The 72,089-nt window shown below is 43.5% G+C and overlaps 2 protein-coding genes and 2 non-coding genes across 4 annotated transcripts; 1 reads left to right on the forward strand and 3 right to left on the reverse strand.

The window, feature by feature from the left end:
- Positions 1-16,045: 16,045 nt before the first annotated feature.
- Positions 16,046-18,782, reverse strand: im:7152348 (uncharacterized protein LOC559250 homolog). The gene is made up of 2 exons (XM_039000706.1): positions 18,504-18,782; positions 16,046-16,147 (listed from the first exon to the last, which is right to left on the reverse strand). The coding sequence occupies exons 1-2, from the start codon at positions 18,780-18,782 to the stop codon at positions 16,046-16,048; spliced, it is 381 nt and encodes a 126-aa protein (XP_038856634.1).
- A 1,749-nt stretch (positions 18,783-20,531) lies between these two features.
- On the reverse strand, positions 20,532-20,603 carry trnap-ugg. Its single transcript has one exon. It is a non-coding gene; the product is annotated as a tRNA-Pro (tRNA).
- A 185-nt stretch (positions 20,604-20,788) lies between these two features.
- Positions 20,789-20,860, reverse strand: trnap-cgg. The gene has a single exon. It is a non-coding gene; the product is annotated as a tRNA-Pro (tRNA).
- A 397-nt stretch (positions 20,861-21,257) lies between these two features.
- Positions 21,258-39,567, forward strand: cep63 (centrosomal protein 63). The gene is made up of 14 exons (XM_039000717.1): positions 21,258-21,356; positions 21,838-21,924; positions 22,055-22,232; positions 24,190-24,285; positions 25,140-25,262; positions 26,160-26,273; positions 26,577-26,756; positions 27,660-27,904; positions 28,717-28,819; positions 31,469-31,666; positions 33,479-33,565; positions 33,842-34,044; positions 34,191-34,563; positions 36,077-39,567. Exons 2-14 carry the CDS (start codon positions 21,857-21,859, stop codon positions 36,242-36,244), a joined length of 2,136 nt encoding a protein of 711 aa, XP_038856645.1. The 5' UTR covers positions 21,258-21,356; positions 21,838-21,856; the 3' UTR covers positions 36,245-39,567.
- The last annotated feature ends 32,522 nt before the right edge of the window (positions 39,568-72,089 follow it).

The raw sequence follows: 72,089 nt of genomic DNA on the forward strand, positions 1-72,089 counted from the left end.
TACTACTACTACTCTACGACTCTGTTATTATATACATATGATACTACTACTATACTATACTGACTCTGTTATTTATATAGATATGATACTACTACTACTTACGACTCTGTTATTATATAGATATGATACTTACTACTACTACACGACTCTGTATTATTTAGATATGATACTACTACTACTACTGACTCTTTTATTATATAATATGATACTATCTACTACTGACTCGTATATAGATATGATACTACTACTACTACTACTATGTTATTATGATATGATACTACTACACTACTGACTCTGTATTATATAGATGATTCATACTACTACTACTAGACTCTGTTATATATGATAATGTAACAACTAAGCTACTACTATATCATATTAGACTTGTATTATATAGATATGATATACTACTCTATGACTCTGTTTATTTATTAGATTATGATACTATACTACTACTACTACTGACTCTGTTATATATACATATGATACTACTACTACTACTAATACTGACTCTGTATATATAGATATGATACTACTTACTACTACTGACTCTGTTATTATATAGATATGATTACTACTACTACTACTACTAGTCTCTGTTATTATATAGATATATAACTACTACTACTACTGACTCTGTTATTATATATACATATGATACTAGTACTACTACTGACTCTGTTATTATATAGATATGATACTACTACTACTACTACTGACTCTGTTATTATATAGATATGATACTACTACTACTACTGACTCTGTTATTATATAGATATGATACTAGTACTACTACTACTACTACTGACTCTGTTATTATATAGATATGATACTACTACTACTACTACTGACTCTGTTATTATATACATATGATACTACTACTACTACTACTACTACTGACTCTGTTATTACATAGACATGATACTACTACTACTACTACTACTGACTCTGTTATTATATACATATGATACTAGTACTACTACTGACTCTGTTATTATATAGATATGATACTACTACTACTACTACTACTGACTCTGTTATTATATAGATATGATACTACTACTACTACTAATTGACTCTGTTATTATATAGATGTGATACTACTACTACTGACTCTGTTATTATATAGATATGATACTACTACTACTACTGACTCTGTTATTATATAGATATGATACTACTACTACTACTGACTCTTTTATTATATAGATATGATACTACTACTACTACTGACTCTGTTATTATATAGATATGATACTACTACTACTACTGACTCTGTTATATAGAGTATGATACTACTACTACTCTGACTCTGTTATTATATAGATATGATACTACTACTACTACTGACTCTGTTATTATATATACATATGATACTAGTACTACTACTGACTCTGTTATTATATAGATATGATACTACTACTACTACTACTATTGACTCTGTTATTATATAGATATGATACTACTACTACTACTACTACTGACTCTGTTATTACATAGATATGATACTACTACTACTACTGATCTGTTATTATATGATATGATACATAGTACTACTGATGTTATTATATAGATATGATACTACTATACTACTACTACTGACTCTGTTATTATATAGATAGATACTATACTACTGACTCTGTTATTATATAATATGTACTAGTACTAATGACTCGTTATTTATAGATATGAACTACTACTACTGACTCTGTTATTATACATAGATATGATACTACTACTACTACTACTATAATACTGACTCTGTTATACATAGATATGATACTACTACTACGACTCTGTTATACATAGATATGATACTACTAATACTACTACTACTAACTGACTCTGTTATTATATAGATATGATACTAATATACTACTACTACTGACTCTGTTATTATATAGATATGATACTTACTACTACTATACTAATGCTCTGTTATTATATAGATAGATCACTACTACTACTACTATCTACTGACTCTGTTATTATAAGATATGATACTACTACTACACTAGACTTGCTTTTATTATATAGATATGATACTACTACTAGTACTACTACTGACTCTGTTATTATATAGATATGATACTACTACTACTACTACTACTGACTCTGTTATTACATAGATATGATACTACTACTACTGACTCTGTTATTATATAGATATGATACTACTACTACTACTGACTCTGTTATTATATACATATGATACTACTACTACTACTACTACTGACTCTGTTATTATATAGACATGATACTACTACTACTACTGACTCTGTTATTATATAGATATGATACTAGTACTACTACTACTACTACTACTACTGACTCTGTTATTATATAGATATGATACTACTACTACTGACTCTGTTATTATATAGACATGATACTACTACTACTACTGACTCTGTTATTACATAGGCCTACCACTTTAATCCATTGTTGCAATTACAGGTTTTGAGGTATTAGGATTGCTTGGGGAAGGAAATGTGATTCTGAAATAAGACTATATCCCGGAACATGTTGTGGCAAGCCCTTGGTCATTTGATTATTGCAGGGTGATCTAGTTAGACAGGTATAACGAAACAGGTGTAGTTCCACCCTTTTTTCAGTTGCACACATTTACGTAAGTTATTGTTGTTATGATGGGAAACACCATGCCTCTAATCTACCATGGTGTCTCTATTATTCTAATAATATGGCTGGCTGTTGTGAATACTAGGAGGAGGACAGCAAAGTTGATATGGGATGCTGCTTGCCATGTGTTCTACTGGGGAAGAGACCATGTGTTCTATAGGGGAAGAGACCATGTGTTCTATAGGGGAAGAGACCATGTGTTCTATAGGGGAAGAGACCATGTGTTCTATAGGGGAAGAGACCATGTGTTCTATAGGGGAAGAGACCATGTGTTCTATAGGGGAAGAGACCAGTGTTTCTATAGGGGAAGAGAACATGTGTTCTATAGGGAAGACCATGGTTCATGGGGGAAGAGACATGTGTTCTATAGGGGAAGAGACCATGTGTTCTATGGGGAGAGACCATGTGTTCTATAGGGGAAGAGACAAGTGTTCTTGGGGAAGAGACCATGTGTTCTATAGGGAAGAGACCATGTGTTCTATAGGGAAGAGACCATGTGTTCTATAGGGGACAAGAGACCATGTGTTCTATAGGGGAAGAGACCATGTGTTCTATAGGGGAAGAGACCATGTGTTCTATAGGGGAAGAGACATGTGTTCTATAGGGGAAGAGGACCATGTGTTCTATAGGGGAAAGAGACCATGTTTCTATGGGGGAAGAGACCATGTGTTCTATAGGGGAAGAGACCATGTGTTCTATAGGGGAAGAGACCATGTGTTCTATGGGGGAAGAGACCATGTGTTCATAGGGGAAGAGACCATGGGTTCTATGGGGGAAGGACCATGTGTTTATAGGGGAAGAGACCATGTGTTCTATGGGGAAGAGACATGTGTTCTATAGGGGAAGAGACCATGTGTTCTATAGGGGGAAGAGACCATGTGTTCTATAGGGGAAGAGGACCATGTGTTCTATGGGGAAGAGGACCATGTGTTCTATAGGGGAAGAGACCATGGTTCTATGGGGGAAGAGACCATGTGTTCTATAGGGGAAGAGACCATGTGTTCTATAGGGGAAAGAGACTATGTTTCTATGGGGGAAGAGACCATGTTGTTCATAGGGGAGAGACCATGTGTTTATAGGGGAAGAGACCATGTGTCTATAGGGGAAGAACCATGTGTTCTATAGGGGAAGAGACCATGTGTTCTATTGGGGAAGAGACCATGTGTTCTATAGGGGGAGAGGGAAGAGACCATGTGTTCTATAGGGAAGAGACCATGTTTTCTATAGGGGAAGAGACCATGTGTTTCTATAGGGGAAGAGACCATGTGTTCTATGGGGGAAGAGACCATGTGTCTATAGGGGAAGAGACCATGTTTTATGGGGGAAGGAGAACCATGTGTTCTATAGGGGAAGAGAGACCATGTGTTCTAGGGGGAATGAGGGGAAGAGACCATGTGTTCTATAGGGGAAGAGACCATGTTGTTCTATAGAAAGAGACCATGTGTTCTAATGGGGGAAGAGACATGTGTTCTATAGGGGAAGAACCATTTGTTCTATAGGGGAAGAGACCATGTGTTCTATGGGGAAGAGACCATGTGTTCTATAGGGAAGAGACCATGTGTTCTATAGGGAAGAGACCATGTGTTCTATGGGGAAGAGACTAGTTGTTCTATAGGGAAGGGAAGGAACCATGTGTTCTATAGGGGAAGAGACATGTGTTCTACGGGGGAAAGAACCATGTGTGCTATAGGGGAAGAGACCATGTTTCTATAGGGGAAGAGACCATGTGTTCTATAGGAAGAGACCATGTGTTCTATAGGGAAGAGACCATGTGTTCTATAGGGAAAGAGACCATGTGTTCTAGGAAGAGACCATGTGTTCTATAGGGGAAGAGACCATGTGTTCTATAGGGAAAGAGACCATGTGTTCTATAGGGGAAGAGACCATGTGTTCTATAGGGAAAGAGACCATGTGTTCTATAGGGGAAGAGACCATGTGTTCTATAGGGGAAGAGACCATGTGTTCTATAGGGGGAAGAGACCATGTGTTCTATAGGGAAGAGACCATGTGTTTCTATAGGGGAAGAGCCATGTGTTCTATAGGGGGAAGAGACCATGTTTCTATGGGGAAGAGACCATGTGTTCTATAGGGGAAGAGACCATGTGTTCTATAGGGGAAGAGACCATGTGTTCTATAGGGGAAGAGACCATGTGTTCTATAGGGGAAGAGACCATGTGTTCTATGGGGGAAGAGACCATGTGTTCTATGGGGGAAGAGACCATGTGTTCTATAGGGGAAGAGACCATGTGTTCTATAGGGGAAGAGACCATGTGTTCTATAGGGGGAAGAGACCATGTGTTCTACGGGGGAAGAGACCATGTGTTCTACGGGGAAGAGACCATGTGTTCTACGGGGGAAGAGACCATGTGTTCTATAGGGGGAAGAGACCATGTGTTCTATGGGGGGAGAGACCATGTGTTCTATAGGGGAAGAGACCATGTGTTCTATGGGGAAGAGCCATGTGTTCTATAGGGGAAGAGACCATGTGTTCTATAGGGGGAAGAGACCATGTGTTCTACGGGGGAAGAGACCATGTGTTCTACGGGGAAGAGACCATGTGTTCTACGGGGAAGAGACCATGTGTTCTATTGCTGTGCTTCTGCTAAAGGGTTTCTGTCTACAGAGCTGCATATCTCAGACCGAAAGAAAAATTAAATAGCATAAGTGTGTGTGTGCGTGCGTTTGTGTGTGTGTAGATGTATTTAACTATACTTTTGGGGACTAGACTAGAAGTCCCCACAATAATAGTAAACAAACAACTAGGGACATTTCGTTGGTCCCCACAAGGTCAAATTCTATTTCTAGGGGGTTTTGGGTTAAGGTTAGAATTAGTGTTAGGGGCTAGGGTTAGGGTTAGGAGCTAGAATTAGGTTTAGGGTTAGGAGCTAGGGTTAGGTTTTGGACTAGGAGCTAGTGTTGGTTTTAGGCTTAGGGTTAGGAGTTTGGGCTAAGGTTAAGGTTAGGGTTAAGGAAACTAGTATTTTGAATGGGACTGAATTTTGTCCCCGCAAGGTTCGTTGTACAAGATAGATTCAACCTCTTATCAAATGAGCCTGCACAGAAACATGCTCTTATAGATCTGATCTCACGGACGACCTTTGACCTGACCCCCCCCCTGTCCTCACTGATTGGCCTTTTAACCCTGAATGACCCTTCCTCGTATACTCACAACCTACTTTCTGAAAGAAACCTTTTGTACACGGTCCAGTGCATGCCCACGCTTTGGGTCCATTTTTCCCACCCCCCCACCTCAATTGCTACATTGTCTTTGAAGAGGTCACTGTCAGCAAACAGAGATTACTGATGTCTCATAGACAGATGGTGGCGTTTTGGTGTAACAGATCAGATCAGTTTACTTCCAACGCAATTATGATAAACTCAGCTAACAATACTCTCTTTATTAAAAAATAATCCATTAATTATAAACATAACAGATTACAGCGTCCCATCCCCCCCCCCCCCCCCCCCCCACTGACCTTTGTTATTGAAAATTAGACAGTGAGTTAAAGCTCCCTTACCTGAGTGACATTACAGTTGTTGTCTCAATAGGTTCCAAGAGGATAACAATTCCTGGTGATCCTCGTGAAGATATGTGCCTATTGGTTCGTCGCTGCCTAGTCCTGGCTTTGACAATTCTTTGTATTTTGCCTTCTTACGTATATATATATATATATATATATATGTATATATATATTTTTTAAACATTTTTGATGCTTTGCATTTTCTCCAGAATCAGGTGAGACAACATCCCAGGTGAGACAACATCCCACATGATTGAGGTATTGAAGGTCCTGAAGGCTAATTCTTGACTTGTCATGTGGACTATGCATGCTATTCTGATGGATGTTCCAGGTGAGCTATAACCTACCAGTCTAGTCATGGTATCTGTCTGGTGAATTATAACCTACCAGTCTAGTCATGGTATCTGTCTGGTGAATTATAACCTAACAGTCTAGTCATGGTATCTACCTGGTGAATTATAACCTACCAGTCTAGTCATGGTATCTGTCTGGTGAATTATAACCTACCAGTCTAGTCATGGTATCTATCTGGTGAATTATAACCTACCAGTCTAGTCATGGTATCTATCTGGTGAATTATAACCTACCAGTCTAGTCATGGTATCTATCTGGTGAATTATAACCTACCAGTCTAGTCATGGTATCTGTCTGGTGAATTATAACCTACCAGTCTAGTCATGGTATCTGTCTGGTGAATTATAACCTACCAGTCTAGTCATGGTATCTGTCTGGTGAATTATAACCTACCAGTCTAGTCATGGTATCTGTCTGGTGAATTATAACCTACCAGCTATAAGCATTACCGATGGCCTCTGTTGAATCTGTAATGTTATTCCTGCCCAGCCATAGCTATGCTGATAGAACCAGGTGAGACATGAACCAGGTGAGATGTGAACCAGGTGAGACGTGAACCAGGTGAGACGTGAACCAGGTGAGACATGAACCAGGTGAGACGTGAACCAGGTGAGACGTGAAACAGGTGAGACGTGAACCAGGTGAGACATGAACCAGGTGACACATGACCTCGTCCCCAGGCTCAGAGCGAGATGGCTGGTGGATTTGATTTATTTTTATTTATTTAACCAGAAGGGCTGATTGAGATTTGAAATCTCTTTTTCAAGAGTGTCCTGGTGAAGATAGGCAGCACCAAGTCATTACACAATTACAGACAGACAACATCAACAACTACAGATAACCTGGTAAAAAAAACTGAATTCACAAGAGTATAACAAAATCATAACACAGCTAATTAAAAACATTGACAGGTCAGGGAATCAGCCTCAAAAACACCAATCAGGACAAATTCTTCCAGTTTAAAAGTATTTTGTAAGGCGTTCCAAGCTGATGGCGCAGAGTACATAAAAGCCCTTTTACCAAATTCAGTCCGGACATTTTTTCATCAGGATAAAGTCCTGCGAACGAAGAGAGTACCAACCACATTTCTGAACAATAAAAATGCCCAAATAAAATGGTAGTAAACCCAAAATGGCTTTATAAATAAAAGTATACCAGTGACTGAGCCTACGAGTGACTAGAGAAGGCCAGCCAACCCTGGTATACAAAGTGCAGTGGTGCGTAAGGGTTTTGCAGTTTAAAATCAATCTCAAAGCACCATGGTAAAGGGTGTCAATTGATCTGAAACACTGAGCAGAAGCATTCATATATAAAATATCCCCATAGTCTAGTAAAGGCATAAATGTAGCTGATACTAGCCTCCTTCTGGCTTCAAAAGAAAAACAGGCCTTATTCCTGAAATAAAATCCCAACTTCAGCTTCAATTGTTTTGTAAGTTGTTGAATATGCAATTTAAAAGAGAGGCTGTCATCAATTAAAATTCCAAGATATTTATATGAGGTTACAGCCTCCATCGCATTGCCCTGACAGGTAGTAATAGGTGAAAGGTTCAGAGGTCTATTTCTTGCTTTAGAAAACACCATTAGTTTAGTTTTGTCGGTATTGAAGAAAAGCTTAAATTGTTGAACAATATAAAAAGCAGTTTGCAAGTTCTGGAAAGCTTTTGTAAGAGACGAGGCACAACAATAAATAACAGTATCATCAGCATAAAAGTGAAATTCCGCATTTTGCACATTTTTGCCTAAATTACTTATATAAATAGTGAATAAGAGGGGACGAAGTACAGAGCCCATTACACACCATTACATGCAGATAATTTAACAGACATGAGCCCATCAAATTGAGTGCACTGAGTTCTATCAGACAGATATTTAGCAAACCATGCAACCGCATGCTCTGAAAGATCTACACGACAATCTCTGCCTTAGTATAGCATGATCAACTGTATCAAAAGCCTTAGAGAGATCACTACAAAGTGAGACACAGTGGTGTTTTTTGTCAAGGGCTTCAGTGATATCATTTAAAACCTTCATGGCTGCTGTAATTGTGCTATGCTTCTTCCTGAAGCCCGATTGGTACATTGATAAAATAGAGTTAGTATATAAAAACTCTTTTAGCTGTTCACTCACAAGGGTTTCAAGTATTTTCACCAGGGGTGACAGCTTTGAAATTGGCCTATAATTATTTAAAAGAGTTGGATTTCCCCCTTTTAAAAGTGGTAGGACAAATGCTGATTTCCAGATCTTTGGAATTCCATTACATTCCAGGGTTAGATTGAACAGATATGTAAGTGGTTCAGCTATGAAATCAGCTACCAGATTTAAAAAGCAGGGATCCAAAAGATCAGGACCTGCAGGCTTTCTCTGATCTAAGGATTTCAGGGCTTTATGTACCACCTGCACTGAGAATGGCACAAAGCTGAAAGTTTGACCAGCTCTCACTGGTTCATCAACACAGGGTTGTACAGAGACAGAGGACACTGAATCAAACAGCCTACCAGATGATACAAAGTGCTCATTGAAACAAATCAGCATTTCAGTTTTGTCATATACATCAACAGAGTCCTTCAAAACACATGACGGTAATTCAGTAACATTACTGTTACCAGACATAGACTTAATAGCCTTCCTAAACTGTCTAGGGTCATTCAGGTTATCAGTGGTAACAGACATAAAATATTCAGACTTGGTCTTCCTGAGAAGACAAGAACACTTGTTTCATAACGGCCTAAAAATAAGCCAATCAGCATCAGAACATGATGTCCTTGCTTCAGCCCAGGCTAGATTACGGCCGTGAATAATACAAAACAGCTCAGAAGAAAACCATGAATTATCCCTCCCTTTAACTCTGAACATGTGGAATGGGGCATGTTTGTTTACTATTTGGAGAAAACCATGGATTATCCCTCCCTTTAACTCTGAACCTGTGGAATGGGGCATGTTTGTTTACTATTTGGAGAAAACCATGGATGATCCCTCCCTTTAACTCTGAACCTGTGGAATGGGGCATGTTTGTTTACTATTTAGAGAAAAACATGGATTATCCCTCCCTTTAACTCTGGACCTGTGGAATGGGGCATGTTTGTTTACTATTTGGGGAAAAAAACATCATGAAAGAATTTCCAGGCAGTTTCCACATCAGGAATAAGATCAATCTTAAACAAATCATGAAAGAAAGAGTGCTCATTAAAACTCTTAACATTTCTCTCATGAATAAAGTGTGGGTTTGTCTTAGGAACCTTAGTATTTCTAACAACAACAGCACAATGGGTCACTTAAATCATTACAGAAAACACCAACTGCATAATATTTATGTGGAACATTTGTCAATATCAAATCAATCAGGGTAGTTTTCTCTGGACGTTTGAGATTTGAGATCAGATTAGCTGAGGCATAACCTGTCACAGCCTGCTCACCTCAAAACCAGAATGACAAGAAAGTAATCCTGCTACCACAGTAAACCAACATTGAGTAATGCCTTTTTTAGTGCATTAGGCCTATTTGTTGGTTCTCTAGTTCACCAATATCAGCATATGTCTAAAAGTAAACTGACCTCTGTCTTTCAGCTCGTTTGTCCTCAATATACCTGCAACTGCCTGTCACAATGCCAGTATAACGGCCGTGTTAATTGTGTGACGGCTTCAGCGTGTTTGTCTGTGTATTTATTAAGTGTGTAGGTCCATACAGTGTATGTCGGTGGTACTCATCGCGCGGCCCGCAGTCTGTATGTGGCCCGCGAGCCCTTAAATTCCGGCTCGCAGTAATACAATAACAATGATACAATTTCAATTCAATGCTTTAAAATAGTTTCAAAATAGAATCCGCACTCTGTTCATACCTGACAGACAGTTTGTTAATTTCACAAAACTCCGAGCACTCACCACATACAACCCAGACATACTGCAACATTTTAGCTATGATGCATTTGTGCGTGTGTTGGAAGAGTTGAAGATGGAGTTTGAGTCAAGATTCAAGGATATCTTGGAGTACAAAGAGTTTTTCAACTTCATTGAGAACCCCTTTCATGTGCCAGTGTCATCCCTGACCCCTAGTCATCACAGCCCTTTGTCCTGACCGTGCTGGAATAGAGAGTGAGATAGTGGAACTGCGGGCAAATGACACATTGCAAGGTGAACTAAGATCAGGTGTTACCCATTTCTGGAGCAGTGTGCGCAAAAGGTGACATCATTTTTTGTCAGCACTTATTCACGTGAAGAAACGTTTTCAAAACATGTTTTATTTAACCAGGTAAGTCAATTAAAAACAGATTATTATTTAAAATGACGGCCTACCCCGACGACACTAGGCCAATTGTTCAAGCGCCCTATGGGACTCCCGATCAAGGCTGGTTGTGATACAGCCCAGGATTGAACCAGGGTCTGTAGTGACACCTCTAGCACTGCGATGCAGTGCCTTAGACCGCTGTGCCACTCGGGAGCACAACAATGAACATTGTGAAACAAAAGCAGAGAAACAGACTGACCTGGATTGCCTCACAAGGATGGCAACAACAGACTATGCATTTAGAATGAGTTATATTTCGCTCATCCAACTGCTGAGGTGACCCTTAATATGGGTTTTATACATGCGACGTAGCCTATTTGATGTGTGTATGTATATACGTGTGATGTGCTGTACATCAAATCAATTACATGTGCTCTGTGGCTCTGACGTTGCTCTCAAATTGATAATGGATCATATTGGAAGGAAAAGTACTACAAATTAAAGATCTGTGAGGTCCACTGAATGATTGTCTCAACCCAAAGTGGCTCCTACTTACAAAAAAAAAAAAGGTGCGTAACACTGGTAAATATGCACGAGGCATATATAGCCAATGAGAGAAAGCCCATCTAGCTAGTAACATAAGCATTTCGCTGCACCTGCTGTAACACCTGCAAATCTGTGTTACGCGACCAAACAACTTTGATTTGATCTAACAAAACAGGGATGATGATCCTAAGTTCTGGATTCATAAAACGTTGAAATCGTCACAGATGCTCAATGGAAGAAAAAAAAGAAGCCATAAAATTCACTTCCATAGCTGAGCGAGTGTTTTCTGTTATTGTTCTGTCATACGGCCCTCAGAGTAAGACAGTATTGTAGCATTGACAAATCTCCCACGTGTTTTCCCAGTCCTTTATTAAGTGGTATACCGGTATGTGTCATGGGTCGGTGATGTGTCATGGGTCGGTGATGTGGAAAAGGGAAACTAGGTGAGGGAAGTAGTCGCTATTCTAGTACCTCTTTCACAACTATAGGAGCATAGAAATAGAATGAATAGAACAGGCTTGGAAGCTCTAACCCTGGTAATATGACCGGTAACCTCATGGGTACACTCTCAGACACTTCTATGATTGCCCCCATTGAGAAGTAACCACTAGTACCTATTTCAGAACAATAGGGCTGTGTCTCATTACATCCAACTTTTTCCCTACTTAGGGCCCGATTCCGATTTAGATATTGATACCTTTCCTACACACACCTTTCCTACACACGCCTTCCTACAAAAGCCTTTCATTCAAACGCCTTTCCTACACACACCTTTCCTACACAAGCCTTTCCTACACACACCTTTCCTACACAAGCCTTTCCTACACACACCTTTCTTACACACGCCTTTCCTACACAAGCCTTTCCTACACACGCCTTTCTTACACACGCCTTTCCTTCACAAGCCTTTCCTACACACGCCTTTCCTACACAAGCCTTTCCTACACAAGCCTTTCCTACACAAGCCTTTCCTACACAAGCCTTTCCTACACACGCCTTTTCTTCACACGCCTTTCCTACACACGCCTTTCCTACACACGCCTTTCCTACACACGCCTTTCCTACATACGCCTTTCCTACACACGCCTTTCCTACACACGCCTTTCCTACACAAGCCTTTCCTACACACGCCTTTTCTTCACACGCCTTTCCTACACACGCCTTTCCTACACACGCCTTTCCTACACAAGCCTTTCCTACACAAGCCTTTCCTACACACGCCTTTTCTTCACAAGCCTTTCCTACACAAGCCTTTCCTACACAAGCCTTTCCTACACAAGCCTTTCCTATACACGCCTTTCCTACACAAGCCTTTCCTACACAAGCCTTTCCTACACACGCCTTTCCTATAAAAGCCTTTCTTACACAAGCCTTTCCTACACAAGCCTTTCCTACACAAGCCTTTCCTACACAAGCCTTTCCTACACAAGCCTTTCCTACACACGCCTTTCCTACACAAGCCTTTCCTACACACGCCTTTCCTACACAAGCCTTTTCCTACACACGCCTTTCCTACACACGCCTTTCCTACACACGCCTTTCCTACACAAGCCTTTCCTACACAAGCCTTTCCTACACAAGCCTTTCCTACACACGCCTTTCCTACACACGCCTTTTCTTCACACGCCTTTCCTACACACGCCTTTCCTACACAAGCCTTTCCTACACACGCCTTTCCTACACACGCCTTTCCTACACAAGCCTTTCCTACACACGCCTTTCCTACACACGCCTTTCCTACACACGCCTTTCCTACACACGCCTTTCCTACACACGCCTTTCCTACACACGCCTTTCCTACACAAGCCTTTCCTACACACGCCTTTTCTTCACACGCCTTTCCTACACACGCCTTTCCTACACACGCCTTTCCTACACAAGCCTTTCCTACACAAGCCTTTCCTACACACGCCTTTTCTTCACAAGCCTTTCCTACACACGCCTTTCCTATAAAAGCCTTTCTTACACAAGCCTTTCCTACACAAGCCTTTCCTACACAAGCCTTTCCTACACAAGCCTTTCCTACACAAGCCTTTCCTACACACGCCTTTCCTACACAAGCCTTTCCTACACACGCCTTTCCTACACACGCCTTTCCTACACACGCCTTTCCTACATACGCCTTTCCTACACACGCCTTTCCTACACACGCCTTTCCTACACACGCCTTTCCTACACACGCCTTTCCTACACACGCCTTGTGTGTCTACAGATACACCATATTAATGAAGGTGTATCTGTAGACACACCTCCTCCACACCTTCATTTCTTTGATCTCCCCTCCAACCGAATAGCGGGTAAATAGTATTCTTTTCTCATGCTTAAATTCAAGGTCAGAATACGCATAGAGAGAAAAGAGCATTAAAAGGGAATTACGTTCCATATACTCGCCCTTAACCCGGGTCGGAATCTGCCCCTTAGTGCCCTACTGAAGACCATGGCCCATTGGGCTACAGTCAAAAGTAGTGCACTATATTGGGTTATAGGGAGCCATTTGGAACACTGACTAGGAGTTGCCTAATTAAGCAACCAGGCACCTCGGGGGGGTTGTGGTATATGGCCAATATACCACGGCTAACGGATGTTTTAAGTACGACGCAACGTGGAGTGCCTGGACACTGCCCTTAGCCGCGGTATATTGGCCATATACCACAAACCCCCGAGGTGCCTTATTGCTATTATAAACTGGTTACCAATGTAATTAGAGCAGTAAAAATAAAATGTTTTGTCATACCAGTGGTATACGGTGGTCTGAAATACCATGGCTGTCAGCCAATCAGCATTCAGAGCTTGAACCCCCCCCAGTTTATAATTGTGAATACTCTCCCTCTATTGTACTCACAGCTGGGTTGACACTGTTTAACTGCACCATATTTACATTGTGAACGTAACTACCGACCATCTGTTCAGAGAGTTTCTGATAGATGGGGAGGATATAAATCGGTTCATTGCGGTAAGGTTATATGTCCTTTACTGAGTGACTGTAACATTACAAAACAAAACACACAATTTGTGCAAGTACTGTAGCACGAATTTTGTGTCTTATTATGAGGGGATTCAAACGAAAGGCTCTGGGATGGCCTGGGGATGCCATGTTGTGTAGGAAACTATACAGATGACTGTGCTCAGACCATCTGAGTAAAACCACATGGTGAAACTAAACCCATTATCAACTGAAGGACCACTGACTGACCACTGTGTAAAGGTCAAATTACTTCTGAACCCCATGAACACAGAACAACACACAAACTACATATTTTCAAATATATATTTTTTATTATTAAAGATAATATATTAAAAAAAATTGACGTGAATGCAAAAGCTGATAATAAATTAAACGCTCTGTTTGCAGACACTGGGGAAGGAGGAGAGGAAGGGGGGGGGGGGGGTCATCCTCAGCAGGCCATCTGTTAAGAGGAGGGGGGGGGGGGGGGGCAGCAGGAGGGAGTGGGGTTGGAGGGGGTACCCTAGCTTCCACTGGGACGTCTGTCCTAAAGACAGCTGAACCAAATCCCACTGCACCAGCTGTGGGGAATTAAGGCTAGAATAACCAATGGGGAAGAAGACAGGACCCCTGGAGCAGTTTCACTGCTTATCAACAATAAAGGCTGTCTTGTCAGAGTCAGACACACATGGACGCATAGTGGGTTCTCCAAACGCACGTCCTAAATGCCACCCTATTCTCTATATAGTGCACTACTTTTAACCAGAGCCCTATGCCCCCCTATTCCCTATATAGTGCACTACTTTTAACCAGAGCCCTATGCCACCCTATTCCCTATATAGTGCACTACTTTAGACCAGAACCCACAGGGACTAGGGTGCCATATTGGATACACACCTGACTGTCTCTGAGCTGTTCTTAACCGTGTTGCATCGTTGACTGTGGGTGTCAACTGGTGATCTACACGTCATTGTTCAAAAGATGCAGATTATTCATATCAGAGAGGAACTGTAAACACTCCGCTGTTGATACAGTACACGTACATCCCTGCGTCTAGCGCGTGACACACCTAATAAGTGTCAGCAGTTGGAAGCCTGCGCCAAGATTTCATCTCCCTGTTGGGGGAAACACAAAATACATACCGTTAGTGCACATAGCCATGCTCACAAATAAATTAACAATCCAAGTGAAGATCAAATTAATATATTCAAAATGTCATAGTTTCACTTTTGCGTTCGATCATCATAAATGTAATAACACAAGGTTAATATGGCCGGAACAGAAAAAAGGAAAAAAAAGGTGGAAAGGTGAATTATTTTGTGAAATATAATTAATGGATATTTTTTGTAGGAGTTGATATATTTTTTGTTATGGTAAATCAAGTCTGACATTTTAAAGTGGAAATTACAAACTTTAGAAGCTTTTTTAAAGCTTGAATAGACAAAAAAGTTTGCATTTTCCTGCAGTGCAGGAAAATGATCAGCAAAAAGAGGGTGATCAAATTAAGATCCTACATCTGTAGACCAGAGCTTCTGGTCTAAAGTAGTGCACTATATATAGGGAATAGGGTTCCATAGGGTTCTGGTCTAAAGTAGTGCACTATATAGGGAATAGGGTTCCATAGGGTTCTGGTCTAAAGTAGTGCACTATATAGGGAATAGGGTTCCATAGGGTTCTGGTCTAAAGTAGTGCACTATATAGGGAATAGGGTTCCATAGGGTTCTGGTCTAAAGTAGTGCACTACATAAGGAGTAGGGTGCCATTTGGGATGCGTTCCCAACAATAAAGCAGATGATCCAACACAAGGTGAGGATTACTTACACGTTGGCACAACCAGGCACAATACTCTCTTGATGCTGTGGTTTTGTCAGACTGAATTTCCTGAGGAAGGCCGGAAATTTCAGCATTTTTCTGGAGCGCTTCGACGTAGGGCTAAGAGGATGAAGGGGAGAGACAGAGAGAGACAGAGAGAGAGACAGAGAGAGAGAGAGAGAGAGAGAGAGAGAGAGAGAGAGAGAGAGAGAGAGAGAGAGAGAGAGAGAGAGAGAGAGAGAGAGAGAGAGAGACAGAGAGACAGAGAGACAGAGAGAGAGAGAGATTTGGTGAGTAACAGGAACAGACCAAAGACAGTGGAGGAAGTGCAGTCATGTTAGGTATTTGCTGTTAGGACATTGTTTGTGGTTGAAGCAGTATTATTGTTATGCAGTGTCTATTATTGTGTCATCACGGTACTGTTTGCAGCCTGGATACTGGTCACCATCTATGGGCAAACAAACAAATGTGTTTCTAAATATCCAGACTCCTCTATTATGACACTGAGGATAGGGGCATGCTGGTACGGAGGATAAGCATGAGGAATTTCAAGATTTAAGTGAACAGAGGTGTGTGTGTGTGTGTGTGTGTGTGTGTGTGTGTGTGTGTGTGTGTGTGTGTGTGTGTGTGTGTGTGTGTGTGTGTGTGTGTGTGTGTGTGTGTGTGTGTGTGTGTGTGTGTGTGTGTGTGTGTGTTTATGTTTTTGCAGATAATACTATTCTACAGTTCACTAGTTTACTACAGAATTATATAGTAAATTCTGTGGTATTCTACAGTATTGTGGTATTCTGTGGTATTCTATTGTAAGTACGGTGGTATTCTATGGTAGGTGTTGTAGTATTCTATAGTAAACTGCAGTATTCTATAGCAAACTGTAGTATTCTATAGTAAACTGCAGTATTCTATGGTAAGTGTTGTAGTATTCTATAATAAACTGTAGTATTCTATAGTAAGTACTGTTGTATTCTATAGTAAACTGTAGTATTCTATAATAAGTACTGTAGTATTCTATAGTAAGTACTGTAGTACTCTATAGTAAACTGTAGTATTCAATAGTAAACTATAGTATTCTATAGTAAGTACTGTAGTATTCTATAGTAAACTGTGGTATTCCATGGTAAGTACTGTAGTATTCTATAGTAAACTGTAGTATTCTATAGTAAACTATAGTATTGTATAGTAGGTACTGTAGTATTCTATAGTAAGTACTGTAGTATTCTATAGTAAACTATAGTATTCTACAGTAAGTACTGTAGTATTCTATAGTAAACTGTAGTATTCTATAATAAGTACTGTAGTATTCTATAGTAAGTACTGTAGTACTCTATAGTAAACTGTAGTATTCAATAGTAAACTATAGTATTCTATAGTAAGTACTGTAGTATTCTATAGTAAACTGTGGTATTCCATGGTAAGTACTGTAGTATTCTATAGTAAACTATAGTATTGTATAGTAGGTACTGTAGTATTCTATAGTAAGTACTGTAGTATTCTATAGTAAACTATAGTATTCTACAGTAAGTACTGTAGTATTCTATAGTAAACTGTAGTATTCTATAGTAAGTACTGTAGTATTCTATAGTAAGTACTGAAGTATCCTATAGTAAGTACTGTAGTATTCTATAGTAAACTGTAGTATTCTATAATAAACTATAGTATTCTATAGTAAGTACTGTAGTATTCTATAGTAAACTGTAGTATTCAATAGTAAACTATTGTGGGCTATAGTAAGTACTGTAGTATTCTATAGTAAGTACTGCAGTATTCTATAGTAAAGTGTGGTATTCTATGGTAAGTACTGTAGTATTTTATAGTAAATCTGTAGTATTCTGTAGTATTCTATAGTATTTTATAGTAGGTACTGTAGTATTCTATAGTAAGTACTGTAGTATTCTATAGTAAACTGTAGTATTCTATAATAAACTATAGTATTCTATAGTAAGTACTGTAGTATTCTATAGTAAACTGTAGTATTCAATAGTAAACTATTGTGGGCTATAGTAAGTACTGTAGTATTCTATAGTAAGTACTGCAGTATTCTATAGTAAAGTGTGGTATTCTATGGTAAGTACTGTAGTATTTTATAGTAAATCTGTAGTATTCTGTAGTATTCTATAGTATTTTATAGTAGGTACTGTAGTATTCTATAGTAAGTACTGTAGTATTCTATAGTAAACTGTAGTATTCTATAGTAAGTACTGTAGTATTCTATAGTAAACTGTAGTATTCTATAGTAAACTATCGTATTTTATAGTAGGTACTGTAGTATTCTATAGTAAACTGTAGTATTCTATAGTAAGTACTGTAGTATTCTATAGTAAACTGTAGTAAACTGTAGTAGTAAACTGTTGTATTTTTTAATGTGGGTCAAGTGAAGAAGGCTCACCATTCTGCCTGTGAGGAGGCCTGTGTCTGTCTGTTAGCCTCCACTCTCTCCTCCTCTTCTTCCTTCACCTCCTCTTCTTCCTTCTCCTCCTCCTCCTCTTCTTTGCTCTCAGGTATGTAGTCCCAGAGGCGTGAGTTGACCCACAGCGCCTCCTGAAGGCTGAGGCCGCGCCCTACACAGGTGGTCTGGCGGCACAGCGGGCAGCACACGGTGAGCATGTCACTCTTGGGCAGGGACATGGTCTCTAAGCAGGTGGCACAGAAGGTGTGTCTACAGTGGAGCACCCGGGGGATCCGGTCCTGACGGGAGTAGGGCTGATAACACACCCCACACTCCCTGTCCTCACACAGAACCATGGCCGGGCCGGACAGCGATAGCTGGACCTGGACTGGAAGAGCCTGGGTGAAGCAGCAAGACTATAGCACTGGGTTGGCAGGCCTACCTGGCTGGAGGAATGGAGGCCACGAAGGCTTATCTGGAGGTGACTAGGCAATAGGCCTGACAAGGATACCTGGACCTGAGAAAGCCTGGTCTGGAGGGGCCTGGGTATAGGCTGCAGAGACTAGAGCACTGGGTAGCAGGGCTGGACCACGAGATACTGGAAATCTAACTAGATACTGGACACCTAACTAGATACTGGACACCTAACTAGGCAGGTATTAAACTAGGTGGGGAGAAGACACCGATTACCTGGCTGGATGGGGCTGTCTGTCTGTCTGTCTGTCTGTGTGTCTGTCTGTCTGTCTGTGTGTCTGTCTGTCTGTGTGTCTGTCTGTCTGTCTGTCTGTCTGTGTGAGAGGAAGAGGAGTCGATGGGGATATGGAGGTACTGCTGGGCCAGCAGAAATTGGGCCAATGATTATTGTGTCCCAGTTTATTTATTTTGTTTTGCAGTTCTTCTCTGTTCTTCTCTCTGTGGTTAAAAATATTCCAATACAGCTGTATCAGTCATTATATCCTTTACATTCAGAGATATACAAAATGAGTGACATACATTAAAAGTGTGTATGTCCATAAACAGTTACAATACGTTTTAGGTTAACTGGTTTAAGAAGTGGTCACTCTCACATAAAACGTTAGTTATTTACAAGTTCTCGCTAATACATTTTCAAGGTTTGATCTTCAAAATTCAATTAGCTAATTAATTGTTACAAAACAAATATATCATGACCATTTCTGTTCAAAATGAACATCACACAATAAGATTAAACTTCTAAATCAATAAAAAGGTTACTTTTAAAATCAAACGTACTTACAGTAAATTATGGAGGAATATTCCAGGAGGTTAAAGTGATGATCTTGTAGTTGTTATATGATAGAGAGATAGAAACAGAAAGACAGACTCTACTGCCTGACTCCTTTTCAGAGTGTCTGTGTGTTGAGGGGGCAGTTTTGGGTTGTCTCTTTTCTAAGGGCAGGCCCAACCGGCACAGCAGCTGTGGTAGCCAGGGGATGGCCTGCCTGCCTGCCTGCCTGTGTGAAGGTTTACTAGCAGCCCGGAGGGGAGGAGGGGTGACTGGGCTCAAAGCTGTCTGACTGGCTGGGAGCTCACTTCCTTTGTTTAGGGTGCCTGACAGTGGGTGGTGGAGGGGGAGGGAAACCTTTTTGAGTGCAATACTTACTGTTAAATTCTAATCGTTTTTGTGGTTGTTGTTTTGTGTTTTTAATTGTTTATTAGTCTTGCTTTGGTAATGTAAACATATGTTTCCCATTCCAATAAAGCCCATTTCAATTGAAAGAGAGAGATTATTTCACCACTATGGCCTATTAATTGCTTTACCTCCCTAATCTTACTACATTCGCACACACTGTATATAGATTTTTCTATTGTGTTATTGACTGTACGTTTGTTAATCCCATGTGTTGTTTGTGTCGCACTGCTTTGCTTGATCTTGGCCAGGTTGCAGTTGTAAATGAGAACTTGTTCTCAACTGGCCTAGCTGGTTAAATAAAGGTAAAATAAAAAAATAAAAAATGCAGTTCTTCTCTGTTCTTCTCTCTGTGGTTAAAAATATTCCGATACAGCTGTATCAGTCTTTATATCCTTTACATCGTTTGAGATGAACGCATGAGTCGGATTTATGTCGTATCGGGACTGAAAAAGCAGGGCTCGTCCGGGATTTGAACCCGGGACCTCTCGCACCCAAAGCGAGAATCATACCCCTAGACCAACGAGCCACGATACAACAATGAGAACATTTTACAACATATAGATAGCTATACTTATAATATATATTAAGCCTGCTTGGATACCACATAAGGCACGGATTGGATACCACAAATGGCACTATTAAACAACATCCGTCACGGGGAACGCATAGTTAACGTCATTTGGATTCAGCAAACGTTAAAGTAAAAAAGGAGGGCTCGTCCGGGATTTGAACCCGGGACCTCTCGCACCCGAAGCGAGAATCATACCCCTAGACCAACGAGCCACGTGCACTGGCAGGTGACATTTTACGTTATAAATTACTACAATACAACAAACCAATATTCTAAATCTACAATTCCGAGTATATAAAGTATTTATAATGCGCCAGGTAACTAGCAAATTACATGTTGCATTGCTTGTTTGAGGATGGACTAATGTGTTACCGAACCGTTTGCGCCTTTGCTGGCTAGCTAACTAACTTAGCTAACGTTATCACATACGTTACGGTTAGCTTACATGCCAGCATAGCTAACGTTACAACTCACAACTTGGGTAGCAAACTAGCTACTGTAGCTAGCTAACTTTCCTACCAGAGATAGCTAGCTAACGTAATTATTGGTAAAAGGGGACTTTTTGGTGGACAAACGTTAGCTATTTCGGCTAGGAAAAAAAAGTTGTTATATCCCAGAATGCCCTGCGGGGAAACGGACTGTAAACACAGCAGTTGTTAGCTAGAGCTCACTAGCTGCTATCTAACGTTACGAGGCCTTGCTATTCCTGTGAGTATAATGTTGATTATCTCATGGTTCACGTGTACGTTTCAGCAAATTAATCTAATATCCTATTTACATGGATGTTTGACTACGCATACACGTTCAATTCATAGCTAGTTTAGTGTCTATAGCTTTGTCATCAACCGTTAGCTAGCTAACCAAGTTGCTAGCTCGTTAGTAGCTAACAAGCGAATGTAATGTTATCCTGTCCTTGATTTACTTAGCTAGCTAACGTTAACTAGTGCAAAAAAAGCTGCATTGTCTGGCAAGCTAGCTAGCTGACAGTCAATAAATGTAGATACAATCTGGTTGGCTAACAAGTTTGTTGACAAGCTGGCGTAGTGGTCTGCATGATCAAAACACTCTGCAGACAGTACTGATGATGGACTGCTAACTGTTAGCTATCTAACTTTCGCTCATGTAAGTGAATTTCAAAGTAGCTTCCCAGTCCTAATCATGAGTCATACATTCATTGTTTTATTTACAGAGACCATGTAGCTAAGTGGATGCCGGTTAGAAGCCAATTACTCGAGATGGATGCCTTTTTGGGATCTCTGCAAGACCATGACGTGAGGTGAGAGCAGATACGAGCAGCTATCTTTAGTTCTAATAGGAGTAACTATGCATTGGAAGATATCTATATATATATTTTTAAAGACCTCAGCATTTCAGAAAATAAATGTTGTCCTGCTGCGTTCTTCCAGCTCTGTCCTGACGTCCTGTGAGCCCGAGCTGCAGGAGCTGATGAGACAGATAGACATCATGGTGAACCATAAGAGGACAGAGTGGGAGGCAGAGATCCATGCCATGGAGCTGCGTCTGCACAGCGGAGAAGAGGAGCTCCTCTCAGCCAGAAATCTCATAGACCAAAAGAACTCAGAGGTACAGTTGTGCATAGATATATTGTTGTTGTTACTGTACGATTTGTATTTATTTTCAAACAATACAAAAACACATACAAACAACATTATACAAATGCAGACAACGACATCACCCATCCCCAGACTCACCCTGCTCACACCCCCATCTCCAGCGCCGCATCACTTTTTGCCACGTTGCCTCAAACTGCACCATCTTGTTTCTCTATGTCGCCCACGCACTTTCAATTTTAAGATAATAAAGCATTTGACCTTTCCATTTTGTTAACAATGGAGGATTGGTTCATTTCCAGTTTTAAGTATACCTTTTTTCAAGAGGATTAACAAGAAAAGTATTGCACAACCCATCAGGTATCTCACTGCACCCTCACATGCCATGTCTTGATAAATATGCAAACAGACGGATTCAAAGTGAATTTACATTGTAATACTTCTGACAGCCAATTTTCTAAATCCGCCAATAACTTTTGGACATTATAGCATTCCCAGAATGCATGGATTATTGAGTCATTGTTTTACACTTAAGACATGACTCTGCCGTGGTGCTGTTGAATTTGTGAATTTTGTCTCTTGTATAATACACTGAGTTTACTAAACATTAGGAACACCTTCCTAATATTGAGTTGCACCCCTCCTTGCCCTCAAAACAGCCTCAATTCGTTCGGTCGTGGACTTTACAAGATGTCGAAAGCATTCCACAGGGATGCTGGTCCATGTTGACTCCAATGCTTTCCACAGTTGTGTCAAGTTGGCTGAATGTCCTTTGGGTGGTGGACCATTCTTGATACACACGGGAAACTGTTGTGCCTGGCACCTACTACCATACCCCGTTCAAAGGCACTTAAATCTTTTGTCTTTCCCATTTACTCTCTGAATGGCACACATACACAATCCGTTGTCTCAATCCGTGTCTCAATCATGTTAAACACTATTATTGTCCATACAACTTATTATGTGACTTGTTAACCACATTTTTACTCCTGAACTTATTTAGGCTTGCCATAATAAAGGGGTTGATACTTAATGACTCAAGACATTTCAGCTTTGCATTTTTTAAATTATTTTGTAAAAAAAAAAAAAACATAATTCCACTTTGACATTATTGGGTATTGTGTGTAGATCATTTACAACATCTCAATTTAATGTATTTTAAATTCAGGATGTAACACAACAAAATGTGGGAAAAAGTAAAGGGGTATGGATACTTTCTGAAGGCAGCATATATAATCTCTGTTTTAACTCCTGATGTCTCACTCCTTGCCTTTTATACCCTGTTGAAGATGTACAAAGTGACAGTGGCTATAGTTTCACTGTTAGACCTGCAGAACACTGGCTGTCGGATGTTGAAAGTGGTAGTGGAGAAAGAGCTGATGCAGGTGAACTAGTCCGAGAAGCTATGCGGAAGTAGGATTGCAAAACTCTCTTGACTTTCCCCAAATTCTCCAGTTTTCTAGAAATCCTGTTTAGAAGATTATTGTAATTAGGAAGGAATAAGCAAAAACAAATAAAAAATACATAGGAAACCTTCAAACAGGATTTCTGGAAAAGCTGCAAATTTGAGGAATGTTATCAGATTTTTGCAACCGTATGTGTGAGGCAAGCTTTTCTGCTGCATGTAATGTGAGCGTTCAGCTTTCCGTCAGTCTCCATCAACTACAAGTGCGGGGCCTAAAACTGAGCTTGAATGATAATCGTCCAAATGAAGCACGCTAATGGAATGAACTGCAAAGGCTGTCATGTTGTTGCTGAGAACTTACACTAGAGATGGATCCGATACATCAGACACAACATTGGAACAATTCTGTGTCTACCAAAAAAAAAAAAATTTTTTTTTTTTTTAATTTAACATGCATTTCTGCATGACAGTGTTTGTTCCTAAAGTGTGTTTTGTAGCTACGAATGCAGCCCGCCTACCGGTTTCTCTTGACACTAGACCTTATTGCCCGTTTACCTGCCCACAGGTGGGGTTGCTCCGCAAGCAGCTAAATGAGGTCCAGACAGGGAAGCAAGAGCTGGTCATTAAATATGAGGAACAACTGCAGCGTGTCAAAGATGAGGTACGTTAGCGACCGCTTTAGTGCAACACAAAGACGGTGTCAGTCTGTCCGTCAGTCTGTCTACGTACCTGTCAGTCTGTCCGTCTGTCAGTCAGTCAGTCTGTCTACCTATCTGTACAGTCCATCTGACTATCTATCTGTCAGTCTGTCTATCTATCTGTCAGTCTGTCTACGTATCTGTACAGTCCGTCTGACTATCTATCTGTCAGTCTGTTCGTCTGTCAGTCAGTCTGTCTACCTATCTGTCAGTCTGTCTACGTATCTGTACAGTCCGTCTGACTATCTGTCAGTCTGTCTGTCCGTCTGTCTACCTATCTGTACAGTCCGCCTGACTATCTATCTGTCAGTCTGTCCGTCTGTCCGTCAGTCTGTCTACCTATCTGTCAGTCAGCCGACCTCTCTGTCAGTCTGTCCGTCTGTCTGTCAGTCTCAGTCTGTCTGTCAGTCTCAGTCAGTCTGTCTACCTGTCAGTCTGTCTGACTATCTATCTGTCAGTCTGTACGTCTGTCCGTCAGTCTGTCTACCTATCTGTCAGTCAGCCGACCTCTCTGTCAGTCTGTCCGTCTGTCTGTCAGTCTGTCTGTCCGTCTGTCTGTCAGTCTGTCTGTCTGTCAGTCTCAGTCAGTCTGTCTACCTATCTGTCAGTCTGTCTACCTATCTGTCTGTCTGTCTGTCTGTCTGTCTGTCTGTCTGTCCGTCCGTCTGTCTTTACTCGAGATTAGAGCACCAATAATAGCCATTTTCCATATGCTCAAGGTGCTTACATAGTAAAGGGGAAACCCAGTCTAGTATGTACAGAGAGCTGCATGATTCAAGCCGCACCATTCCCATGTCTCTTCTCTCCCTCCCTCCAGTTGTCTAAGCTGAAGCACAGCTACCAGAAGCTTCAGAGTAAACAGCTGAAGGAGTCTCGTGAAGGAGCCAAGAGCCGCGAGGAGGACCGGACAGAGGTGACCCGCCTCAATGGAAAGATAGAGGTACGGTAGGGTTCTTCTCTCAGAAACTATGGACCAGTGTTACCGGTGCTCCTGGGGACGTACAGTATCTAGACATTTTTGTCAGAGTAGGAGTGCTCATCAGTTGGACCTTTTTTTTTTTACATCCTAATGAATAACATTATATTGGACAAGAAGGACCTGATCTCAGATCAGCACTACTTTGAGGTGCTTGATACATATTGCCCTGGATGTTGCCTTTTGGCGCCCTCTGCTGGTCCCTAGCTGTGTGTTCATCCCTGACCTCTGTGTTGTGTTCATCCCTGACCTCTGTGTTGTGTTCATCCCCTGACCTCTGTGTTGTGTTGACCCCCTGACCTCTGTGTTGTGTTCATCCCTGACCTCTGTGTTGTGTTCATCCCTGACCTCTGTGTTGTGTTCATCCCTGACCTCTGTGTTGTGTTGACCCCCTGACCTCTGTGTTGTGTTGACCCCCTGACCTCTGTGTTGTGTTGACCCCCTGACCTCTGTGTTGTGTTGACCCCCTGACCTCTGTGTTGTGTTGACCCCTGACCTCTGTGTTGTGTTGACCCCTGACCTCTGTGTTGTGTTCATCCCCTGACCTCCGTGTTGTGTTGACCCCCTGACCTCTGTGTTGTGTTGACCCCTGACCTCTGTGTTGTGTTGACCCCCTGACCTCTGTGTTGTGTTGACCCCCTGACCTCTGTGTTGTGTTCATCCCTGACCTCCGTGTTGTGTTGACCCCCTGACCTCTGTGTTGTGTTGACCCCTGACCTCTGTGTTGTGTTCATCCCCTGACCTCCGTGTTGTGTTGACCCCCTGACCTCTGTGTTGTGTTGACCCCCTGACCTCTGTGTTGTGTTGACCCCCTGACCTCTGTGTTGTGTTGACCCCTGACCTCCGTGTTGTGTTGATCAGGAGTTCCGTCAGCGGTCAGCAGAGTGGGAGAACCAGAGGATGCAGTACCAGAAGCAGGTGTCTTCCCTGGAGACGCAGAGGAAGGGTCTGGCCGAGCAGTTCACTAATATGAAGGTTACTAGCAACCAGGGACTTTACTATATGTTGTGTTGTACAAATATGGACAGATAGTTTTACATCACAATTTACAGGATTGTGACCTTGAAGCTGATTCCCCTCTAATCTTCTGTCATCACCTGTCTCATCGAGACATTTACCTTTATTCTACATATATGAACACTGAAGACTACTGTTGACATTAGAATTAAGGAGCCTTAAGACTTTATAGGAAAATTACCCCCCTCCCCCCCCACTTTCAAAATATCCTGTAATGAGCTACACAGTCATGTGATAACTCTGCTGTACCTCCTCCTCCAGTCCCAGGGAGCAGCGTGGCTACAGGACCCAGGAGGAGGGCGTGCCGGGCAGGCAGATCTGCAGAGGCTGAGGGGTCAGTTGGAGAGGGCCCAGGATACACTGCACTCCCAGGAACTGGAGCTGGAACGACTCAGACACCTCCAGGAGCAGCTGAGGGGAGAGCCCAGGAGGGGACCGCATGTAGGAACCTGGAGGAGAGAGGAGGGAGGGAGGGAGGGATGGGGAACCCGGTGCCTGGTGGCAGACCTGAGACGGACCGTTTTCTTGAAATAGACAGTCAGTGCCAGCCAGGTGCAGGTCTCTGTGATTGGCACAGTTGATGTTACAGTCAGGAATAGACGACGAGGTGAGACAGTGGTGTGAAATGGACGGTTGTTGTAAACCAAAGACACTGCTGATTGGTGTGAATGAAAAACACATGGTATTAGACCATGGCTTATAGACTGGCTTATAGACTATGGGTTTGGTGTTATAGACTGTGGGTTTGGTGTTATAGACTGATTCATAGACTGGCTTATAGACTGTGGGTTTGGTGTTATAGACTGATTCATAGACTGGCTTATAGACTGTGGGTTTGGTGTTATAGACTGGCTTATAGACTATGGGTTTGGTGTTATAGACTGATTCATAGACTGGCTCATAGACTGTGGGTTTGGTGTTGTAGACTGATTCATAGACTGTGGGTTTGGTGTTATAGACTGATTCATAGACTGGCTTATAGACAGTGGGTTTGGTGTTATAGACTGATTCATAGACTGGCTTATAGACTGTGGGTTTGGTGTTGTAGACTGAACCATAGACTGGCTTATAGACTGTGGGTTTGGTGTTGTAGACTGGCTTATAGACTGTGGGTTTGGTGTTGTAGACTAATTCATAGACTGGCTTATAGACTGTGGGTTTGGTGTTATAGACTGGCTTATAGACTGTGGGTTTGGTGTTGTAGACTGATTCATAGACTGTGGGTTTTGTGTTATAGACTGGCTTATAGACTGTGGGTTTGGTGTTATAGACTGGCTCATAGACAGTGGGTTTGGTGTTATAGACTGATTCATAGACTGTGGGTTCACTCTGCTCCCCCTGCAGGTGCTGACAGAGGAGAATGAGGGCCAGAAGCAGCAGTTCTGTAATGACCTGTCCAAGCTGACCAGGGCCCTGCAGGCTAAAGAACAAGTCATCCGGTCTCTAGAGGAGTGTCTAGGAGCCCAGGAGAGAGGTGGCTCAGGACTACAGCTCCTCAGACAGGACCTAGAGAAGACTACTACCAAGCTACACTCTGCCCAGGCCTGTGAGGTCCACCTGAAGACTGATCTAGCCAGACTCAGAGACAGGTGATCTGACTGACTGGTTGGTTGACTGACTGGCTGTCTGGTTGACTGTGACTAAATTACTGACTTGTTGGCTGACTGGCTGGTTGACTGACTGGCTGTCTGGTTGACTGTGACTAAATGACTGACTTGTTGGCTGACTGGCTGGTTGACTGACTGGCTGTCTGGTTGACTGTGACTAAATGATTGACTGGTTGATTGACTGGTTGACTGACTGGCTGTCTAGTTGACTGTGACTAAATGGTTGACTGGTTGGCTGACTGTCTGACTGGTTGGTTGACTGACTGGTTGACTGACTGGCTGTCTGGTTTACTGTGACTAAATGACTGACTTGTTGGCTGACTGGCTGGCTGACTGTGCCTAAATGACTGACTTGTTGGCTGACTGGCTGGTTGACTGACTGGCTGTCTGGTTGACTGTGACTAAATGGTTGACTGGTTGGCTGACTGTCTGACTGGTTGGTTGACTGACTGGTTGACTGGTTTACTGTGACTAAATGACTGACTGGTTGGCTGACTGTCTGACTGGTTGGTTGACTGACTGGCTGTCTGGTTTACTGTATGACTAAATGGCTGAATGGTTGGCTGACTGTCTGACTGGTTGGTTGACTGACTGGTTGACTGACTGGCTGTCTGGCTGACTGTGACTAAATGATTGTCTGGTTGACTGTAACTAAATGGTTGACTGTTTGGTTGATGAAGGAACAGCATCGGCTTGTCATCATACTGCAGCCTGGTATCAGTTTATATGCATCACAATTTGATGTTTTTACAAAAACGATAGTGCCCATAGTGAAAAATGTCTTCTCTCCTCAGACTGGAGACTATGAGTAGACAGAGAGGAGAGTTGGTCACGAGAGAAACGGAGCTAAAGCATATCAAGGAAGAGAGGAGTCGCTCTGTAACTGAGGTGAAACGGGTAAGTGACATGGACCAGGGTCCCACAGTGGGGTCAGAGGAGGCTCTGTATCTGAGGTGAAACAGGTAAGTGACATGGACCAGGGTCCCACAGTGGGGTCAGAGGAGGCTCTGTATCTGAGGTGAAACAGGTAAGTGACATGGACCAGGGTCCCACAGTGGGGTCAGAGGAGGCTCTGTATCTGAGGTGAAACAGGTAAGTGACATGGACCAGGGTCCCACAGTGGGGTCAGAGGAGGCTCTGTATCTGAGGTGAAACAGGTAAGTGACATGGACCAGGGTCCCACAGTGGGGTCAGAGGAGGCTCTGTATCTGAGGTGAAACAGGTAAGTGACATGGACCAGGGTCCCACAGTGGGGTCAGAGGAGGCTCTGTATCTGAGGTGAAACAGGTAAGTGACATGGATGAGAGGAGGCTCTGTATCTGAGGTGAAACAGGTAAGTGACATGGACCAGGGTCCCACAGTGGGGTCAGAGGAGGCTCTGTAACTGAAGTGAAACAGGTAAGTGACATGGACCAGGGTCCCACAGTGGGGTCAGAGGAGGCTCTGTAAACTGAGGTGAAACAGGTAAGTGACATGGACCAGGGTCCCACAGTGGGGTCAGAGGAGGCTCTGTAAACTGAGGTGAAACAGGTAAGTGACATGGACCAGGGTCCCACAGTGGGGTCAGAGGAGGCTCTGTATCTGAGGTGAAACAGGTAAGTGACATGGACCAGGGTCCCACAGTGGGGTCAGAGGAGGCTCTGTAAACTGAGGTGAAACAGGTAAGTGACATGGACCAGGGTCCCACAGTGGGGTCAGAGGAGGCTCTGTATCTGAAGTGAAACAGGTAAGTGACATGGACCAGGGTCCCACAGTGGGGTCAGAGGAGGCTCTGTAAACTGAGGTGAAACAGGTAAGTGACATGGACCAGGGTCCCACAGTGGGGTCAGAGGAGGCTCTGTATCTGAGGTGAAACGGGTAAGTCCTAACGTCGCTGAGCCTCTCACATGAAACAACGTCTTTCCTGTCGTCTTGTTGTCTTGCCAACGTAGTGGTGCGTATACCAAATGATGTGGCAGAGACGGAGGGTCACACTCTTCAGTTGGTCGTGAGGATTCTCCATGCCACCACGCTGTCTCTCTAAAACAATGATGTGATTACATTGTTAACGTAGCTACAACGAGCTGTGGCAAAAAGCAGCCTCAAATGTTTTCAGGCAGACATTCACTCTTGCCATACAGAGTGTAAATATCTAGTCCAATACATTTTGTACAAACACATACCTGTAGTAGTCCTGGCTCCTGCTCCAGAGTCTACACCTTCTGGGTGATGCGATACAACGTCATCATCTTAATGGCTGATCACTGTTCGTTGTCGTTGTACATCGCACATCGCACACTACAAGAGAATTGTTCCGTGCTGAAGCTCCACCGGACAAACTCAGCCCTGTTCCGTGCTGAAGCTCCACCGGACAAACTCAACCCTGTTCCGTGCTGAAGCTCCACCGGACAAACTCAGTCCTGTTCCGTGCTGAAGCTCCACCGGACAAACTCAACCCTGTTTCGTGCTGAAGCTCCACCGGACAAACTCAGTCCTGTTCCGTGCTGAAGCTCCACCGGACAAACTCAACCCTGTTTCGTGCTGAAGCTCCACCGGACAAACTCAGTCCTGTTCCGTGCTGAAGCTCCACCGGACAAACTCAATCCTGTTCCGTGCTGAAGCTCCACCGGACAAACTCAGCCCTGTTCCGTGCTGAAGCTCCACCGGACAAACTCAACTCTGTTCCGTGCTGAAGCTCCACCGGACAAACTCAACCCTGTTCCGTGCTGAAGCTCCACCGGACAAACTCAGCCCTGTTCCGTGCTGAAGCTCCACCGGACAAACTCAGCCCTGTTCCGTGCTGAAGCTCCACCGGACAAACTCAGCCCTGTTCCGTGCTGAAGCTCCACCGGACAAACTCAACCCTGTTCCGTGCTGAAGCTCCACCGGACAAACTCAACCCTGTTCCGTGCTGAAACTCCACCGGACAAACTCAGCCCTGTTCCGTGCTGAAGCTCCACCGGACAAACTCAACCCTGTTCCGTGCTGAAGCTCCACCGGACAAACTCAGTCCTGTTCCGTGCTGAAGCTCCACGGGACAAACTCAGTCCTGTTCCGTGCTGAAGCTCCACGGGACAAACTCAACCCTGTTCCGTGCTGAAGCTCCACCGGACAAACTCAACCCTGTTCCGTGCTGAAGCTCCACGGGACAAACTCAACCCTGTTCCGTGCTGAAGCTCCACCGGACAAACTCAGTCCTGTTCCGTGCTGAAGCTCCACCGGACAAACTCAACCCTGTTCCGTGCTGAAGCTCCACCGGGCAAACTCAGCCCTGTTCCGTGCTGAAGCTCCACCGGACAAACTCAGTCCTGTTCCGTGCTGAAGCTCCACGGGACAAACTCAGTCCTGTTCCGTGCTGAAGCTCCGCCAGAAAGGAGTATTAAACAAATATTTACCTGTACTTAGCCTCTATCAAAGCTTTCAATAACATTGTCTTAAGTCATGAGTCAACCAGTTGTAGCATGCGGTGGTCGTTTTCAGTGGTTGGCCAATAGGTGGGCAATACCAGGATGTTTAATGAGTACATAACGACAGGACAGCTCTATTTTACATTCCATTCTATTATAGCTGCGCGAGGAGCTGGCGAGGGCGGAGCAGACGCGCTGCTGGGAGGTGGAGAGCATGAGGAAGGAGGTGTCCCAGATGACCAATGAGCTGCACCAGCGTGACATCACCATCGCCACCCTCAGTGGCTCCGCCTCCAGCGTGGAGCGCCAGCTAAGTGGCGAGGTGGAGAGGGCAGAGCGCCGGGCGGCTGAGCTCAAGGTGAGGTCCACCAGGGCAGGAGTCTTAAAGGAAAGATTGCATACAATTATAACTCATAGTAACATTCCTCTTAAACGTTCTACCAAGGGGGGCTGTCTATAGAAATCATTAGCCTGTAAATTGCAAGCTATTGTGGACTAGTGATCTCTGGTTACACTCTTAAACTAACTTCACTTCAGTCCATAAGGTGGCAGTAGTGTTAGCATCTGAGCAAATGATGGAGCTACTGTCTGCACATAGCCTGTCTTCTCTTGAGAGCCAGGTCTGCCTCCGACGGCCTTTCTCAATAGCAAGACCATGCTCACTGAGTCTATATAGTCAAAAGCTTTCCTTAATTTTGAGTCAGTCACAGTGGTCAGCTATTCTGCCACTGTGTACTCTCTGTTGAGGGCCAAATTGTACACAGATGTTTTTGCAGAGTTCTGCATGCAGAGTGTTCATTTGGTGTTTGTCCCATTTTGTGAATTCTTGGTTGGTGAGCGGACCCCAGACCTCACAACCATAAAGGGCAATGGGTTCTATAACTGATTCAAGTATTTATGGCCAGATCCTAATTGGTATGTCGAATTTTATGTTCCTTTTGATGGCATAGAATGCCCTTCTTGCCTTGTCTCTCACATCGTTCACAGCTTTGTGGAAGTTACCTGTGGCGCTGATGTTTAGGCCGAGGTGGGTATAGTGCCTTGTGTCCTCTAAGGCAATGGTGTCTAGATGTAATTTGTATTTGTGGTCCTGGCAACTGGACCTTTTGTGGAACACCATTATTTTGGTCTTACTGAGATTTACTGTCAGGGCCCAGGTCTGACAGAATGTGTGCAGAAGATCTAGGTGCTGCTGTAGGCCCTCCTTGGTTGGTGACAGAAGCACCAGATCATCAGCAAACAGTAGACATTTGACTTCAGATTCTAGTAGGGTGAGGCCGGGTGCTGCAGACTGTTCTAGTGCCCTCGCCAATTCATTGATATATATGTTGAAGAGGGTGGGGCTTAAGCTGTCTCACCCCACGTCCCTGTGGATAGAAATCTGTGTTTGTTTTTTTTGCCAATTTGAACCGCTCACTTGTTTTTTAATGGATTTTATAATGTCATATGTTTTCCCCCCAACACCACTTTCCATCAATTTGTATAGCAGACCCTCGAGCAAAATTGAGTCAAAAGCTTTTTTGAAATCTCCCTTTCTCTCCATTCCGCTTTCCGCACAGACCTAGCTCTGCCGCCTGTCAGGTGCGCATTTGCTGTTGCTCGACCAAGAGACCACTTGTGTTCAGTCTGCATGGTCAATGCAGCACATGCATCACTCCACAAGCATTATATAATATTAGTTTTATCTTTATTACATCTGCGAACAGCTAGTTTGTCTTTTGTTTAGCAAGTTTTTAGCTAAATCGTGTTAGCCGCTAATGCTAATCTCTCGTTAGCTGTTTAGAGCTAGCTAATAAATGTACAGAGTCGGCGCAAACGTAGCTAGCTAATACAGCTTTGCCCATATTGTGCAGGCACGTGGCAGTGTGGAAATGATCTCTGCAGGAAATGGATGGAAATCATTTGAGGTTGAAGTTGAATCGAACAGTAGAAAACAATCTGAATGGAGAAAGAAAGAAAAGACCCATTTGAAATCACTTAGAATATATGTGTTGCCACCCTGAGGTAATGCACTACTCATAAATCACATTTAGAAATGTTATTAAATTTAAAAAAAAAACATCAAATACCATCCAAAAATGTGAAAGAAAAAAAATAGTGTGATATGATATTTTGGCCATATCGCCAAGTCCTACTTATGCCAGTGGCTCTGCTACTCTGTTCCATCCAGGTGACTCAGGTGCAGCTGGAAACTCTGAGGATCGAGAACCAACATCTGAATGATCTGCTGGAAAGTGTGGAGTCGAAGTCTACTAAGGTCTGGACTGAGTTATACTTCTTCTACTTCTTAGGACCAGTCTCCTGTTCAGTCTTCAGTTAGTACGGCAATATAATACTGTGTCTAGGGTTTCAAATCTCCACTAACTTTCTCCAAATTCCCACTTTTCCCAGAAATCCCAGTTGGAGGATAGGAGTGCTGTAGGAGTGAAGCCTCAGCTGTTCATTAACTCTCTCTTGCCCTCTTTTTCAATCTCTCTCTCTTTCTCCTTCACCCCTCCATCTCCGTCTGTTCCCCCCCCCCCCCCCACTACAGAAAGGGGACCCCTGCCTGGCCTCTCTGAGAGAGAGCTATGTATCATCTCTGAGTAGCTTGGAGCAGGAGAACAGGCAGATGAGACAGGAGCTAGCGGAGGTGAGAGCTCGCCTGGAGGCCTCTACACAGACCTGGCAGGACAAGCTAGACAGATCCCTGCTACACAACCAGTCCAGGGCCGGTCCACGACAAGCACAGGACGGGTAGGCTACAGTAGACAGTATACACACACACACACACACACACACACACACACACTGCAGTCTCACTCAGGTCACACAAAGCCTGGTGAATATGATTTGTGTTCTCCGCTAATGTTTAGTGAACCTCGGTGTTGTTCCTGCTGTAGGAGTGCAGAGGAACTGCAGCAGAGACACAGAGAGGAGATGTTAGCCATGGAGGCTAGGATGCAGAAGAACACCTCACACTACGAAGAGGAGATCCAGCGCCTCCTCCAACAGCTGGAGGCCCTCTCCTCCTCATCCTCACCTCACAGACACCACGGCCAGACCCTGGACCACAGGCCCATCTCATCCTCCTCTTCCTCCTCCTCCTCGTCCTGTAGAGAAAGCAGACTAGCCCGGGGGACAGCCTCAGCCGTTGTCTGTGTTCCTAATGGACCTGCACCTCTACCTGTCTCTGTACCTGGTGGTGCTGAGGGCCAGTTGTCCAATTCAGAGGAGGCTCTACACCTGCAGGCCAGTCAAGACATACTAAACATGGTGAGGCTACCTGTCAGTGACGATTTAGGTACACTCACTCTGCCAGACTCATGTGGTTACTATATACAGCTGCTCTGTTTAGAAACATGTTAGTCATTTAGCAGACGCTCTTATCCAGAGACACTTACAGACTTTTCCTCAGTAAAGCAGCTGTCAAAAAAGTCCGTAAGAGAAGACAAGTGCAGTTGTTAAGCGACTAGGAGACTATAGGAGACTAACGTTAAGCGACTAAGAGACTAACGTTAAGAGACTAGGAGACTAACGTTAAGCGACTAAGAGACTAACGTTAAGAGACTAGGAGACTAACGTTAAGTAACTAGGAGACTATAGGAGACTAACGTTAAGCGACTAGGAGACTAACGTTAAGCGACTAGGAGACTAACGTTAAGCGACTAGGAGACTAACGTTAAGCGACTAGGAGACTAACGTTAAGCGACTAGGAGACTAACGTTAAGCGACTAAGAGACTAACGTTAAGAGACTAGGAGACTAACGTTAAGAGACTAACGTTAAGCAACTAGGAGACTAACGTTAAGTGACTAGGAGACTAACGTTAAGCGACTAAGAGACTAACGTTAAGAGACTAGGAGACTAACGTTAAGCGACTAAGAGACTAACGTTAAGAGACTAGGAGACTAACGTTAAGCGACTAAGAGACTAACGTTAAGAGACTAGGAGACTAACGTTAAGTAACTAGGAGACTATAGGAGACTAACGTTAAGCGACTAGGAGACTAACGTTAAGCGACTAGGAGACTAACGTTAAGCGACTAGGAGACTAACGTTAAGCGACTAAGAGACTAACGTTAAGAGACTAGGAGACTAACGTTAAGAGACTAACGTTAAGCAACTAGGAGACTAACGTTAAGCGACTAGGAGACTAACGTTAAGCGACTAAGAGACTAAGGTCAAGCGACTAGGAGACTAAGGTCAAGCGACTAGGAGACTAAGGTCAAGCGACTAGGAGACTAATGTTAAGCGACTAGGAGACTAACGTTAAGCGACTAGGAGACTAACGTTAAGAGACTAATGTTAAGCGACTAGGAGAATAATGCTGGTATAGTGAGGAGTAGAATATAATGTGATGTTAGTCAAAGTTGATCATGATAATAACAGGCAGATTTTGAGTATTGGGGGGAAAAACCAGGATATAATTGTTTCAGAACATGGCCTTTCTGAGGACCAGATCAGTCTTCAGTTAGTACGGCAATATAATACTGTGTCTAGGGTTTCAAATCTCCACTAACTTGGCCTTTCTGAGGACCAGTTCAGTCTTCAGTTAGTACGGCAATATAATACTGTGTCTAGGGTTTCAAATCTCCACTAACTTTCTCCAAATTCCCAAGTTTCCCAGAAATCCCAGTCGGAGGATTCTGTATTTCCTGCTTATTCCCTCCAGATTCCTGGAAACTTCCAACCGTTGATTTCTAAAAAAAAATATTTAAAAAACTGGTAATTTGGGGAAAGTTACCGGAATTGTGCAACTTATAGTGTCTAATACCTCCTGTTCTCCAGGAGCGCTGTGTGGCTTCCCCTGCTGGCTCGGTGGCGTCCCGGTACCTGGAGGAGGAGAACCTGCGCTCCCAGGAGCTACTCCAGAGACTAGACGCTCACATCCAGGGCATGAGACAGGACAATGTCAGGACCGTTTCTAAATACCTGGGCCATCCAGACGCCTCCTAACCCTCCTGACCATCCAGACACCTCCTAACCCTCCTGACCATCCAGACACCTCCTAACCCTCCTGACCATCCAGACACCTCCTAACCCTCCTGGCCATCCAGACACCTCCTAACCCTCCTGACCATCCAGACACCTCCTAACCCTCCTGGCCATCCAGACACCTCCTAACCCTCCTGACCATCCAGACACCTCCTAACCCTCCTGGCCATCCAGACACCTCCTAACCCTCCTGGCCATCCAGACACCTCCTAACCCTCCTGACCGTCCAGACACCTCCTGGCCATCCAGACACCTCCTAACCCTCCTGGCCATCCAGACACCTCCTAACCCTCCTGGCCATCCAGACACCTCCTAACCCTCCTGACCGTCCAGACACCTCCTGGCCATCCAGACACCTCCTAACCCTCCTGACCATCCAGACACCTCCTGACCATCCAGACACCTCCTGACCATCCAGACACCTCCTAACCCTCCTGGCCATCCAGACACCTCCTAACCCTCCTGACCATCCAGACACCTCCTGGCCATCCAGACACCTCCTAACCCTCCTGGCCATCCAGACACCTCCTAACCCTCCTGGCCATCCAGACACCTCCTAACCCTCCTGGCCATCCAGACACCTCCTAACCCTCCTGGCCATCCAGACACCTCCTAACCCTCCTGACCATCCAGACACCTCCTAACCCTCCTGACCGCCCAGACACCTCCTGACCATCCAGACACCTCCTAACCCTCCTGGCCATCCAGACACCTCCTAACCCTCCTGACCACCCAGACACCTCCTAACCCTCCTGACCATCCAGACACCTCCTGGTCATCCAGACACCTCCTAACCCTCCTGACCATCCAGACACCTCCTAACCCTCCTGGCCATCCAGACACCTCCTAACCCTCCTGGCCATCCAGACACCTCCTAACCCTCCTGACCATCCAGACACCTCCTAACCCTCCTGACCGCCCAGACACCTCCTGACCATCCAGACACCTCCTAACCCTCCTGGCCATCCAGACACCTCCTAACCCTCCTGACCACCCAGACACCTCCTAACCCTCCTGACCATCCAGACACCTCCTGGTCATCCAGACACCTCCTAACCCTCCTGGCCATCCAGACTCCTCCTGACCATCCAGACACCTCCTAACCCTCCTAACCATCCAGACACCTCCTAACCCTCCTGACCATCCAGACACCTCCTGACCATCCAGACACCTCCTAACCCCCCTGGCCATCCAGACACCTCCTAACCCTCCTGGCCATCCAGACACCTCCTAACCCTCCTGGCCATCCAGACACCTCCTGACCATCCAGACACCTCCTAACCATCCAGACACCACCTGACCCTCCTGGCCATCCAGACACCTCCTAACCCTCCTGGCCATCCAGACACCTCCTAACCCTCCTGACCATCCAGACACCTCCTAACCCTCTTGACCACCCAGACACCTCCTGACCATCCAGACACCTCCTAACCCTCCTGGCCATCCAGACACCTCCTAACCCTCCTGACCATCCAGACACCTCCTAACCCTCCTGACCATCCAGACACCTCCTGGTCATCCAGACACCTCCTAACCCTCCTGACCATCCAGACACCTCCTAACCTTAACCCTCCTGACCATCCAGACTCCTCCTGGCCATCCAGACTCCTCCTGACCATCCAGACACCTCCTAACCCTCCTGACCATCCAGACACCTCCTAACCCTCCTGACCATCCAGACACCTCCTAACCCTCCTAACCATCCAGACACCTCCTATCCCTCCTGACCATCCAGACACCTCCTAACCCTCCTGACCATCCAGACACCTCCTAACCTTCCTGACCATCCAGACACCTCCTAACCTTCCTGACCATCCAGACACCTCCTAACCCCCCCTGGCCATCCAGACACCTCCTAACCCTCCTGACCATCCAGACACCTCCTAACCCTCCTGGCCATCCAGACACCTCCTAACCCTCCTGGCCATCCAGACACCTCTTAACCCTCCTGACCATCCAGACACCTCTTAACCCTCCTGACCATCCAGACACCTCCAAACCCTCCTGACCATCCAGACACCTCCTGACCATCCAGACACCTCCTAACCTAACCATCCAGACACCTCCTAACCCTCCTGACCATCCAGACACCTCCTGGCCATCCAGACACCTCCTAACCCTCCTGGCCATCCAGACACCTCCTAACCCTCCTGGCCATCCAGACACCTCCTAACCCTCCTGACCATCCAGACACCTCCTGACCATCCAGACACCTCCTAACCCTCCTAACCATCCAGACACCTCCTAACCCTCCTGACCATCCAGACACCTCCTAACCCTCCTGACCATCCAGACACCTCCTACCCTCCTGACCATCCAGACACCTCCTGACCATCCAGACACCTCCTGACCATCCAGACACCTCCTAACCCTCCTGACCATCCAGACACCTCCTAACCCTCCTGACCATCCAGACACCTCCTGGCCATCCAGACACCTCCTAACCCTCCTGGCCATCCAGACACCTCCTGACCATCCAGACACCTCCTAACCCTCCTGACCATCCAGACACCTCCTGACCCTCCTGACCATCCAGACACCTCCTAACCCTCCTGACCATCCAGACACCTCCTAACCCCCCTGACCATCCAGACACCTCCTAACCCTCCTGACCATCCAGACACCTCCTAACACTCCTGACCGTCCAGACACCTCCTAACCCTCCTGACCATCCAGACACCTCCTAACCTTATCCCTCTTGAACATCCAGCTCACCTCTGGAGCGGTCAGTGACTGACCAGACAGACAGCTCACCTCTGGAGTCGTCACCAGATATGTGCCACTGACTGACTGACTGACCACCAACAGAGTCCAGGTTTCTCTAGTTCTAGGAGTATTGGTGTGGCAGTTCTCTGGCTCTGTGTGTCTCTACAGACGGACCTGTTGGAAAGATACGCTGTACATGCGACTGGTGACAGTCTGTTGGTGAGTTAATGTGTGTGATTTAGTCCAGGGTGGTTTAGGTGTGTCTCTGAGCCCACTGACTCAACTCTACAGTGTCGTGGTGTGAGTTAGCGCCTGTAAAGCACTTTAGAAACGTACTGTATTGCTAAGCCAAGTTAGTGGTGCTTAGATTTCTCCTTGACAATCTCTTTCCTTTTGTACCCGTTTGAGCGTCTTGTTTTTGTGTGGATGTGGAATGTATTTTGGCGGTGCTGTTTGCAGTCTTTGTTTTTATTGACAGTTTGCCTCCTGTGATGTCATCCAAACACCCAAGATGGAATGTAACTATGTTTGTAAACATAGAAATATATATTTTAAATATTTAAAACTTCATTCTCCAATGGCTCAGATGCTGTCCTCACTTGTTGACGAGAACAAGGTACATCTTCTCTCTCAGCCAGCAGAGTGTGGGTGGGGTCTCGCTCCTCAGGGTGAAGGTGTGACTGCATCCCTCCCAGAGAGAGGGAGAGAGAATAAAAAATAATCTGTTAGTGCGAAAAGCTGTCATCCTCTCTGTGAGGATTCCACAAGGTCCCACTCCATCTCTCAGTAGAGGGATAACATGGTAGAACGGAGGGAGGGAGGGGTCTCCTTGGTTCTCATCCCGACCCTTTCCCACAACACACACAAACAAGGCCCATAGCACTCTGGTTAAAAGTAGTGCACTATAAGGGGAATAGGGTGCCATTTAGTACCCGGGTGTTTGTGGGAATGAAATAAAGACAAAATATTAATATACTAAATAAATGTAAAATGTGTTTGAGGAATGTATTGTTATGTGTTTTCTGTTCCATCCTTTCTGTGGATTCGGGACGTGTGTGTGTTAGGTAAATATGTATTGCTTCAGTCTTCATTCCAGAGGTTTTACATATTGGTATTTAGTAACTGTGGTTACTGGGGCTGTTAGGCCCAACAAACTGGAGAGTGGAATTTGGCAGAGCAAACCTCTTGCTAGCTACTCTCTATGCTGAAGTAGAGGAGAGCGAGGGCCTACGTCCCAAATGGCACCCTATTCCCTATTTTAGTTCCGTAGGGTCAAAAGTAGTGCCCTATATAGGGTTCCATAGGGCTCTGGTCTAAAGTAGTGCACTATATAGGGAATAGGGTTCCATAGGGCTCTGGTCAAAAGTAGTGCCCTATATAGGGAATAGGGTTCCATAGGGCTCTGGTCTAAAGTAGTGCACTATATAGGGAATAGGGTTCCATAGGGCTCTGGTCTAAAGTAGTGCACTATATAGGGAATAGGGTTCCATAGGGCTCTGGTCAAAAGTAGTGCCCTATATAGGGAATAGGGTTCCATAGGGCTCTGGTCTAAAGTAGTGCACTATATAGGGAATAGGGTTGGACGCACAAAGGGTTTTGACGGATGAGGATTCTTTCAAGGGGCCTGGAGTAAGGGAAGAATTAGCTAAGCCTAATTTTACGACCTGCCTACGGATTTCTGGTTAAGATACAAAAGATAAAGACGCAGATCACAGTAGTTCCATGACCTAGCTACCTAAAATAAGATTGGATTTAGCTTCAACATTTCAGTAGTTCCATGACCTAGCTACCTAAAATAAGATTGGATTTAGCTTCAACATTTCAGTAGTTCCATGACCTAGCTACCTAAAGGAAGATAGGATTTAGCTTCAACATTTCAGTAGTTCCATGACCTAGCTACCTAAAGGAAGATAGGATTTAGCTTCAACATTTCAGTAGTTCCATGACCTAGCTACCTAAAGGAAGAATATGATATAGCTTCAACATTTCAGTAGTTCCATGACCTAGCTACCTAAAGGAAGAATATGGTATAGCTTCAACGTGACTAAAGATGCAATAGAACGAGCCTGTATGCCTGTCTGTTTCTACTCTCTTTTCATTGACAGAGAGTCATTCATTGCCCTGCCAAGCTGTCCATAAGGAGTTGGCAAGGGAACAGAAACAGACAGGCACTCGGGCTACAATAGAGCAAATAGTAAATCAAAACAAAATGTGTTCATTCAACTTTGTAGTGTTAGTGCTAGCTGGGGTACTCCGGACTGGGACAGTGTTCTTGCTGTATAACAATAAGCAAGCAGCAAGTCATTGGACCGCAGTAAGCTGAACTGAACTGCCCTTCTGAAAGCCACCAGCAGAGGGCGCTGTTACACAGTTGCTCTTTTGAACTCATGCCGGGTGAGGATTCCCCAGGGAAGAGCAATGCCATTGCTATGATGACAGACAGCTACATATGGTTTGCTACAGGGATACAGTAACCTGCTGTATGTACACATGATGTTGACAGGTCATTTGAAGCTACAGGTTTCCCTGGTAACATCGGCGTTCATGCCGCTTTCAAGTCTTTGCAGTCATTGGTCTCTGCTCCAGTTTCTAACTGCATTACTGAGTGACTGACATTGCATCACAGATTCCTCATTGACTTCCATTGCATCACAGATTCCTCTTTTCCTCATTGACTTCCGTAGTTTTTTTGGGGGGTTTAAATTTTAAAATGTTAAATTGCTTATTTGTTTAGACATTTAAGGCCAGATTCAGACTGGAAGTAAGTAGACTCCACACTGACTTAAGGAAATAAAACATGGACACAAGTCCATTTTAGTTTTTTTTTTAAACTTTAGTCTATATCAAATCAACTTATGTCAAGTCTAAATCGGGCCCATAAAGTACAGACCTGGTAAATGTTATTGCACACAACCTGGCTTTGCTTCACTTTGCTTCTCATACCATACCGTAGCTGTTTCTGGACTGCTTGCGTCAGTCGTAGCTGAGATTCCTGACGTCAATGAAGTCTGGAACATATTTAGTGTTCTGGTGAGTACATTTCTCTCAGTCAGGATGATAATTGAGTCTGGTAAAACACTCTCCTCTCACAGCTGTTTGTAACATAGTGAGGTCTGAATCAGCGTAGGACAGACACAGACATGCGTACAGACACAGTTGATCAGTTGAGTTTACTACTGGATAAGAAAATGTACCTTTTGTTGGGCTATAAATAACCCAACCACTCATCAAATTTTATTGGTCACGTACGCATATTTTGCAGATGTTATTGCGAGAGTAGCGAAATGCTTGTGTTCCTAGCTCCAACAGTGCAGTAGTATCTAACAATTCACAACAATACACAAATCTAAAAGTAAAATAATGGAATTAAGAAATATATAAATATTAGGATGAGCAATGTCAGAGTGGCATTGACTAAAATACAGTAGAATAGAATACAGTAAATACATATGAGATGAGTAAAGCAGTATGTAAACATTATTTCAACATTATTATAGTGGCCAGTGATTCCATGTCTATGTATATGGGGCAACAGCCTCTAAGGTGCAGGGTTGAGTAACCGGGTGGAAGCCGGCTAGGGATGGATATTTAACAGTCTGATGGCCTTGAGATAGAAGCTGTTTTTCAGTCTCTCGGTGCCAGCTTTGATGCACCTGTACTGACCTCGCCTTCTGGATGATAGCGGGGTGAACAGGCAGTGACTCGGGTGGTTGTTGTCCTTGATGATCTCTTTGACCTTCCTTTGACATCGGGTGGTGTAGGTGTCCTGGAGGGTAGGTAGTTTGCCTCCGGTGATGTGTTGGGCAGACCTCACTACCCTCTGGAGAGCCCTGCGGTTGTGGGCAGTGCAGTTGCCGTACCAGTCGGTGATTCAGCCCGACAGGATGCTCTCAATTGTGCATCTGTAAAAGTTTGTGAGGGTTTTAGAGGCCAAGCCAAATTTCTTCAGCCTCCTTTATTTACGAGGGAATGAGCAGGAAATATGGGAATCTGGCCACCAGAACTTCTGGAAAAACTGCATTCTGGGAAAGTTAATGGAATTTTGCAACCCTACTTGTATTCTTTGATCTCTAGTTTAATGAGAGTTTTGAGACGTCCTCAGGTCCTACTTTGATCTCTAGTTTAATGAGAGTTTTGAGACGTCCTCAGGTCCTACTTTAATCTCTAGTTTAATGAGAGTTTTGAGACGTCCTCAGGTCCTACTTTGATCTCTAGTTTAATGAGAGTTTTGAGACGTCCTCAGGTCCTACTTTAATCTCTAGTTTAATGAGAGTTTTGAGACGTCCTCAGGTCCTACTTTGATCTCTAGTTTAATGAGAGTTTTGAGACGTCCTCAGGTCCTACTTTGATCTCTAGTTTAATGAGAGTTTTGAGACGTCCTCAGGTCCTACTTTGATCTCTAGTTTAATGAGAGTTTTGAGACGTCCTCAGGTCCTACTTTGATCTCTAGTTTAATGAGAGTTTTGAGACGTCCTTAGGTCCTACTGTGAGCAATGCGTTCTTATGGGATTTACAGTGCCTTGAGAAATGATTCATACCCCTTGACCTATTCCACATTTTATTTTGTTACAGCCTGAATTCAAAATGGATTAAATATATTTTGTTTTCTCTTTACCTATCTGTACACAATACCCCGTTATGACAAAGTGAAAACATTTTTGAAAAATTATTGAAACTGAAATGTCCCATTTACATAAGTATTCACACACCTAAGTCAATACTTTGTAGGGTTGCATTTACCCATTATTATTTTCAAAAATCTTCAAGCTCTGACAAAATTGGTTGTTGATCATTGCTAGACAGACATTTTCATGTCTTGCCATAGATTTTCAAACCAATTTAAGTCAAAACTGTAACACGGCCACTCAGGAACATGCAGTGTCGTTTTGGTAAGCAACTCCAGTGTAGATTTAGCCTTGTGTTTTAGGTAGTTGACCTGCTGAAAGGTGAATTTGTCTTCCAGTGTCTGTTGGGAAGCAGACTGGACCATGTTTTCCTCCTGGATTTTACCTGTGCTTAGCTCTATTCCGTTTATTTTTATCCTAAAAAACACCCCTAGTCTTTGCCAATGTCAAGCATACCCATAACATGATGCAGCCACTGCCATGGTTGAAAATATGAAGAGTGGTACTCAGTGATGTGTCATGTTGGATTTGACCCAAACATAGCGCTTTGTATTCAGGACATAAAGTTAATTTCTTTGCCAAATGTTTTGCCGTTTTATTTTATGTGCCTTATTGAAAACAAGATGTATGTTTTGGAATGTTTTTCATTCTGTACAGGCTTCCTTCTTTTCCCTCTGTCATTTAGGTTAGTATTGTGGATTAACTACAATGTTGTTGATCCATCCTCAGTTTTTTGCTATCACAGCCATTAAACTATGTAACTGTTTTAAAGTCACCAATGGCTTCATGGTGAAATCCCTGAGTGGTTTCCTTCCTCTCCGGCAACTGAGTTAGGAAGGACGCCTGTATCTTTGTAGTGACTGGGTGTATTGATACACAATCCAACGTGTAATTAATAACGTCCCCATGCTCAAAGGGATATTCAATGTCTGCTTTTTTTTCTTCTACCAACAGGTGTGAGGCTGAATGTGGTTGAATCTATGTTTTGAAATGCACTGCTCGACTGAGGGACCTTACAGATAAATGTATGTGTTGGGTACAGTCATTCAAACATCATGTTAAACACTATTAATACACACAGAGTGAGTCCATGCAATTTATTATGTGACTTGTTAAGCAAATTTGTACTCCTAAACGTATTTAGGCTTTCCGTAAGGGGTTGAATACTTATTGACTTAAGACATTTCAGAATTTCTTATTTGTATTCATTTTGTTAACATTTCTGAAAACATAATTCCACTTTGACATGTTGGGGTATTGTGTGTAGATCAATGACACAACATCTCAATGTAATCCATTTTAAATTCAGGCTATAACACAACAACATGTGGAAACAGTCAAGGGGTGTAAATACTTTATGAAGGCGCTGTATAATGGTATAGAAGTTGTACCCTTCCTGACTACAGGGATATTCCTACTTAAAATGGTTTTCTCAGTGACCGTAGCTGTTTTCCTGTACAGTATACAACATACCAACACCCCTTATACATCAAACACAAGCCCCTCCACCAATCCTGACTTATTCTACCTCCATCAAACACAAGCCCCTCCACCCATCCTGACTTATTCTACCTCCATCAAACACAAGCCCCTCCACCCATCCTGACTTATTCTACCTCCATCAAACACAAGCCCCTCCACCCATCCTGACTTATTCTACCTCCATCAAACACAAGCCCCTCCACCAATCCTGACTTATTCTACCTCCATCAAACACAAGCCCCTCCACCAATCCTGACTTATTCTACCTCCATCAAACACAAGCCCCTCCACCAATCCTGACTTATTCTACCTCCATCAAACACAAGCCCCTCCACCCATCCTGACTTATTCTACCTCCATCAAACACAAGCCCCTCCACCCATCCTGACTTATTCTACCTCCATCAAACACAAGCCCCTCCACCAATCCTGACTTATTCTACCTCCAACAAACACAAGCCCCTCCACCAATCCTGACTTATTCTACCTCCATCAAACACAAGCCCCTCCACCAATCCTGACTTATTCTACCTCCATCAAACACAAGCCCCTCCACCCATCCTGACTTATTCTACCTCCATCAAACACAAGCCCCTCCACCAATCCTGACTTATTCTACCTCCATCAAACACAAGCCCCTCCACCAATCCTGACTTATTCTACCTCCATCAAACACAAGCCCCTCCACCAATCCTGACTTATTCTACCTCCATCAAACACAAGCCCCTCCACCAATCCTGACTTATTCTACCTCCATCAAACACAAGCCCCTCCACCAATCCTGACTTATTCTACCTCCATCAAACACAAGCCCCTCCACCAATCCTGACTTGTTCTACCTCCATCAAACACAAGCCCCTCCACCAATCCTGACTTATTCTACCTCCATCAAACACAAGCCCCTCCACCAATCCTGACTTATTCTACCTCCATCAAACACAAGCCCCTCCACCAATCCTGACTTATTCTACCTCCATCAAACACAAGCCCCTCCACCAATCCTGACTTATTCTACCTCCATCAAACACAAGCCCCTCCACCAATCCTGACTTATTCTACCTCCATCAAACACAAGCCCCTCCACCAATCCTGACTTATTCTACCTCCATCAAACACAAGCCCCTCCACCAATCCTGACTTATTCTACCTCCATCAAATATGATGGTATGTTTTTGAGTCAAATGGCTGAAATTCCTTTACGAGATACGAAGAGAGAGAGACTGACTTTCCCACGATTGTTGCTGCCTGCCTGCATTCATTCTTTATCATACATTCCCTGGGGGGGCTCTGAGAGAGGGAGAGAGAGAAGTAGAGAGAGAGGAGAGAGAATGGGAGAGAGAGCGAGAGCATGCCTGTCTTGCCTCTGTCCCGCCGTGTCCCACTTCCAGCTTCAGCCCTATGTCCCCCTGTCTGACCATCTGTCTGACGGGAAGGTCTCATTGTTCACGGGGCTGATGGCGTAGATGTCTGGGGGGGGGGGGGGGGGGGGGGGGGTGCTTGTGCTCCTCTGGTCCTCCAGACACCGGCCTCAGGACTCTGGAATGTTGCAGAGACAGAGGGGCATGTGCAGCGGGGGGGGGCTGTGGGGGCTGAGGGGGACTGGGCTTGTGAAACGCTGCCAGACTGACTGACAGGCCAGGAGAAAAACGTGCTCTTTCTTTCTTTCTCCCTATCTCCTTCCTCCCTCTCTCTCTTTTTACTCTCTCTCGCTCTCGTCTAACGAAGGATGTAGCTCAGCAGCCATGTAGTCATCACAGCATCACAGCTGTTATAGGCTGGCTGGCTGCCCCATCACCAGTGACTTGGTCTGGTGACTAACCTCATCTGTCTGCCTGTGTAGACTGGGTTCTTCTCCACCTCTACTGTGTAGATTGGGACCTTCTCCAGACCTACTGTGTAGACTGGGTCCTTCTCCACCTCTGCTGTGTTGACTGGGTCCTTCTCCAGACTGTTGACTGGGTCCTTCTCCAGTCTTACTGTGTAGACTGGGCGTTCTCCAGTCCTACTGTGTAGACTGGGTCCTTCTCCAGTCCTACTGTGTAGACTGGGACCTTCTCCAGTCCTACTGTGTTGACTGGGTCCTTCTCCAGTCCTACTGTGTTGACTGGGTCCTTCTCCAGTCCTACTGTGTAGACTGGGTCCTTCTCCAGTCCTACTGTGTTGATCAGGTCCTTCTCCAGTCCTACTGTGTTGACTGGGTCCTTCTCCAGTCCTACTGTGTTGACTGGGTCCTTCTCCAGTCCTACTGTGTTGACTGGGTCTTTCTCCAGTCCTACTGTGTTGCCTGGGTCCTTCTCCACCTCTGCTGTGTTGACTGGGTCCTTCTCCAGACTGTTGACTGGGTCCTTCTCCAGTCTTACTGTGTAGACTGGGCGTTCTCCAGTCCTACTGTGTAGACTGGGTCCTTCTCCAGTCCTACTGTGTAGACTGGGACCTTCTCCAGTCCTACTGTGTTGACTGGGTCCTTCTCCAGTCCTACTGTGTTGACTGGGTCCTTCTCCAGTCCTACTGTGTAGACTGGGTCCTTCTCCAGTCCTACTGTGTTGATCAGGTCCTTCTCCAGTCCTACTGTGTTGACTGGGTCCTTCTCCAGTCCTACTGTGTTGACTGGGTCCTTCTCCAGTCCTACTGTGTTGACTGGGTCTTTCTCCAGTCCTACTGTGTTGCCTGGGTCCTTCTCCACCTCTGCTGTGTTGACTGGGTCCTTCTCCAGACTGTTGACTGGGTCCTTCTCCAGTCTTACTGTGTAGACTGGGCGTTCTCCAGTCCTACAGTGTAGACTGGGTCCTTCTCCAGTCCTACTGTGTAGACTGGGACCTTCTCCAGTCTTACTGTGTAGACTGGGCGTTCTCCAGTCCTACTGTGTAGACTGGGTCCTTCTCCAGTCCTACTGTGTAGACTGGGACCTTCTCCAGTCCTACTGTGTTGACTGGGTCCTTCTCCAGTCCTACTGTGTTGACTGGGTCCTTCTCCAGTCCTACTGTGTTGACTGGGTCCTTCTCCAGTCCTACTGTGTAGACTGGGTCCTTCTCCAGTCCTACTGTGTTGATCAGGTCCTTCTCCAGTCCTACTGTGTTGACTGGGTCCTTCTCCAGTCCTACTGTGTTGACTGGGTCCTTCTCCAGTCCTACTGTGTTGACTGGGTCTTTCTCCAGTCCTACTGTGTTGCCTGGGTCCTTCTCCACCTCTGCTGTGTTGACTGGGTCCTTCTCCAGACTGTTGACTGGGTCCTTCTCCAGTCTTACTGTGTAGACTGGGCGTTCTCCAGTCCTACTGTGTAGACTGGGTCCTTCTCCAGTCCTACTGTGTAGACTGGGACCTTCTCCAGTCCTACTGTGTTGACTGGGTCCTTCTCCAGTCCTACTGTGTTGACTGGGTCCTTCTCCAGTCCTACTGTGTTGACTGGGTCCTTCTCCAGTCCTACTGTGTTGATCAGGTCCTTCTCCAGTCCTACTGTGTTGACTGGGTCCTTCTCCAGTCCTACTGTGTTGCCTGGGTCCTTCTCCACCTCTGCTGTGTTGACTGGGTCCTTCTCCAGACTGTTGACTGGGTCCTTCTCCAGTCTTACTGTGTAGACTGGGCGTTCTCCAGTCCTACTGTGTAGACTGGGTCCTTCTCCAGTCCTACTGTGTAGACTGGGACCTTCTCCAGTCCTACTGTGTTGACTGGGTCCTTCTCCAGTCCTACTGTGTTGACTGGGTCCTTCTCCAGTCCTACTGTGTTGATCAGGTCCTTCTCCAGTCCTACTGTGTTGACTGGGTCCTTCTCCAGTCCTACTGTGTTGACTGGGTCCTTCTCCAGTCCTACTGTGTTGACTGGGTCTTTCTCCAGTCCTACTGTGTTGCCTGGGTCCTTCTCCACCTCTGCTGTGTTGACTGGGTCCTTCTCCAGACTGTTGACTGGGTCCTTCTCCAGTCTTACTGTGTAGACTGGGCGTTCTCCAGTCCTACTGTGTAGACTGGGTCCTTCTCCAGTCCTACTGTGTAGACTGGGACCTTCTCCAGTCCTACTGTGTTGACTGGGTCCTTCTCCAGTCCTACTGTGTTGACTGGGTCCTTCTCCAGTCCTACTGTGTTGACTGGGTCCTTCTCCAGTCCTACTGTGTTGATCAGGTCCTTCTCCAGTCCTACTGTGTTGACTGGGTCCTTCTCCAGTCCTACTGTGTTGACTGGGTCCTTCTCCAGTCCTACTGTGTTGACTGGGTCCTTCTCCAGTCCTACTGTGTTGACTGGGTCCTTCTCCAGTCCTACTGTGTTGACTGGGTCCTTCTCCAGTCCTACTGTGTTGACTGGGTCCTTCTCCAGTCCTACTGTGTTGACTGGGTCCTTCTCCAGTCCTACTGTGTTGACTGGGTCCTTCTCCAGTCCTACTGTGTTGACTGGGTCCTTCTCCAGTCCTACTGTGTTGACTGGGTCCTTCTCCAGACTGTTGACTGGGTCCTTCTCCAGACTGTTGACTGGGTCCTTCTCCACCTCTACTGTGTTGACTGGGTCCTTCTCCAGTCCTACTGTGTAGACTGGGTCCTTCTCCAGTCCTACTGTTTTGACTGGGTCCTTCTCCACCTCTACTGTGTTGACTGGGTCCTTCTCCAGACTGTTGACTGGGTCCTTCTCCAGTCCTACTGTGTAGACTGGGTCCTTCTCCAGTCCTACTGTGTAGACTGGGTCCTTCTCCAGTCCTACTGTGTAGACTGGGGCCTTCTCCAGTCCTACTGTGTAGACTGGGTCCTTCTCCAGTCCTACTGTGTAGACTGGGTCCTTCTCCAGTCCTACTGTGTTGACTGGGTCCTTCTCCAGTCCTACTGTGTTGACTGGGTCATTCTCCAGACTGTTGAATGGGACCTTCTCCAGACTGTGTTGACTGGGACCTTCTCCAGACTGTTGACTGGGACCTTCTCCAGACTGTTGACTGTGTCCTCCAGATGGGATCCAGTCAACACAGTAGGACTGATTTCAAGCATACAGCGGCAAGAAAAAGTATGTGAACCCTTTGGAATTGCCTGGATTTCTACATAAATTGGTCATAAAATTGTATCTGATTTTCATCTAAGTCATAACAATAGACAAACACAGTCTGCTTATTAAACTAATAACACACAAATTATTCATTTTCTTGTCTATATTGAATACATCATTTAAACATTCATAGTGTAGGTTGGAAAAAGTATGTGAACCCCCTAGGCTAATGACCTCTCCAAAAGCTCATTGGAGTCAGGAGTCAGCTGACCTGGAGTCCCATCAATGAGACAATCAATCTCCTTTCCCCTGGTTTCTCCGAGTCGTGGCTGAATGATGACATGAATAACATACAGCTGGCGGGTTATACTGTTGTGTCATCGGCAAACTTAATGATGGTGTTGGAGTCGTGCTTGGCCACACAGTCGTGGGTGAACAGGGAGTACAGGAGGGGACTGAGCACGCACCCCTGAGGGGCCCCCGTGTTGAGGATCAGCGTGGCAGATGTGTTGTTACCGACCCTTACCACCTGGGCCGGCCCGTCAGGAAGTCCAGGATCCAGTTGCAGAGGGAGGTGTTTAGTCCCAGGGTCCTTAGCTTAGTGATGAGCTTTGAGGGCACTATGGTGTTGAACGTTGAGATATAGTAAATTAACAACGTTCTCACATAGGTGTTCCTTTTGTCCAGGTGGGAAAGGGCAGTGTGGAGTGTGATTGAGATTGCATCATGTCACGATCGTCGTAATGAGCGGACCAAGGCGCAGCGTGAGTATAGTTCCACATATTTTTTATCTCCGTGAAACAAACAAAGCAATAAAGAAACAAGTGAAGAAACAAGTGAAGTCATGACGTGCACACAGGCTACTAAACACAAACAATATCCCACAAAACACAGGTGGGGAAATGGCTACCTAAATATGATCCCCAATCAGAGGCAACGATAAACAGCTGCCTCTAATTGGGAACCATATTAGCACCAACATAGAAATAGACATACTAGAACACCCCCTAGTCACGCCCTGACCTACTAGGACTACAATGGCTCTCTATGGTCAGGGCGTGACACATCATCTGTGGATCTGTTGGGGCGGTATGCAAATTGGAGTGGGTCTAGAGTTTCTGGGATGATGGTGTTGATGTCAGCCATGACCAGCCTTTCAAAGCACCTCATGGCTACCGACGTGAGTGCTACGGGGCGGTAATCATTTAGGCAGGTTACCTTCGCTTTCTAGGGCACAGGGACTACGGTGGTCTGTTTGAAACATGTAGGTATATATTATTTTTAATTTAAAAACACTTTTTTTACCCCTCTTCGGAGGACAAATATCTCAGTATTTTGCTACATTTTACATACACATTTTACATACATGGTACTTTTCCATAAAGCAGTCACATAACAATAATACATTACCAAACACAAGCTCTTTAATCCATATATTTTTCAATTGTGCTGTGATGTTTTACAAAATTATTATTAATATTATTATATAATCCACAGATTGTGAGCTAAAGATGAAAACCTTTCCTCTGAGTGTTAATATATTATTTATTGACTGACTGGTTTTCCAGATCACCCAACACTGCTTTTGGTAAGGTTCATTTGAAGTGAATGTTGTGATTTTTTTAACCATTCCTGAACCTGTGACCAGAAACAAACTACATACCATGTTCTATTGATTCTGTCTCTTCGCAAACAAAATCTACAGAGCTGAGATTGTTGTATTGTTGCCCCATATATACAGCATTCTGTTTGTGGCAAGAATTTTATATCATAATTTAAATTGAAAAACTCTTTAATCAAGTTTTTGTACCAGTTCATAAACCATGTGCCATGTAATTGGTACATCGAAAATCTCCTCCCATTTCTTTTGCAACCTGCACAGCGCAGCTGTCAACATTTTTGTCCTCAAATGAAACTGGTATATTTTTCTATTTATGCCAGTTCCTTTCAGCCAAATTGTACCTTTAGTATATGGCAGACAAACAAGTTTCCTACCTTCTCCCTTTTCCATTTGGCGCCTCCAGTTTTGTGGTTGTGCTGCAATCAGTTGGTTGTAGATTTGGATTGAGCAGATATTCCCATATATTTTCAGTAACTGCGTACGACACATAACTCCTCCGTTTCTATTCATAATATCATGAATAAACATAATACGATTGTTTTTAACCTTTTTTCCATAAAAAAATGTTTTTTTTTGTTAATCTGTAACATTTGTTGTAATATTTGTTCTATCATTTTTTGGAGTATAAATCTGAAATTGTAACCAACTTTGTATGACTTGTATAAGAAAGTGTGATACTTTAAACAAAATTTCATTTTCAATGAGTGGGAAATGAGAAGTTGTAATCTGTATAAAGGCAAAAAGGCATTTTTTAAACAAAGGATGAGCCTTTCTTAATAATCTACTGGAGAACCATTTTGGGTTTAAGTATAACTTATGTATAAGTGAGGCTTTGAGTGAGAGGTTTAAAGCTTTAATATTTAATAATTTTAGCCCCCCAATCTCATATTCATTATATAAATAGGAATGTTTAATTTTGTCTTGCTTAGCATTCCAGATAGTAAAAATGTTTTTTTTGCTCATATGATTTAAAAAATGAGTAATCTGGAGTAGGCAGTGCCATTAGTAAGTTAACTGTTATAGGACCAAAGAGTTAATCAATGTGATTTTTACACATAGACAAATATTTACCTCTCCATGGTTGCAGAATCTTATCTATTTTTGCTAAATTTCTATTGAAATTAATTGTGGTAAGTTCATTTATATTTTTTGAGATGTGAATACCAAGTATGTCTACTTCACCATCCGCCCATTTTATTGGCAAACTATAAGGTAGTGTAAACACAGAATTTTTAAAAGATCCAATACGTAATATGGTACCCATGTCATAATTAGGTTTTAATCCAGAGAGTTTTGTGCCCCGCGGTTTTGTGAATGTTGACCTGCTTAAAGGTATTGCTCACATCGGCTACGGAGAGCGTGATCACACAGTCGTCTGGAACAGCTGGTGCTCTCATGCATGCTTCAGTGTTGCTTGCCTCGAAGTGAGCATAAAAGGCCTTTAGCTCGTCTGGTAGGCTCGCGTCACTGGGCAGCTCTCGGCTGTGTTTCCCTTTGGAGTCCGTAATAGTTTTCAAGCCCTGCCACATCCGACAAGCGTCAGAGCCGGTGTAGTAGGATTCAATCTTAGTCCTGTATTGACACTTTGTCTATTTGATGGTTCATCTGAGGGCATAGCGGTATTTCTTATAAGCGTCCGGATTAGTGTCCCACTCCTTGAAAGTCCCACTCCTAGCATTTAGCTTGGTGCTGATGTTGCCTGTAATCCATGGCTTCAGGTTGGGAAATGTATGTACGGTCACTGTGGGGACGACATAGTCGATCCACTTATTGATGAAGCCGGTGACTGACGTGGTATACTCCTCAATGCCATTGGATGAATCCCGGAACATATTCCAGTCTGTGCTACAAAACAGTCCTGTAGCGTCATCTGACCAGTACTGTATTGAGCGAGTCACTGGTACTTCCTGCTTTTATTTTTGCTTGTAAGCAGGAATCAGATGGATAGAAGTATTGTCAGATTTTCCAAATGGAGGGTGAAGGAGGGCTTTGTATGAGTCTCTGTGTGTGGAGTAAAGGTGGTCTTGAGTTGTTTTTCCTCTGGTTGGACGTGACATGCTGGTAGAAATTATGTCAAACGGATTGAAGTTTGTCTGCGTTAAAGTCCCCGGCCACTAGGAGCGCTGCCTCTGGATGAGCATTCTCTTGTTTGTTTATGGCCTTATACAGCCTGAGTTGAGTGGAATGTTGCAACTCTACTTCAACATTCGATCTAGAAACCTTTCGGGTTACTACCCCAACGCTCTAACCACTAGGCTACCTGCCGTCCCTACACTCTAACCACTAGGTTACCTGCCGTCCCTACACTCTAACCACTAGGCTACCTGCCGCCCCATTTAACTTATACAGTCATTCTAATTCACATTTAACATGTACATTTTAGTAATTTAGGGGGTTTCCCGAGTAGAAACTCAGTAAGTCCTTGTGATCAGTGTGAAACAAAGCATTCCAACCATCTAATTTATCTTTAGGTTTGACGCTTGAGTCACTCTGTTCCTGCTGTCTTTATGACCCCTTCATTATACTGTTCGTTAAGTGGTCAGTGTTTAAGAAGATCACAGGGGCAGCTAGACTCGTCACCTGTAGAGAGAGATCACTCATTTTTACATTATTTTTGTCATTTAGCCGACGCTGTTATCCAGAGTGACTTACAGTTGGTGCATTTATCTCCATAAGATAGCTATGTGGGACAACCACATATCACAGTCATAGTAAGTACACTCATCTACAGATAGCTATGTGGGACAACCACATATCACAGTCATAGTAAGTACACTTTTCTTCAATAAAGTAAAAGACAGAGCTAGTAAAGTCCGCGGGGGGGGGGGGTTCAGACGTTTTCGGAAGATGGGCAGGGACTTCGCTGTCCTGTCCTGATGTTAGGGAGAAGCTCGTTCCACCATCGGGGTGCCAGGACAGAGAAGAGCTTTGACTGGGCTGAGCGGGAGCTTTGACTGGGCTGAGCGGGAGCTTTGACTGGGCTGAGCGGGAGCTTTGACTGGGCTGAGCGGGAGCTTTGACTGGGCTGAGCGGGAGCTTTGACCGGGCTGAGCTAGAGGGCCAAGAGACCAGAGGTGGCAGACTGAGGTGCTCGGGTTGAGGATGTTGGGTTTGAGCATAGCCTAAAGGTAGGGAGTGATTCCTACCTGCTCCGCTTCCTGTGTGAGGAAGAGTTGTACTCTACGAATGTTGTAGAGCATGAACATGCAGGAGCTAGTCACTGATTTGATGTTTCCGTTGAACGAGGTGGTTTTGTCCAGGGTCACGCCAAGGTTCTTAGCACTCTGGGAGGGGGGGACACCGTGGAGTTGTCAAACGTGATGGAGAGGTCTTGGAGCGGGAAGGCCTTCCCGGGGAGGAAAAGCAGCTCGGTCTTGTCAAGGTTATTCCCTTTGATTCTTGGGATGTGTTGAGAAACAACAATCTCTCTCTGTCATTCCTCCATCTGGTTCCCACCATAGTGGTTCTATATGTACTGGTCTGGTTCCCACAGCCTTGTCATTCCTTATCAGTTAGACATTATATCTCCTGTTTCTAGCCGGGAAATACAAAAGAGAAAGACAGACCCTCCCTCGATGGCCGCCATGATGGAGGTTGACCGTAACAATCCCCTTCCTCCTGTACCTCTGGGAAGTTATATATTATTTTTGGTGTATTGAGATAGGCCCCCGATTCCCTTTTTTTATGCACTTTTTTTTCTGACCTTGAACTTGAAGGTGTGGAGGAGGCGTGTCTACAGATACACCGTATTAATGAAGGTGTGGAGGAGGCGTGTCTACAGATATACCATATTAATGAAGGTGTGGAGGAGGCGTGTCTACAGATATACCATATTAATGAAGGTGTGGTGGAGGTGTGTCTACAGATAACACCATATTAATGAAGGTGTGGAGGAGGCGTGTCTACAGATACACCGTATTAATGAAGGTGTGGAGGAGGCGTGTCTACAGATATACCATATTAATGAAGGTGTGGAGGAGGCGTGTCTACAGATATACCATATTAATGAAGGTGTGGTGGAGGTGTGTCTACAGATAACACCATATTAATGAAGGTGTGGAGGAGGCGTGTCTACAGATACACCGTATTAATGAAGGTGTGGAGGAGGCGTGTCTACAGATATACCATATTAATGAAGGTGTGGTGGAGGTGTGTCTACAGATAACACCATATTAATGAAGGTGTGGAGGAGGCGTGTCTACAGATATACCATATTAATGAAGGTGTGGTGGAGGCGTGTCTACAGATACACCATATTAATGAAGGTGTGGAGGAGGTGTGTCTACAGATAACACCATATTAATGAAGGTGTGGAGGAGGCGTGTCTACAGATATACCATATTAATGAAGGTGTGGAGGAGGCGTGTCTACAGATACACCATATTAATGAAGGTGTGGAGGAGGCGTGTCTACAGATACACCGTATTAATGAAGGTGTGGTGGAGGCGTGTCTACAGATACACCATATTAATGAAGGTGTGGAGGAGGCGTGTCTACAGATACACCGTATTAATGAAGGTGTGGAGGAGGCGTGTCTACAGATACACCATATTAATGAAGGTGTGGAGGAGGCGTGTCTACAGATACACCATATTAATGAAGGTGTGGTGGAGGCGTGTCTACAGATACACCATATTAATGAAGGTGTGGAGGAGGCGTGTCTACAGATATACCATATTAATGAAGGTGTGGTGGAGGCGTGTCTACAGATACACCATATTAATGAAGGTGTGGAGGAGGCGTGTCTACAGATACACCATATTAATGAAGGTGTGGAGGAGGCGTGTCTACAGATACACCATATTAATGAAGGTGTGGAGGAGGCGTGTCTACAGATATACCATATTAATGAAGGTGTGGAGGAGGCGTGTCTACAGATACACCATATTAATGAAGGTGTGGAGGAGGCGTGTCTACAGATACACCATATTAATGAAGGTGTGGAGGAGGCGTGTCTACAGATACACCATATTAATGAAGGTGTGGAGGAGGCGTGTCTACAGATACACCGTATTAATGAAGGTGTGGAGGAGGCGTGTCTACAGATACACCGTATTAATGAAGGTGTGGAGGAGGCGTGTCTACAGATACACCATATTAATGAAGGTGTGGAGGAGGCGTGTCTACAGATACACCGTATTAATGAAGGTGTGGAGGAGGCGTGTCTACAGATACACCGTATTAATGAAGGTGTGGAGGCGTGTCTACAGATACACCATATTAATGAAGGTGTGGAGGAGGCGTGTCTACAGATACACCGTATTAATGAAGGTGTGGAGGAGGCGTGTCTACAGATACACCGTATTAATGAAGGTGTGGAGGAGGCGTGTCTACAGATACACCGTATTCTGACCTTGACTTAATTACCTCATAAATCCACCACCTTTACAAACCAGGAAACCATGAATAAGGTATTCATGAGGTATTCACGAGCAAACCTAAATCCACCACCTTTACATGTGAGGAAATCAATGTCGAGCGAACCTGCTTGTTCCAAGTGGGAAAAGCATCTGATTTCTTTCTTTTATTTATTTATTTACTTTCGTTATTCCAATAGAAATAACAGCATTCTCCATGCTCTGTCGTTTATAAATGGAATAGAGTTTATTGATAAGAGCTAAATGAGTAATCCGTTTGTAGAAGGGGATTGTAAAATACACATAGGAATTGTTTTTGTAACGTAGACGCAGGGAGTCAGGAAGCAGGTGCAGTTAGTGAGTTTAATAATTAATGATCGTAGAACGATACAAAACATACGTCTGAAAAGGAAAAATAAACAATACTGCCTGATGCGTGATAACAGAAGACTAATTATCTATTATAAATATATAAATGGTAAGTAATCAAGGGAGCAATGAAATCCAGGTGTGCCTGATGATGTGACGCAGGTGTGCGTGAAGATGGGTTGCCAGGTGTGCGTAAAGATGGGTTGCCAGGTGTGCGTAAAGATGGGTTGCCAGGTGTGCGTAAAGATGGGTTGCCAGGTGTGCGTAAAGATGGGTTGCCAGGTGTGCGTAAAGATGGGTTGCCAGGTGTGCGTAAAGATGGGTTGCCAGGTGTGCGTAAAGATGGGTTGCCAGGACTGGTGGTTAGTAGACCGGTGACGTTGAGGGCCGGAGCGGGGGCTCAGGAGTAGACGTGACAGTTTTAGATAATTTTTCCTTATGATCCCTGGAGACTAATGTAAAACCAGCCATATTGAAGCAAATTGAAAATCATATCAACATGACGTATATAATATATATATATATATATATGTTATATCTTCTTTTCCACAGTGAGATAGGCTATAAATAGCTGGGCCTTTATTCCGAATTTGAACTGTGTGACCTCATCATTTGCGTTGATGAAATAGCCCCAGGCTACAGGCTTCAGTATGGCTGAACCTGCCCAGATGATGTATACGCTGTAGAATGGTTTCATTGTAGCTTGTGCCTGGGCTTTTCTCTCTTTTATTTTACAATTTGTATCGTGTTAAATATGAGCTACTATCGGGAGCCACCGTCAGTAATACCCACATAGATTTATAACGAACAATTTAGTGTTTCGTTTTCTTCAACTTCTAGCCTACGTTTTGTACGGTTCCTTTCCGGTTACCTTTCGTTTTTCGTCTCGTCTGTGTAGTTGTTCTTTCCTCTGTCTCGTCTGTGTAGTTGTTCCTGAAAGTCACTAGCATTAGTGGATCATATCAGGCTAACGTTGTGTAGTAATTTGAGACATGCAGGCCTATATTTGAATCATTATAGAACTCAGACCGCACTCAGCAGGTTAAACCTTATTATTATCTATCCTGATGCCTAGTCACTTTACCCTGCCTTCATGTACATATCTACCTCAAATACCTTATTATTATCTATCCTGATGCCTGGTCACTTTACCCTGCCTTCATGTACATATCTACCTCAAATACCTTATTATTATCTATCCTGATGCCTAGTCACTTTACCCTGCCTTCATGTACATATCTACCTCAAATAGCTTATTATTATCTATCCTGATGGCTAGTCACTTTACCCTGCCTTCATGTACATATCTACCTCAAATACCTTATTATTATCTATCCTGATGGCTAGTCACTTTACCCTGCCTTCATGTACATATCTACCTCAAATACCTTATTATTATCTATCCTGATGGCTAGTCACTTTACCCTGCCTTCATGTACATATCTACCTCAAATAGCTTATTATTATCTATCCTGATGTCTAGTCACTTTACCCTGCCTTCATGTACATATCTACCTCAAATACCTTATTATTATCTATCCTGATGCCTAGTCACTTTACCCTGCCTTCATGTACATATCTACCTCAAATACCTTATTATTATCTATCCTGATGCCTAGTCACTTTACCCTGCCTTCATGTACATATCTACCTCAAATACCTTATTATTATCTATCCTGATGACTAGTCACTTTACCCTGCCTTCATGTACATATCTACCCCAAATACCTTATTATTATCTATCCTGATGTCTAGTCACTTTACCCTGCCTTCATGTACATATCTACCTCAAATACCTTATTATTATCTATCCTGATGCCAAGTCACTTTACCCTGCCTTCATGTACATATCTACCTCAAATACCTTATTATTATCTATCCTGATGTCTAGTCACTTTACCCTGCCTTCATGTACATATCTACCTCAAATACCTTATTATTATCTATCCTGATGCCTAGTCACTTTACCCTGCCTTCATGTACATATCTACCTCAAATACCTTATTATCTATCCTGATGCCTAGTCACTTTACCCTGCCTTCATGTACATATCTACCCCAAATACCTCGTACCTCTGCACATTGATCTGGTACTGGTACTTCCTGTATATAACTCCACATTGATCTGGTACTTCCTGTATATAACTCCACAGTGATCTGGTACTGGTACTTCCTGTATATAGCTCCACATTGATCTGGTACTCTCTGTATATTTATCCACATTGATCTGGTACTACCTGTATATAGCTCCACATTGATCTGATACTGGTACTTCCTGTATATAGCTACACATTGATCTGGTACTGGTACTCCCTGTATATAGCTCCACATTGATCTGGTACTCCCTGTATATAGCTCCACATTGATCTGGTACTGCTACTCCCTGTATATAGCTCCACATTGATCTGGTACTGGTACTCCCTGTATATAGCTCCACATTGATCTGGTACTGGTACTTCCTCCACATTGATCTGGTACTGGTACTTCCTGTATATAGCTCCATTCTTGTGTATTTTATTTCATTCCTCTTGTGTTAGTTACTATTTTATTTTGTATTATTATTTTTAAACTCTCCATCGTTAGGAAAGTCTCTCTCTCTCTCAATATTTGTGTGGAAAGGAATGTGGATATTCTGGTTTCTGCTCATAACAGAGGGAGTTTCACTGTCTTTCTGTGAATGTGGATATTGAACACGTTAATAAAGGCCTGTACATTGATAAACCACTTAAAAATATACTGAAAGTCCACAAATTCAGGCAGCTGTATTATCTTCAAGGACAAGAAAACTGACATCAAGTATCTAACCATGTCATTGACCAAGGTTGTGCAGCATAGCAAGAGGGTACAAGAGGAGGAAGTAGGTTTACAGAACACTCTTAGAAACAATAGGTGAACCCTTTTTGGTTACAGGTAGAACTCTTCTACATGGAACCAAAAATGTTTCTACATGGAACCAAAAATAGTTCTACCTGGAACCGAAATTGTTCTACCTGGAACCAAAAATAGTTCTACCTGGAACCTAATATAGTTCGACCTGGAACCAAATATAGTTCTACCTGGAACCAAAAGTAATTATCCTATGGGGGACAGCCAAAGAACCCTTTTAGTTTTTAAAAGTTTTTTTACCCTTTTTCTCCCCAATTTTCATGGTATCCAATTGGTAGTTACAGTCTTGTCTCATCGTTGCAACTCCCGTATGGACTCAGGAGAGGCGAAGGTCGAGAGCCGTGCGTCCTCCAAAACACAACCCAACCAAGCCGCACTGCTTCAAGACACAATGCCCACTTAACCCGGAAGCCAGCCGCACCAATGTGTTGGAGGAAACACCGTACACCTGGCGACCGTGTCAGCTTGCACTGCGCCCGGCCCGCCACAGGAGTCGCTAGTGCGCGACGGGACAAGGATATCCCTGCCGGCTAAACCCTCCGCTAACCCGGACGACGCTGGGCCAATTGTGTGCCACCCCATGGGTCTCCCGGTCTCGGCCGGCTGCGACAGAGCCTGGACTTGAAGCCTTAGACCACTGTGCCACTCGGGAGGCTGCACTTCATTTTCTAAGAGTGTATTTAGACCAGAGTTGAGTTGTAGACAGAAGCAGTTCTGACCGAGTCCCGAACGGCACCCTATTCCCTATACAGTGAACACATTTTTACCAAAGCACTATGGGCCCTGGTCAACACTAGTGCACTATAAAGGGTATAGGTTGCCATGTAGGACTCACACTGTGAGTGTCAGTCAAATGGGTTTTGGTTTCATCTCTTTGTCTCCTCTGCCATGAGAGCTCTTCTGGGGGGAAGTGGGTAGACTGGAGAGGCTGACTGTCATCTCAGGTGACTACACAGAAGATGTTGTCAAAGCCAACACCACCCACACCCCCACCCCAACACGCACACACACACACACACACACACACACACACACACACACACACACACACACACACACACACACACACACACACACACACACACACACACACACCTCCTCCTATTTCATAGTATGGTGAACAGCCTGTGGGTAAAACAACCCATTTCCTCATTCCTCTGTCAAACTGTAATTGCTGGATTTAATATGAGGGCGAGTTGTGTCATTTAGAAATAAAATAAAATAAAATCAAGTTGTCTTTGTCACATGCGCCCGAATACAACAGGTGTAGTAGACCTTACAGTGAAATGCTGAATACAGCAGGTGTAGTAGACCTTACAGTGAAATACTGAATACAACAGGTGTAGTAGACCTCACAGTGAAATTCTGAATACAACAGGTGTAGTAGACCTTACAGTGAAATGCTGAATACAACAGGTGTAGTAGACCTTACAGTGAAATGCTGAATACAACAGGTGTAATAGATCTTACAGTGAAATGCTGAATACAACAGGTGTAGTAGACCTTACAGTGAAATGCTGAATACAACAGGTGTAGTAGACCTTACAGTGAAATGCTGAATACAACAGGTGTAGTAGACCTTACAGTGAAATGCCGAATACAACAGGTGTAGTAGACCTCACAGTGAAATGCTGAATACAACAGGTGTAGTAGACCTTACCGTGAAATGCTGAATACAACAGGTGTAGTAGACCTCACAGTGAAATGCTGAATACAACAGGTGTAGTAGACCTCACAGTGAAATGCTGAATACAACAGGTGTAGTAGACCCCACAGTGAAATGCTGAATACAACAGGTGTAGTAGACCTCACAGTGAAATGCTGAATACAACAGGTGTAGTAGACCTTACAGTGAAATGCTGAATACAACAGATGTAGTAGACCTCACAGTGAAATGCTGAATACAACAGGTGTAGTAGACCTCACAGTGAAATGCTGAATACAACAGGTGTAGGTAGACCTTACAGTGAAATGCTGAATACAACAGGTGTAGTAGACCTCACAGTGAAATGCTGAATACAACAGGTGTAGTAGACCTTACAGTGAAATGCTGAATACAACAGATGTAGTAGACCTTACAGTGAAATGCTGAATACAACAGGTGTAGTAGACCTCACAGTGAAATGCTGAATACAACAGGTGTAGTAGACCTCACAGTGAAATGCTGAATACAACAGGTGTAGTAGACCTTACAGTGAAATGCTGAATACAACAGGTGTAGTAGACCTTACAGTGAAATGCTGAATACAACAGATGTAGTAGACCTCACAGTGAAATGCTGAATACAACAGGTGTAATAGACCTCACAGTGAAATGCTGAATACAACAGGTGTAGGTAGACCTTACAGTGAAATGCTGAATACAACAGGTGTAGTAGACCTCACAGTGAAATGCTGAATACAACAGGTGTAGTAGACCTTACAGTGAAATGCTGAATACAACAGATGTAGTAGACCTTACAGTGAAATGCTGAATACAACAGGTGTAGTAGACCTCACAGTGAAATGCTGAATACAACAGGTGTAGTAGACCTCACAGTGAAATGCTGAATACAACAGGTGTAGTAGACCTTACAGTGAAATGCTGAATACAACAGGTGTAGTAGCCCTTACAGTGAAATGCTGAATACAACAGGTGTAGTAGACCTCACAGTGAAATGCTGAATACAACAGGTGTAGTAGCCCTTACAGTGAAATGCTGAATACAACAGGTGTAGTAGACCTCACAGTGAAATGCTGAATACAACAGGTGTAGTAGACCTCACAGTGAAATGCTGAATACAACAGGTGTAGTAGACCTCACAGTGAAATGCTGAATACAACAGGTGTAGGTAGACCTTACAGTGAAATGCTGAATACAACAGGTGTAGTAGACCTCACAGTGAAATGCTGAATACAACAGGTGTAGTAGACCTCACAGTGAAATGCTGAATACAACAGGTGTAGTAGACCTCACAGTGAAATGCTGAATACAACAGGTGTAGTAGACCTCACAGTGAAATGCTGAATACAACAGGTGTAGTAGACCTTACAGTGAAATGCTGAATACAACAGGTGTAGTAGACCTTACAGTGAAATGCTGAATACAACAGATGTAGTAGACCTCACAGTGAAATGCTGAATACAACAGGTGTAGTAGACCTCACAGTGAAATGCTGAATACAACAGGTGTAGTAGACCTCACAGTGAAATGCTGAATACAACAGGTGTAGTAGACCTTACAGTGAAATGCTGAATACAACAGATGTAGTAGACCTTACAGTGAAATGCTGAATACAACAGGTGTAGTAGACCTCACAGTGAAATGCTGAATACAACAGGTGTAGTAGACCTCACAGTGAAATGCTGAATACAACAGGTGTAGTAGACCTCACAGTGAAATGCTGAATACAACAGGTGGAGTAGACCTCACAGTGAAATGCTTTATTGATATCAGGGTAACTAGTATTGTAATGATATCAGGTATATCAGGGTAACTAGTATTGTAGTGATACCAGGGTAACTAGTATTGTAGTGATATCAGGTATATCAGGGTAACTAGTATTGTAGTGATATCAGGGTAACTAGTATTGTAATGATATCAGGTATATCAGGGTAACTAGTATTGTAATGATATCAGGTATGTTGGGTAACTAGTATTGTAATGATATCAGGTATATCAGGGTAACTAGTATTGTAATGATATCAGGTATGTTGGGTAACTAGTACTGTAATGATATCAGGTATATCAGGGTAACTAGTATTGTAATGATATCAGGGTAACTAGTATTGTAATGATATCAGGGTAACTAGTATTGTATTGATATCAGGTATATCAGGGTAACTAGTATTGTAATGATATCAGGGTAACTAGTATTGTAATGATATCAGGTATGTTGGGTAACTAGTATTGTAATGATATCAGGTATATCAGGGTAACTAGTACTGTAATGATATCAGGGTAACTAGTATTGTAATGATATCAGGTATATCAGGGTAACTAGTATTGTAATGCTATCAGGTATATCAGGGTAACTAGTATTGTAGTGATATCAGGGTAACTAGTATTGTAGTGATATCAGGTATATCAGGGTAACTAGTATTGTAATGCTATCAGGTATATCAGGGTAACTAGTATTGTAGTGATATCAGGTATAGCAGGGTAACTAGTATTGTAGTGATATCAGGGTAACTAGTACTGTAATGATATCAGGGTAACTAGTATTGTAATGATATCAGGTATAGCAGGGTAACTAGTATTGTATTGATATCAGGTATATCAGGGTAACTAGTATTGTAGTGATATCAGGGTAACTAGTACTGTAGTGATATCAGGTATATCAGGGTAACTAGTATTGTAATGATATCAGGGTAACTAGTATTGTAATGATATCAGGTATATCAGGGTAACTAGTATTGTAATGATATCAGGTATATCAGGGTAACTAGTATTGTAGTGATATCAGGGTAACTAGTACTGTAGTGATATCAGGTATATCAGGGTAACTAGTATTGTAGTGATATCAGGGTAACTAGTATTGTAATGATATCAGGTATAGCAGGGTAACTAGTATTGTAATGATATCAGGGTAACTAGTATTGTAATGATATCAGGTATAGCAGGGTAACTAGTATTGTAATGATATCAGGTATATCAGGGTAACTAGTATTGTAGTGATATCAGGGTAACTAGTACTGTAGTGATATCAGGTATATCAGGGTAACTAGTATTGTAATGATATCAGGTATAGCAGGGTAACTAGTATTGTAATGATATCAGGGTAACTAGTATTGTAATGATATCAGGTATAGCAGGGTAACTAGTATTGTAGTGATATCAGGTATATCAGGGTAACTAGTATTGTAATGATATCAGGGTAACTAGTATTGTAGTGATATCAAGTACATCAGGGTAACTAGTATTGTAATGATATCAGGGTAACTAGTATTGTAATGATATCAGGTATATCAGGGTAACTAGTATTGTAGTGATATCAGGGTAACTAGTATTGTAGTGATATCAGGTATATCAGGGTAACTAGTATTGTAATGATATCAGGTATATCAGGGTAACTAGTATTGTAGTGATATCAGGTATATCAGGGTAACTAGTATTGTAATGATATCAGGGTAACTAGTATTGTAATGATATCAAGTACATCAGGGTAACTAGTATTGTAATGATATCAGGGTAACTAGTATTGTAATGATATCAGGTATATCAGGGTAACTAGTATTGTAGTGATATCAGGTATATCAGGGTAACTAGTATTGTAGTGATATCAGGGTAACTAGTATTGTAGTGATATCAGGTATATCAGGGTAACTAGTATTGTAGTGATATCAGGGTAACTAGTATTGTAATGATATCAGGTATATCAGGGTAACTAGTATTGTAGTGATATCAGGTATATCAGGGTAACTAGTATTGTAGTGATATCAGGGTAACTAGTATTGTAATGATATCAGGGTAACTAGTATTGTAGTGATATCAGGTATGTTGGGTAACTAGTATTGTAATGATATCAGGGTAACTAGTATTGTAATGATATCAGGTATATCAGGGTAACTAGTATTGTAGTGATATCAGGTATATCAGGGTAACTAGTATTGTAGTGATATCAGGGTAACTAGTATTGTAATGATATCAGGTATATCAGGGTAACTAGTATTGTAGTGATATCAGGTATATCAGGGTAACTAGTGTTGTAGTGATATCAGGGTAACTAGTATTGTAATGATATCAGGTATATCAGGGTAACTAGTATTGTAGTGATATCAGGGTAACTAGTATTGTAGTGATATCAGGGTAACTAGTATTGTAATGATATCAGGTATAGCAGGGTAACTAGTATTGTAGTGATATCAGGTATATCAGGGTAACTAGTATTGTAATGATATCAGGGTAACTAGTATTGTAATGATATCAGGTATATCAGGGTAACTAGTATTGTAGTGATATCAGGGTAACTAGTATTGTAATGATATCAGGGTAACTAGTATTGTAGTGATATCAAGTACATCAGGGTAACTAGTATTGTAATGATATCAGGGTAACTAGTATTGTAATGATATCAGGTATATCAGGGTAACTAGTATTGTAGTGATATCAGGGTAACTAGTATTGTAGTGATATCAGGTATATCAGGGTAACTAGTATTGTAGTGATATCAGGGTAACTAGTATTGTAATGATATCAGGGTAACTAGTATTGTAATGATATCAGGTATATCAGGGTAACTAGTATTGTAGTGATATCAGGGTAACTAGTATTGTAATGATATCAGGTATAGCAGGGTAACTAGTATTGTAGTGATATCAGGTATAGCAGGGTAACTAGTATTGTAGTGATATCAGGGTAACTAGTACTGTAATGATATCAGGTATATCAGGGTAACTAGTATTGTAGTGATATCAGGGTAACTAGTATTGTAATGATATCAGGTATGTTGGGTAACTAGTATTGTAGTGATATCAGGGTAACTAGTACTGTAGTGATACCAGGTATATCAGGGTAACTAGTATTGTAATGATATCAGGGTAACTAGTATTGTAATGATATCAGGTATGTTGGGTAACTAGTATTGTAGTGATATCAGGGTAACTAGTATTGTAGTGATATCAGGTATATCAGGGTAACTAGTATTGTAGTGATATCAGGGTAACTAGTATTGTAGTGATATCGGGTATATCAGGGTAACTAGTATTGTAGTGATACCAGGTATATCAGGGTAACTAGTATTGTAGTGATATCAGGGTAACTAGTACTGTAATGATATCAGGTATATCAGGGTAACTAGTATTGTAGTGATATCAGGGTAACTAGTATTGTAGTGATATCAGGGTAACTAGTATTGTAATGATATCAGGTATATCAGGGTAACTAGTATTGTAGTGATATCAGGGTAACTAGTACTGTAATGATATCAGGTATATCAGGGTAACTAGTATTGTAGTGATATCAGGGTAACTAGTACTGTAATGATATCAGGTATATCAGGGTAACTAGTATTGTAGTGATATCAGGGTAACTAGTACTGTAATGATATCAGGTATATCAGGGTAACTAGTACTGTAATGATATCAGGGTAACTAGTATTGTAGTGATATCAGGGTAACTAGTATTGTAATGATATCAGGTATATCAGGGTAACTAGTATTGTAGTGATATCAGGGTAACTAGTATTGTAATGATATCAGGTATATCAGGGTAACTAGTATTGTAGTGATATCAGGTATATCAGGGTAACTAGTATTGTAATGATATCAGGGTAACTAGTATTGTAGTGATATCAGGTATATCAGGATAACTAGTATTGTAATGATATCAGGTATATCAGGGTAACTAGTATTGTAGTGATATCAGGGTAACTAGTACTGTAGTGATATCAGGTATATCAGGGTAACTAGTATTGTAATGATATCAGGGTAACTAGTATTGTAATGATATCAGGTATGTTGGGTAACTAGTATTGTAGTGATATCAGGGTAAGTAGTACTGTAGTGATACCAGGTATATCAGGGTAACTAGTATTGTAATGATATCAGGGTAACTAGTATTGTAATGATATCAGGTATGTTGGGTAACTAGTATTGTAGTGATATCAGGGTAACTAGTATTGTAGTGATATCAGGTATATCAGGGTAACTAGTACTGTAATGACAAAGTAAGCCTCGATGTTCTTTCTCTGGTTGCCATTGAAAACGGATTTGTGTCACGTCCGTCTACTATGTATCCCACCATTGAAAACGGATGTGTGGCACGTCCGTCTACTATGTATCCCACCATTGAAAACGGATGTGTGGCACGTCCGTCTACTATGTATCCCACCATTGAAAACGGATGTGTGGCACGTCCGTCTACTATGTATCCCACCATTGAAAACGGATGTGTGGCACGTCCGTCTACTATGTATCCCACCATTGAAAACGGATGTGTGGCACGTCCGTCTACTATGTATCCCACCATTGAAAACGGATGTGTGGCACGTCCGTCTACTATGTATCCCACCATTGAAAACGGATGTGTGGCACGTCCGTCTACTATGTATCCCACCATTGAAAACGGATGTGTGGCACGTCCGTCTACTATGTATCCCACCATTGAAAACGGATGTGTGGCACGTCCGTCTACTATGTATCCCACCATTGAAAACGGATGTGTGGCACGTCCGTCTACTATGTATCCCACCATTGAAAACGGATGTGTGGCACGTCCGTCTACTATGTATCCCACCATTGAAAACGGATGTGTGGCACGTCCGTCTACTATGTATCCCACCATTGCAGGAATAAAGGTTGTACTCTTTATGTGAAATCTTCAGAAAACTTCTGTCCAGTCCCGACACACCCTCATTGAAAATGGCAGGAATTGGCCCGAGTCATAAATGCTTGGAAACATCTGTAATATTAGAAAGGGCCGTCTTACAGAGACCTTCCTGGCTGGACAGGAAGTATGCAACAATGGGAGGAGATTGCCAAAAGCACGTAGTCAGACAATAAGCCGACACACACACACACACACACACACTGGGAGTTGGGGCGGGCGGGCAGACAGGGGAAATTGTGGTCAAACCCAACTTATCTCGGCTTGCCATAACAAAGGGGTTGGATACTTAAATGACTCAATACATTTCAGCTTTTCATAAAAAAAATTAAAAATTCAGGCTGTAACACAACAACATGTGCAATAAGTCAAGGGGTGTAAATACTTTCTGAAGGCTTTGTACACGTATCACCAAGCTATGGCTTCATGTAAACTGTGTGGTCATCTTTCTGATGTGTGTGTGTGTGTGTGTGTGTGTGTGTGTGTGTGTGTGTGTGTGTGTGTGTGTGTGTGTGTGTGTGTGTGTGTGTGTGTGTGTGTGTGTGAGAGAGAGCAGTATGAGCAGTATGAGAGCCTCTGTGTGGACTGGCTCAGCCACTGAGGGCTTTAATGACATCCTGAACACACATAGATAGACTGTATTGTATACTGCTTGGACTACTGCTAGCGGCCCCCTGTCCTGAACACACACAGATAGACTGTACTGTATACTGCTTGGACTACTGCTAGCGACCCCCTGTCCTGAACACACACAGATAGACTGTACTGTATACTGCTTGGACTACTGCTAGCGATCCCCTGTCCTGAACACACACAGATAGACTGTACTGTATACTGCTTGGACTACTGCTAGCGGCCCCCTGTCCTGAACACACACAGATAGACTGTACTGTATACTGCTTGGACTACTGCTAGCGGCCCCCTGTCCTGAACACACACAGATAGACTGTACTGTATACTGCTTGGACTACTGCTAGCGACCCCTGTCCTGAACACACACAGATAGACTGTACTGTATACTGCTTGGACTACTGCTAGCGGCCCCCTGTCCTGAACACACACAGATAGACTGTACTGTATACTGCTTGGACTACTGCTAGCGACCCCCTGTCCTGAACACACACAGATAGACTGTACTGTATACTGCTTGGACTACTGCTAGCGACCCCTGTCCTGAACACACACAGATAGACTGTACTGTATACTGCTTGGACTACTGCTAGCGACCCCTGTCCTGAACACACACAGATAGACTGTACTGTATACTGCTTGGACTACTGCTAGCGGCCCCCTGTCCTGAACACACACAGATAGACTGTACTGTATACTGCTTGGACTACTGCTAGCGACCCCCTGTCCTGAACACACACAGATAGACTGTACTGTATACTGCTTGGACTACTGCTAGCGACCCCCTGTCCTGAACACACACAGATAGACTGTACTGTATACTGCTTGGACTACTGCTAGCGACCCCCTGTCCTGAACACACACAGATAGACTGTACTGTATACTGCTTGGACTACTGCTAGCGGCCCCCTGTCCTGAACACACATAGATAGACTGTACTGTATACTGCTTGGACTACTGCTAGCGGCCCCCTGTCCTGAACACACACAGATAGACTGTACTGTATACTGCTTGGACTACTGCTAGCCACCCCCTGTCCTGAACACACACAGATAGACTGTACTGTATACTGCTTGGACTACTGCTAGCGACCCCTGTCCTGAACACACACAGATAGACTGTACTGTATACTGCTTGGACTACTGCTAGCGACCCCCTGTCCTGAACACACACAGATAGACTGTACTGTATACTGCTTGGACTACTGCTAGCGGCCCCCTGTCCTGAACACACACAGATAGACAGATAGACAGTTTTTCAGGGGAAATCCTGTTGGTCTCCCAGAGCTAAAACATCAACCTCTCTTTAAACACACAAACACTCCCCACTATATCTGCTGGCTTTCACGGTCACGGTCTCTAAAGCTAGTCCTCTTTATCTTTTTTTCATTGTTCGATATACAGTTGAAGTCGGAAGTTTACATACACTTAGGTTGGAGTCATTAAAACTCGTTTTTCAACCACTCCACAAATTTCATGTTAACAAACTATAGTTTTGGTAAGTCGGTTAGGACATCTACTTTGTGCATGACACAAGTCATTTTTCCAACAATTGTTTACGGACAGATTATTTCACTTATAATTCAATGTATCACAATTCCAGTGGGTCAGAAGTTTACATACACTAAGTTGACTGTGCCTTTAAACAGCTTGGAAAATTCCAGAAAATTATGTCATGGCTTTAGAAGCTTCTGATAGGCTAATTGACATCATTTGAGTCAATTGGAGGTGTACCTGTGGATGTATTTCAAGGCCTACCTTCAAACTCAGTGCCTCTTTGCTTGACATCATGGGAAAATCAAAAGAAATCAGCCAAGACCTCAGAAATAAATTGTAAACCTCCACAAGTCTGGTTCATCCGTGGGAGCATTTTTCAAACGCCTGAAGGTACCACGTTCATCTGTACAAACAATAGTACGCAAGTATAAACACCATGGGACCACGCAGCCGTCATACCGCTCAGGAAGGAGACGCTTTCTGTCTCCTAGAGATGAACTTACTTTGGTGCGAAAAGTGCAAATCAATCCCAGAACAACAGCAAAGGACCTTGTGAAGATGCTGGAGGAAAAAGGTAGAAAACTATCTTTATCCACAGTAAAACAAGTCCTAAATCGACATAACCTGAAAGGCTGTTCGGCAAGGAAGAAGCCACTGCTCCAAAACTGCCATAAAAAAGCCAGACTACGGTTTGCAACTGTACATGGGGACAAAGATCGTACTTTTTGGAGAAATGTCCTCTGGTCTGATGAAACAAAAATATAACTATTTGGCCATAATGATCATCGCTATGTTTGGAGGAAAAATCATGATGAGTAAAATTATGTGGATATATTATTTATTTTTTTCACCTTTATTTAACCAGGTAGGCCAGTTGAGAACAAGTTCTCATTTACAACTGCGACCTGGCCAAGATAAAGCAAAGCAGTGCAACACAAACAACAACACAGAGTTACACATGGAATAAACAAGTGTACAGTCAATAGCACAATAGAAAAAGTCTATATACAGTGTGTGCAAATGAGTTATGATAACAGAGGTAAGGCAATACATAGACCATAGTGGCGAAATAATTACAATTTAGCAATTAAACACTGCTATGGAGTGATAGATGTGCAGAAGATGAGTGTGCAAGTAGAGATATTGGGGTGCAAGGGAATAATAATAATAATTAAAATAAATAAATAATTAAAATAAATAACAGTATGGGGATGAGGTAGTTGGGCTGTTTACAGATGGGCTATGTACAGGTGCAGTGATCTGTGAGCTGCTCTGACAGCTGGTGCTTAAAGTTAGTGAGGGAGATATGAGTCTCCAGCTTCAGTGATTTGTGCAGTTCGTTCCAGTCATTGACAGCAGAGAACTGGAAGGAAAGGT

The sequence above is a fragment of the Salvelinus namaycush genome, chromosome 9, assembly GCF_016432855.1.
Source record: "Salvelinus namaycush isolate Seneca chromosome 9, SaNama_1.0, whole genome shotgun sequence".
Taxonomy (NCBI): Eukaryota; Metazoa; Chordata; class Actinopteri; order Salmoniformes; family Salmonidae; genus Salvelinus; species Salvelinus namaycush.

Bases quoted from the DNA above. Each gene is read 5' to 3' on its own strand.
- im:7152348 (XM_039000706.1), bottom strand. From the start codon at position 18,782: ATGGTTCTGTGTGAGGACAGGGAGTGTGGGGTGTGTTATCAGCCCTAC. The intron at 16,148-18,503 runs GAAGAGGAGGTG...CCTACGTCGAAG, and splicing joins AGGAGGAGGAGGAGAAGGAA to CGCTCCAGAAAAATGCTGAA.
- cep63 (XM_039000717.1), top strand. From the start codon at position 21,857: ATGCCGGTTAGAAGCCAATTACTCGAGATGGATGCCTTTTTGGGATCT. The intron at 22,233-24,189 runs GTACAGTTGTGC...ACCTGCCCACAG, and splicing joins TAGACCAAAAGAACTCAGAG to GTGGGGTTGCTCCGCAAGCA. The intron at 25,263-26,159 runs GTACGGTAGGGT...TGTGTTGATCAG, and splicing joins GCCTCAATGGAAAGATAGAG to GAGTTCCGTCAGCGGTCAGC.